The following is a 68,575-nucleotide window of genomic DNA, read 5'->3' on the forward strand; positions in this document are numbered from 1 at the left end:
AGGTAATATAGCCAACAGGGAACAGAGGAGATGCGCGTCTCTAAATCAGAGAAAATATTGTGTTCTGGTGGGTGGCAGGTGGATGATTGATGTGTATATGTAAACTGGAATGAACTGAGCCCATCCGCGCATCACTGTACACTTAAGTTGTGGCTCGTTTCGGTTTGTGCAACCAGTGTTCCTACAGTGGCAACTTTCTATACATACACATTGAATATTATGCAGCAGTCAGTCCACATGAGCAGTCTTTGTCTTTCTGTCTGCAAGTCTGTGTCACACTTTTCTCATTAGTATAGAGAACAACTGGATAACGAGGCCTCTCACTGCAAAAAATGGGCTCAGTCTAGCAGAGGCAAAACAAATTAATGGGTGTGAAAGTTGGTATGTAGGTTTTGGAAATTTACAGCAATTAGTCGGTACAGCAGCAGCAATTTCAACATCAGAACCATCAGAAAGGTGTTGCAGTAGGTATTTTCTGAAGCTATTTGGCTTGTAATGAAAACTACACTTATTCTGAAGTAAGTGTTGATATTTTTACAGGTTTAAAGAAAAGAAGGTAAGGCCTGTACACTAAGTGATGCTACAATATCTCAATGCTTAGTTTTCTAGATTTGAATTTGACATGGAATTTTTGTATCATCACCTAAAATGGGATAGAAAAATAGAAAGTTTTGTTAATGATTTTATTCCTAACTGATTTATTTTAATTGAATTGTCACAGTAGAATGCAATGCAATGCGTGAAACTACAAATACAGACCTTTTTGTCACAACACAGTTCTACACGTGTCACATCAAGTGAATAAAACCGTATGTTGCAACACTTGTATCTTGCTGTGAGGTGGTGCTGTATCCTTTCATGAAAGCAAACACATGTGAATCACTTGTGATGGTAGATTTCACAGTGTTCCCACGGTTACGACTGTGGCTGAATCTCAAGCAGATTCTTGGTGCTGAATTGTTCATTTCTCTCTGTTTGGTCTCTCTCTTCCACCATGAAGAGTTATACTTTTGATGCAATTTGATCCTTTTTGTCGGTTGTGTTTGTAGCGCTCCTCAGAAAATGGTGTCAAGCACAAGATGTTTCTTGAGAGACACAAGCCTATTAAGAACCTGGCTGAGTTGGAGAGCACTGGGCTGATGGGGTGATGGCTCTTGACAGCAAAGGGAACAGTAATTAAACCTTATTCAATGATAAGATAAGGTTTTCAGTCTGTGAAAAGCTATTTCTGCTCATTGTGAGCTTTTAGCACAGGATGTCCCACAGCATTGGCACAAAAACATTGTTTTTCAAGACCAGAGGGACACTGAGCACTGCCATTTCAAGGAAACATGAATAAAAAGCCTAAAGATGTATGGCTTGTCCAGCTTTCCACCTTTTCTCACTCTGCCGTATCTTCTTCACAGGTGAAATATGTTTTTCTTTGATATTATACTTAGTCTTGTACCATTTCGTTTTCCCCGCTTCAGTGTGGAAGACAATGCCACAAGGCAAAAGGGGAGGGATGGGGGGGTGCCTCTAAGCTTTGAGATGCACCGCACCGCCAGCACTCCTGGTACATTTGGTGATAAATGTGGCGTGGCAAAAGGCCCCAGAGACTGGAAGGGATAGGATGGGTTCATTCGTTGAGGCTCTGGCATGGCAATCATTCACTCTGCCTTGGAAAGAGGAGAAGAGAGGAGAAGAGAAGAGAAGATGTGGGGAAGAGGCAGTTGAGACTAAGTCAGGAGAGGAAGAGAGCAAAGAGAATGAGCGCTAAGCTCTGTTTGGGGCTCTTTACTCTTTTGTGCCAGAAGCTGGATGTCACGCTCCCTGTTTTGTCACACAGGCCTCCTCTGTCTCCATTCATCACTAAAAGACAGAGAGGGTCTGAAGAACACTATTTAGTTCAAGCCTCACACTGCTGCTATTGCAAAATTATTACTATATTCAGTAAATGGTTGGTGGAGTTTGAACACTATAATACTTGTAAATGTCACCCTGGTATTGATATTTTTACTTTGTGTGCATTGTTGACAACATTTTGACCACAGGTCTTTTTTCCCCCATATTTCTTGATAAGCTGTTGGGTAGAAGGTCAGTCAGATCCTGGATTGTAAAAGGGCAGCCTTGAGGCACTTCTCCTCACCTCTGACTATGCTAAAATCTTGTGTTGATTTAGAAGTGTGGGATACTTTCAGCCTTTTCGTGGGTCAGTGTGCAGCCTGTGCTGTTAGAGAGACATGCTGTTTATTCCTGTGCTGTGCAGTTAGTTAGACCAGCAGCATTGTTTGCCACCATCTGCTTAATTATTAGCATGATTGGTGGAGTGTGACGGCTGCTGACCATTCTGGGATTTTGGTATCATAGTGACTGGTTTCACATCCTCAGACTAGGTTGGTCCCGTTTAACTGCAGTACATGCAAATTTCAATGCCATGCTCTGCATGTTGAAACATGAGATCATAGAACTCTGGTTGAAAATGCGTAACCTCTGATTTATCTCTTCATGGTGCATGCTAACATGGTGATCTAAAATGGTGAGCATGCAACCCGACATAATTGTCACGCCCATTGGCATCTCATACTGATGCAAAAGGTTCCCTCTGGTATCAGTATGTGATGCTGCCAGAAAGTCTTTTTAACATGTGGTTTAAGTTGTGCAACGGCTGACTACCTGGGTAGGTTTAAGGAGAAGATAATGTTTTAGGTTAAAAAAAGTTATACATGTAATGTGAAATAGGTGAAGAGATGAAATATGCACATTTAACATTTTATAAGTTACAAAATGATGGATAACATTTATTTTGATTTCATGCAGGACACCATCTCCAGTCTCCTGGGTGAGAGTCCTGTGTTTGTTTGAACCATCCATTCCAACCTCCTCCACGTCTGAACATCCTTACTCTTCATACTACATCATCGGACACAGGTAAATTGACATTGAAGTTACTGAAAGCTTGGTGTGTCTCATACAGGTGCTCAGAGGTACCCAGGGCAAAGCCTCTGTATTTGATGACCTGGGAACAAGAACATGTTTTGAGAATTGGTTTGCTAACATCAGCATGTTAGCAAACTGACATTAGTATTTAGCTCAAAGCCTAACAGTGCTGCTGGCATGGCTTTAGACCTTTTGGGATCTATCTTACAGAAATCTAAAGCATCAAAGCACAAGGCACAAGTGTTGTAATTTATTCAAGGCATGTCCAAATCCACTTTTGCCATCTTGCACCTTGGGTGCACAGGGGTATCCTGCCCTGCGGGATTCAAAAGTGAGGAGACAGATCTCTTTGATGATCATCACAAACTGTGGAAAGATTCCAGTTACCTATCAGACAAGATATTAGATATTTCTATACAATTGTATTTTTGAACAGTGTTTTTGTAGCATCAGCTGGAAGAGGTTGCCCTCTGGCTCCTGCTGTAATCACAGGGGTTTTCAGGTCAGAGCAGTGCTGAAGTCCTTAGGCTTCGGTGAGGCTGCACTGTAATAAGGCACAACTAGATAATCAAAACATCTATTGATTTCAATTAAATCTGTATTGTGTGAGGGAGTGAATTGAGGTTAAAGTCATCTTCAAACCCATTTTCTCAGTCACATTGTACACCAGTGTACTGGAATGACAGCAATAATGGTCTGTTTGTACTCCAGTGTTGAATACAAATTCTGTATCACTTGGACGCCATTTCAGATGGGACAAATATGCATCACAACCCTGTGTTGCAAGTGTGTGTGTGTGTGTGTGTGCTGGGCTTGGCAGGGTATGCCGTGCAGGCAATTAAAACTGCTCATTAATGCTTTGTTAGACAACACTCAAGCTAATCCCATCATATGGCAGGCAGTGATAAGGGCATTTGCTCTCTTCACTGCCTGTCTGTCTGTCAGTCTGCTGGGAACAGATATGCTATCAGTAGACTGTTGTAAAGGTGAACAGAGGGAGAGCCAGGAAGGCTCACTAATATTCTGATTCAGCTTTGGTCAGCTGGAGAAAAAGGAATCCCTAGGTGAAGGAAAGGTCTTGCTGTATACACTAGACAACCTTTAAAGAAGTAGGTCTAATAGCTGTTGACATCTGAGGAATTAAAGGATAAAATACGTACCATTGTTCATCAGTGCCCTCCAGAATGACAACATGTGTCTGTACCTTTCAAAACCTTCACAAATAATTGCTGAGAAATTATGAGTTTGGTGTCATGATTTGGTTAAGGTTTGGTAAAGGCATAAAATCACTTGGTAATGTTTAGAGGAGGATCATGGATTGAGTTAAGGTAACGACATTATTAAGGTTGCAAAGAAGCATCATAATTTGAGCCACAGTAATTAGCATAAAAGATCAACAATAAAACATCTTGGCCACTGCAGGGCTCCACTTTCCACTTATTTAATGCATTTATCCAAAGTTAATCAGACAGTCTGATGAAGATCAGTGTTGCTTGAAACGTCCCTACTTTGGTGCATTATATAAATGGAAATTGGAGTGCTGCAATATGCAAGATGTGTGTTTTTTTTTATTCTCACTATTTGCTGAACTTCAGAGAATTCAACCCAAAATCAAAAATACATATTTTCCTCTTACCTATAGTACTATTTATCCATTTAGATTTTATTGGTGTGAGTTGCCGAGTATTGGAGATAGACCTGTCGTCTGTAACAGAACTAGATGGCTTGTGGTGCTCAATGTGGAAAAAAATACATTTGAAAAACTCAATAGCAATTTGTCTTTCCTGACCTGATTACTCAAGATAATCCACAGACTGTAACAGTGTGTCAAGCAAGGTAACAGAAAACAAACAATACGGACCTAGTGTGTAGACGGGGCAGTTCAGATTATTTAATAACAAACTCAAAATGCAAAGTCAAAATACAAAAAGCTTATAGAAGTTAGGCACTTGCCCATAAACAAACTAATCCAAAAGAATCTGCAAAATTCAAGGTTGCATCTACTCATGGATGAGGGGATCCTGCTTGTGACAGGATGAGATGTAAATGAGCTGTAAAGTCAGCACCACTGAACTAACTAGCTCTGTGATACAACTGGCGGGTGTAATTTGGTAGAAGGGACAACAAGGATTGTCTTGAGTAGATTTCTGGAAACTGACATAGCTGATCTTATTACTGTTAGTTTCTTCCCCTGAAACTTCCATTAATATGCCCATCCAGTATTATATGCTTTCTTCTATTGCAAAGTCAATTGCATAACCTCATTGCATAGCCTTGCAGCTATAAGAAGAGTGTTTTTCTCTCTTTTTTGCTCCATCGTGCTGCGCATGTCAGCACCCAATGATTGTGATGCGGTTGGAGAGTGTGCATGCTACTGGGAGCCTCAGCCAAGCTGGCAGGGAGGGAAAACAGATTACCATTTCCACAGTGTGTGTGTTGTTGGGGCCCCGGAGCTGACTTCAGCGCTGCTACTACCTCTGCTAGACTGGAGCTGTCAGAGCTGCTCCCCTCATGTCTGCGTCATCGCCACAACTAACACTTCTACTACCGCTGCATGCTCAGATGAGCAGACACAGACTTATATATATATGTATATGTCTACTCACAAAGACACGTTGAATCACATGCATGCATGCACACAGACTCACACGTGCTCAAAAACACCCAGTCATCACCACTATAGTACAAGGACATGTCTGACCAGGTATAAAATCACCACCTCTCTCTTCCTAAATTTCTCAAGCTCTCACAAGAAGAAACATTCAGACGCACCATTCAATAACTTGCACCAGTGGTTTTCAATGCTTATGAATGATTAATTCTCAGAACAAAGAGATGCTCACATACAAACACCTGAGACACATCAGACATGATCTGAGCAATTTATTTATTTATCATTAATTTTTCCCATTTTTTGGGGTACCCCTGTGGCTCACTTGGTAGAGCATGTGCCCCATGTACTGAGGCTATCAGTCCTCTGCAGCAGCCCTGGTCCAGTTCTTGCCTGCGGCTATTTCCTGTGTTGTGTCCACTCTCTCTGATCCCTTTCCTGTCTATCTCAGCCGACTCTATGTAATACAGGCAAAAATATTTAGGTATTTTTTTGCTTTAAAGGGATAGTCTGTATTTTTTGAAAGGTAGTGGCACATGTGTGAGAGCCATAGACCTGCCTGGTCTCATTGTCTCGCTCTGTCCTAGGCTCCACATCTCCTGGTTTTGGTTTGGTTCTCCTGTTTTGCTGCCTTCAACACTCACGCACAATCAGCTGACAGAGTTGTATGACATTCTTAATCCATAGTCGTCGTATTATCTACAGTAGGTGGTAGTTGGCACTGAAACTAAATAAAACAATATTTACAGTTACTTACATGTATAAATATACAAAAATAATTCTGTAGTGCATCAGGTTGTCAGGTTGAATGTAAACAGCAGCAACGAGATTATGTGGTTTATGTTATATTATGGTCGACATCTTAACATAAAAAGTTTGAAATCTGGGAAACACTGTCAATGGTTACTGTGTTTGAGCACAAAGCATCATCAAAGTGAGGTGAAAATATTTAAAATGTAGCACACACTGATATGCATTGTTTTTGGTAGGGCTTTTTTATGTGATTATAATATGTTTTTCAGCTGACACTGTCTGCAGTCCTACAATACTTATCTTCCATGCTGGGACTGCCTTCTACTATACACAATACACTGACTATGGATAAGTACTTCATATAATCCCAGTTCAATTGATCTGAATTATCCCTTTAAGGAGGACACCCAGAAATATGGTGATAAAGTTCCCCTGTAAACAGTATTATTTACTGTACTCCAGCTAAACCTGATCCCTTGTGCTACTTTCATCTCATTTACAAGATGCATCTCCCCCTCATTTTCTGAGGTGCCCAGAAGGAGAACAGCCATACAATAGCTTGTGCCTGACCAATACATGCAGCGGAGCCAGGCGCCAGCACCAGTGTTCACTAGATAAGTGAACTGGAGTGTTATTCAGGGAAGTGACTGCAACAGCTTTGCCAGAAGCACACATATAGAAGATTTCACATAATATCTGGTGTTGGGCTCTGTGTCTAATGCGTTTTTTTGGGGGATGTTATTATCGTCACTCCCCAATCTCTGCAGTGCTGAGCTTGTAGCTTGCAAGGAATGATGATGTCAGAGCCAAGATGCCAATTATAAACTCTATACATATTTTGTATTCACATAATAATCTGTTCCACGTGATAAGGCAGATTGCAATGTTGTAAAGCCTTGAGCTAGTTCAGGAAACAAACTGGAGTCTGCTGCTACTCTTACATGGCACACAATACTTGCTGCATTGTATATCCAATGCAGCCTCCATTAGAGCACAGTGGTGGACTCAATGGGGGAGTGATGGGCCCACCTCGTCCCCCATGATTGAAAAACATGACGCAAAGAAAATTGTAATTGACCCCTATCTTCCTTTAAATGGTAAAATAGTTCCCATGGTGTTTTAACATTGTTTTTTATTACAGAAGTGTAGTGTTGTTGTCTCAATTTAGACAATCTATAGCATGACACACTTGGGGTGTGTCCAACTCCACTTTTGCTATTCAAACAGTGCATAATCTGGGCACTAAGTAAGACACAAGGTGCAAAGTCTCTTAATTAATCTTAGGTGTGTTTTCATCATCATCTCCCATTCTCTTTAAGTGCCTAGTGCGCCTGCCTCTGATGCATTTCTATTTAAATGACAACAGGTTGGGGAAGTGAACAAGGCTGAAATGACACACTGGTAGTGCAATCAGTGGGCCGGGTCTTAAAAATTAACATGATGATTAATAGTGGATGGGCTGCAGGTGCTTCAAATAGGCTGAAGCTTCTCACTGTGCGCATTTACTGACAGCAGCATAACTGCTGAGACAGTAGTGTGCACATGGAAACATTACAACATTAACTACTGAAAGCAGCTTCACCAATCATTTCAGTAAATTGTTAAAGAAAACACACAAACATCAATACAACACACAATAAAGAAATCACCTGGAAAGCTAGCACTGCTCAGCAAAACTTAAAAGATCACTTAATGATTAGAGAGGCTGCTTTGCTGGTACCCCTTTTATTTTTTTTGCCCTTGCCCCTTAAACAGCCTGTGTCTACCACTGTTAGAACATCTATGTGAGGTGTCATTGATCTGCTCTGGTCTTTTTGTTTGCCATGCCTCACCTGAAACATGGCTACTGATGATAGCACTACTTCAGCATTTCATCAGCCCTGCTTACACCCCAACATCCATCTGTGCGATCTGTTGTCAGTATGCTTCAAATGAATTAGGTCACCACATTTGACCACATCTACAGGCAAAAGTTTTCATACCCGTTCCTAACGGCCACCGTCAAGGTGGGAAAAAAAGCCTGCTGTCCTTTAGAGGGAAGGGGCACAGCAAGGGTGGCCTCAATTACTCCAAAGAATTGCAAAGCTTGTTTTTTATTTTGACACTTTCCTGGCTTCTTCTGACTTCTTCAAGATGTCTGTGTCTTTTACATGTCTTCGTAGTCCTGCTGAAATAAATCCTGACTTATGGACAGTCTCTTCTCAAACGTATTCGTTGGTCTGCACTCAGTTGGCAAGACAAAAGTAGTTGCCTGAAGAATAGCTTGACAGATTCAAATTCTGCCGTCTCATAACCGCCCAGTGGCTGTGTAAAGTAGCCTCCCACAACCCTTTCTAAGTGCCAGTAAACAGCAACTATAATAATCATAGATTAGCAACTGTAACTAGGGTGCCACAGGCCTGTCAAACTTGCATTGCATTTTTCTACATGTTGAAGTGGTGTGCAAGGGGCTCTCAGATGAACAAGTGTGTTTCATGAGTCTGTATTCACAAACATAAAACACAAGCATATGTGCAGAAATTGAGGAAACTTTCTTTATCTGCTCTTTATCTGCAAATGTTAGCATGTTGGGGTAACTATCTATAGCTGCAGTAACTTTACCTACAGGCAAACGTGTTAGAAAATACTACATTTGAGAAACAACAGCAAGACATCTCTCTTTTGCTCACCCTCTTAGGTCTTAGCCATCGTGGTCTAGCTGGTCTGGCTGAGTGACCGTCTCACCGCTGCACTTTATCTGGTCCCTGTGCTTCCTTTTCCAATGTTAATGAGTATTTCTGTTGTCTATCATATACATATACATGTTGAATTTCATAATCCGACCAATGTTTGCTGGGATGTAGCTTTAGCTTCAGTCTGTTAGCATAAATGTTATACCACACACACAGCCATTAAGTAACTTTACATATTTAAGACCCTTTAACAAGGTTTTTGTTTTAAAATGGCGCAGATGGAAACATTAAAAAGTCAGCTGGAGATGGACGTCTCAACTGACTCAAGGAATTCAAGCATTAGCATTAGCCTACATCAGACAGCAACACTTTCAAAATCTGGAAGTGAGAGTCATCCTGTTAGCAGACAAAATCCACGATTGTAAGCTAGAAGTGGGTAGCTGCTTTTGTTTTCTCCTCTGAGGAATCAAAGACCTTGTGTTGCAATAATTCCCAACTTCAATGTCAACCATTATTACTGTAAACAGCGTTATGTGCAGTGGGAAAATGGAAAGCTTGACAGGCAACAGTAACTAGAGAGGGTGGGGCTTAGCAAAAGGTCAATTCTGTGGTTGGAGAGGGTTTTGTAAATGCTGTCAACATTAGTTTGAAACATGCTGAAGCCTTTAGTTACCCAGTGGAAATGTCTTTATGGTCATTCCCCAATCTGTTAGGTTGTGTAAGTTGCATGAGAGTGATAAGGTTGGAACCTAGATATCAAATACCAACTCTGTATATATAATGCATTCACATCATAAATTCACATAATCAGACATTACAAGATGTCCTACTAGATGTAGTACCAAGGCATATAAAGAGTAAGACAAAGTACTGTAAGCCTGTGAAGAAACAAATATATCATAATACAGTGTCTAAACATCTATTTAATGTGCCAGAGAGACTGGAGGAGATGTGACCTTGATGTTTATTGGTAAGATAAAACATGAATATAAAAATGTTTTCATTAGTGTTTCTAGTTTCTCTAATATTACAGTAACAAGCACTTCATTTGTTTGAAGCATACTGAGGCCTTGGGGGATTTTTGTGTTGTCACCCCCTAATCAAAATTGATCCTGGTGTATACTTATGGGGAGTGAATTTAAATTCCATATAGAGTATATTCTGCATTCACATCACGCGTTCAAATATGTCCCGTGAAAGTTGTCTGACAACAACTGCAAGCTAGAAAAAAGACCAAAGACATGGAAGACTACTAGATGGACAAAGATTGCACATGTAGTGACACAAAATAAGGTAAATGAAACTATGATTCTGCACAAAGGGAATATTGTAGATCCACAAAAACTGGGCAGAAGGGACATCAACATAGAATCAAAATATTTTCATTGGTGTGAAGTATTTCAGGCATTTAATTTGTCTCATGGTGGTAATGCTAGTCTCTCCCCAATCTCTGTTATTGTATTGAGCCTGGATCTTTATTTTTTTAAAGCTCTGTGCACCATTTATTACTGACGAAATCACACATCTATTTAAACTCTCCATTTCTACTGGAGTTTTACCTCAAGTCAGCACATGTTGTCCCTCTGTATAAGGGTGGTGATAAAAATGATCTCAATAACAATCAGCCAAACTATCTCCAAACTGTCCTGTCTTTCTAAATTAGAAAGAATCATTAGTTAATAATCAGCTCAAATCATTCCCCTCATGTAATTCTGTGTTAAGTCTGCATCAGTCTAGTTTCAGACCAAAACACAGTACTGTCACTGCTACTACTCTGGTTGTTAATGATATTAAATCTGCTGTTGATAAAGGGAAATGCTGTGCTGCACTCTTTGTCGATTTATCAAAGGCATTTGATGCTGTGGATCATGCTCTGCTCTTACAGAGGTTATGTGATATTGGTTTTGATTGTAATTCATGTAAATGGGTTCAGGACAACCTGTCTCACAGACAGCAGTGTGTGATTTTAGGAAATGATCGTTCTGTGTTTTTACCACTGTCAAAGGGTGTGCCATAAGGTTCCTTCCTCTATAACTAATCATAATTCCCATTTGTATGCAGATGATACAGTTGTGTATTGTTTTTCTAACACTGCACACTCAGCCACTCAGATCCTTCATCAAGCCTTTGATAAATTGCAGTATGTGCTCTGCAACTTAAAATTAGTCCTGAATGCAAACAAGACCAAACACGTTATTCTCCAGAACCAGAGATATTGACACTAATGGTTTGTATATTGGAACTCTAGATGAAGACAGTGTTGAGAGGGTATCTGAATACAAATATCTTGGCATCTGGCTGGACAAAAAATTACATTTAAATTTCGCATTGACACACTTGTCATGGCGCTACAACAGAAAATTGGATATTTATATAGAAACAGAGTTAACTTTCCCATCCTCAGCAGGAAACAGATGAGGCCGTCTTATCTAAAGACACACCTCGGACTCAACTCTCAAATCACTAGACTCAGTTTATCACTCCTAAGATTTATTACCAGTGACAGTTAAACTGCACATCACTGCATCCTGTATGAGAAGGTTGAGTGGACATCGTTAACAGTTAGATGTGACAGACATTTATAAAGCCCTGATTGAAAACTTACCATCATATATCACTTCCTTATTACACTGGTATGACATGCTCAGCTGATTTGCTAACACCTCAAATCCCTGTGGAAAAACTGGTTTTAGTTTTTGTGCTGCACACACCTCGAACACTTTACAAAAAGGCATTATAACTGAATGCACCTGTACCCACAGGTCAATTTAAAACTGATTATTAACTATTCTGATCGTGAATGTAACTGTTTTTAACTGTATTCTGTTGTTATCTTGTTTGTTTGTGTCGTCTGAATACATATAGTAAACAATGAATACAATTAACATATATTTTGTTTTGTTTTCTTGTTGTATTTTTTCTGTTCGAACTGAGCTCTCAACATCATTGTAAATCATGGCACTCCCTCAATGATTCCTCGAGATTAAAAAAAAGATTGAATGAAATGAATGAATTAAAAAAAAAAGAAAATAAATTGATTCACACTGTTTTTCACAGGAAGGAGGGACAGATATGATGGTATAAATTAGGCTGTTAGAAACAGAGAAAGCTGGTCTTTGCATGACAAACTTTTTGGCTGTGTGTGTGTGTGTGTGTGTGTGCGTGTGTGTGCGTGTGTGTATTTCAGACTAAAGGAGCTTAAATATGCTGTCCATTCTATTCATTATGGCTTCATAAGCATAAACATTTCAGCGACTGCATGATGGAAAGCGTTCCAGCTGTTTAATGTTTTATAAACCATTTTAAATGTTAGTATTTACAACTCAAATGCAGTTACAGTTATTAACTGTGATAAATCTGTCAATCTTTGCAGCACATTCATTTAGTTAATAAGTTAAAACCCTATAGACCCCAAAGCACCCCAGAGCTGGGGTCTCTTGTTTATTAATATTATCTGATAAACAATGTTATTATTGATGTTTGGTCTCATTTTTGCAAAAGTGGCAAAAGCAAGTTGAGTATCCCTGCTCTAGATTTACTGGAGGGGATGTGACCTTGGTGTGTAGGGGTGAGACAAAAACAATTAAAAATGTTTCATTGGTGTTTCAATTGTTATCAAATGTGGGAAGCAAATAAAGCATGTTTTGAGATTACTGTGCATCCCTCTGACAACTGCACAGGCATGTAATCCAGACATGTTTAAAAACATTAACATGGTGTTCTTTAATCCACGCTTTCACTATCTCATATGCAACGCCAGTTTTATTGTTCCCTTTTCATAAATTCTTTGAAATGAAGATGTCTACACATCCTGTCCTTCTTACTGTGCATGTTGTGATGATTTGGTTAGTATTTGTATTATAACAAATGTAGGCTACTGGATACCAGCAGAGAGATGGATGGTGCATTGTGACTGGGAGGGACTGGCTGTCAGCCAGGGCAGCCATTGGGTCTGTACTGGCACAGCTCTCAGTGCAGGTGTCGCAAGGATATTAGTGTGGCAAGAACGATTTTGTCAGAAGCAGCAAAGTTTGCAGAGAACATCTCTTGTGGTGAATGAGCTGATTGCATATTCATTTTCACTTATGCAATAAATCAACTGAGCAGGTCAGTGTCATGCAAAACGATCACATTCAGCAATGCAGAAAGCATATTTGAAAGGCATTTCCATACTTTTTAAGTCAGTGCTTGTAGCTATTTTAAGAGTCACATCCACTTCCAACAATTCCCTGTTGGCTTGTATAAATCCTTTTGTAGTCACTTAAAACTGAATAGACACAACACTGCTTAATCCTCCAATAGGAAGAGGGAATACTTTCTATAACTGAGGCTGGATATTGTTTGAAAAATTACACCTCGTACCTCACTTGACTTCACCACCACAGACTGTTTAGCTGCTAGCTGTAGCTGCAGTGAACCAATCACACATTGCATTAACCTGAGGAAAACCTGTGGTGATAAAACCATAGGAGTAGTCATTTTTTTCTGAGTTCAAACTTTCTATCATAGTGTGTTATAATTCTTATAGTTGTAATACATTACATTACACACTTAACCATTATAACATAATATATTATTTGAATACAATGCATTATGTAGTGATTAGAATACATTACTGGTTTTGGGGTGAATTAGCGAAATGAAAATGTCCATCATTCAGTTGTTCATCAAAAAGTTTCTGTTACAGCCCTTGAATATTGTTTATTTTTTACATTTTACAACATTTTACAATGTTTTGTGTGTTGTTTTTACATACATTTATGTTTTTCACTTGTATTAAAGCAGACAATGACCACTCTTAGTGATTTATAACCAGCTTGTAATGTATCATATCTGTGGAATTTAATTACTTCACTTAAAGCACCCAATGACAACTTGGGGCAATTCATAATCATATTATAATGTCTTATAACAGTGATTACAATGCATTACAGAATTATTATAATGTATTATGAGTAATACATTGCTATAAGCACAGTATAATTATAAGTAAGCTTAGAATGTATTATAGACATGAGTGTCAAAGTGTTACCAACAGATTACATGACACAGACATTATAATCTATAGGTCTTTATTTATTTTTGCAGATAACATATATTGCAATCATGCTTTTTCATATAACACCATCTAAAGACATTTATTATATTTTTTACATATAATATTTTACATTAGGCCCATGAAACAGCTAGAAATATACAAAACAATATTCTCTGACTAGACATTTCTATTACATTATTCTTATTATCATCTTTATTATTACTCTATTCTGTTATTGTAATTATAATTTTTACAGTTGAGAGAGATATGTGCTTTAGTTTCTGAGATAATAATATTATTGCAGAAAACAGCAAATAATATCACATTTTTTTGTTCAACATTTAGACAAAAGAAAAGAATAAACTCAGGTTGTACGGACATTCACAGATACATGTATTACACAGTCCAGTTTACAACATCATTCAAGAGAGAAAACTGCAGTATGGTAACTTTATACAAAATTCACGGAACCCTTTGTCATTGCACATTTTAATTCACATATCTTTGAGAAAAAAAAAACATAAATAAAAGAAAATAAACGGGACTGATTCAACCTGATTCCTGTCGCATGTAGCTGCCACAGAAGCAAATTTTCTTGATCCTCCTTCATAGTAATACGATGATATCTGTGGTCTGTCAGCTTCAGCTTCACTATATATATGTTTTTATATTGCCGAGCAAGCTTGATATGTAACAATAGGTTTTTCTTTATCCTATGAAAAGGAGTAGTTTCAGTGGTGTTGGCCTATATAGCATCTGGCTATGTCCTGTTGTGTTAACAGTGCTTCTGCCGGCTTTGTTCTCCGACTGAGCCAAAGTTTCTCTCTCCCAGTCTGATACTGAAAATCTGCACTCGCCACAGGATAGAAACACATTATGGCTTCTACTGAAATGACTGAGTGAAGGCCGTCACAGTTCATTTACACTGAAAGAAATGATGCTAGAAAAGAGGCAACAATTTGGATCAGCTTTCGAATGCGTCCGATTACGTTCATGCTAATTTATGTTTCGTTGCTCCATAAGGTATGTTGGATTAAAGGGAGAAAATGGCAGAAATTTGATAATAGTTGCATTTTTTTAGAGTACAGCATTAATTGTTTCAGTGTATAATGGTAGTATCTGAGAGAATTTGGTCACGTCCACCTTTGTTCCTGAGAAGTGGGTTACTAAATAGATAAACAAGTAAACGGTTCCAGTCAGAATAGTGGTGGCTATCAAAGAAATTCATCATACAGCTTATTGGTTCTCACAGTTTAACATATGGATCAGAATTAGCATTGGCTTATTGCAACACAACTCTGTCTTTCCACTTAACTGGTTGTCAGGAGAAGGAAAAATCTACATTTTCCAAAATAATCACAGGCAGAAATATAGTACGCACAGTGCAAACGTGGGATTTCTGTATTGGCTACACCGTTATTGATGGAGGTGGTAGTTTACAGATCCAAATTGTGCTTGTAGGTGGATGCTGTCTTCACTACTGTAACCCTGATGCTCTTTAGAGAGACAATAAGGGATGCTTGATTTAATCCATATAGAGTCAGTGGGCCAAATGTCTGCACCAATCTTCCAAACTTGAGTATAATTTTGGTCCTTCTCACTCTCACATATAGAAAATGACCTAAAAATGACTCTACAAAAAAGATTCAGACAACATACAAAGTTATTGTTCTTTAGAAAACAAAGAAACAATTATAACAGTCTCTCGCTATGTATCCTATGTAAGTTTTTGTTGTTTTTGCTGTTTCAGTCGAGCCAAAAAGAAGTTGGACGCTTCAAAATTCCATACTGTGCTTTGTGCTTTTCAAAGGTAGTCCCAGACATGGGTGGTAAACATTTCAGGCGAACTGCAGGATCCTGCAAGGGAGTGATAGTCTGTCTAAATTATATTTTACACATACAAGCAGATTTGGCCTTACCTGTTGCACATTCCCATATTGTCTTTGCCTTAAATTGGTCAATTTTCACTTTACAAACTTTCAAATTGCATTTTTTCACCTACTACACTGCATTCATTTTAATGTATTTATTTCATGTACAAGCAAAATGCATTTAACCAATATTTGTCTTTGTACAGTAACTGTAGTTTAGTAGATTTATTAATATCTTCAAAGTAGCACAATACTATTGAATCAACGTGGGCCTCCAAATTTAAATTATATATTCAATATACAGTAATTTCCTAAGTCACATTTCCTTTTCTAAAAAGACTAACTTTTTTGCATAATGAAATTCATAATATCACAACAATTTTGCTGGGTAGTTTGTTTTTCCTCATAAGTTTTTATAACTCTGTATTATACAAATAAACAAACAGAAAATCCCCTAAAAATAACTGTGTAATCAGGTTGGTCTCACGTGTCCCCAGGAGGTAGGTGAATAAAAGCAGACATGGAAGTCTGGTGGTCGTTCCCAACCTTGATTACGTTTCTTCTGTGTTTATCGCCAGTCTGGCCGTCGAGACAGAGAGACAGACACCAGAAGTTTCTAGATGTAGGCTTCCTCATTGGCAGGGTTCTGATTCTGGTTTTCTGTCTGCTGGTCTGGGCCGTTTTCCTGAGCCCTCACCAGCGCCAAAGGCTTGATCATCATCCGCAGACGCTGAAACGGAGAGGCACAGAGAAGAGTAGAAATACCAATCATGTCACACAGTGGGAAAATGTTTGCATGCTTGGGTGCAGGACTGGAGGGGACAAGTCCCCCCAAAATCTGAAAAACATGAAGTTGTTCCCCACTATAAAGGATTGCATCATAAATTGTGCAACTGAAAATATATATTTAAGGGTTAAATGTCTAACATTTATGAGGATCTAATTGCTGAAATTGGATATAATATTCATATAAATGTTTTTATTCATGTACCTTCACCTGAAAATAAGAATTGTTGTGTTTGTGAGTCTTTTTTGGGTTATCCTCCATGGAGATCATATTATATCACCATGTACCTACATTAGCCCAGAACACAGAGATATACCTCTCAACACTGGCAACATATTTTGACATCAGTTTACATGGTGAACAGGTCTTACAATATGATAGTATGTATTCTCTCAAATAAATGCAGGCAAATATAATTTACTTCTGCTTTCCTATTAACAAGTGCATTTCCCTGGGTGCTACAATTTTTTGTGCGACATCAGACAACTGCTTCTTCATAAAGACAGGGGAGATGGATTTGCTTAAAGTTCACAAGTTTTAAGTGGACTGTACCTTTTCTAGTTGGTCAGAAATGTCTGGAGCGTATCATAACATCGTTTTTATTTAACACTTGACTCAATTTAAAAAAAATGTAATATTTGGTAGATTTTTGGGCTACTTCTGGCTTGATGAGTTAGTTAGTTTGTGTTATTGTGTGACTTTGGTGTTTTAAAGGGTTGGTTTGGTCCCAGCACATAATTCCAGAGCTAAAATTCTTTTGTCCCCCTCTAAGTTGTAATGAGATCTGCGCCCCTGCACAGATGTTGTCAAGATTGCAATAATACGTTGTCATATACCACTAGAAGGGATCCAACAGCTGCAAAGATGATCAACTCATGAGCTGTAACACAACATACCAGCTATACAGCTGTGAGCTTGATGGATGCACAGCCTCAGGCTCTCCATCTAAACATTATATAAGATACTCTTATTCTCTTACTCTTATATTACAGCCTAGCTTACATATATGGCCAGTAAAGGAACACCAACAAGAACCACCATGTTTTTCTGAGCCCACAAAACTAAATCAAACCATCCCAAACTTGGTAAATCTTCCAGTTGCTGTGAACTATGAGTTGTGTTGGACCCGGGCTCTTCGGCGCAGTAGGCATTCATATGGAGTGTTTGTGAAACTAAGCGTCCGCCTTGGTGCAGAGCACTAATCAGCTGGCTGATTGCTACAATTAGACAATCAGCCATCAGCTGGTACTGCAGGATCTGACACCTGCACATCGCCTCCGACAGCCTCTGTTGCACTGCCTGCAATTATGGCCCATTTATTCTGTCAGTGGTGGCTATAAAGCTATATCTGTCACTAGAGAGATACTGTATAGATGTAAGTTTATTATTCACCGCATTGTGAATGACGGCAAATCAAAAAGCTCTTAATGTAAATAGCATGCCGGAAAAGGTATTATCTGCCATTGATTAGAATCATCAGATCAATAAAAATGCAGTGTACCATTCTGCCACATACAAATGAACGTCATTTGGTGAGAACTCAGTGGCTGGTGTAGCAAAAAGGCATCTAAAATGGTTTAACAGAACTAATTAGAAACTCTATTTTACTAATCCTTTTATCGCTGTTATACTCTTCATGGCAATTTATCAGGTCTTTACCCAGCATGCTTGTGTTTGCTCATTACAAAAGCATTGAATCGTACAGTTATAATGCACAGAGTGAAATCACATTGGCCTAAGCTGAGCATTTTAACAGGCAGTGTGAGGAGTCGTCTCACTGCTGAATTACATTTCAGGTGCTACTTTCATTGCCAGCCATTATGTAAATGTTGTAAATGTAAGTGAAGATGACATAAAACCTCTATCAGTATATTCAGGAATATATTCTGGAGCCTGACTGTCGGTAAAAATCTGACTGTCGGTGACCTTAAATGTTCATTCAAGCTTCCCTCCATGGTTAGAACTGCTCTCCTCTGTTAAGTCCTCTGGGCTCGTATGTCGCATTTACATTATCCTCGCATAACATCTGCAGCACCCTTTAAAAACACCACTGTGTTCACTGTGTTGGATTTGTCTATCATACAGTATGTAATAATATATTTCAGCCAAAAATCTTGCATACCAAGTAATCCACTTGAAACTCTCAACACAGAGCCTGCTTCGCTGTCAGCTGCAGATTAAAATTCAAACCAGCTAATAGATCTGTGAAACGCTCAGCGGTGGGTACAGTGATGCATATGTTTGGGGAAATCGTATTTCTATTATCCTAACCAAAACTCTTCGTATTTATACATGAATAAGTGTAACAATGTTTCTTGTAAGTGCATATATATATAGATTATATTTAGATTGAATTTGCATCTACAGATTTGGAAACTCTACTTGCTTTCTGAAGTAGAGCAAAAATTTATTCTGTGCAGTGATGTGTAAGTATTGGTTGCTTCTGAGCTAACACAGCAACAAAACAGTTTAAATACTGTTATTTAAAGCTACTACAAGGAGTTTTTAACTGGTTATGAAACAGTCTCAGTTTAATACTGATGCCTCCATATACAGGAGTATAAGTACACAAGACCATCTGCAAGAAGATTTAGTTTTTCTTGATGTCTGCCACTTGGTCAGATTCTCTTTGAAATCAGATGAAACAAGCCTGTGTTTAGATTTTTTTCAGCCAAACTGAGTGCAGAGTAGCACGTGTGCAAGTTTAAGAGAAGCAGGAGGAGATTTTAGTTTATATACATTTTATTTTTGATGTTATATTTTATGGTTATGGTGATGGTGATGGAAGCATTACCACCTAGGGCCTCCAAAATCAATATAATATGAAAAGTTCCTTCTTGTCGCTTTAATTAAACTGCATCAACTACCTTTCAGTGAAAACAATTTTGAATTCAAAATACGTTATTTGTGTGATGCATGGGGGCTTTTTATGGCCTATACGTCAATAAGTCAACCTCAGGACTGTAGCGAGTTGTTTTGATTTAGCAAATGCAAACATAGCCTTTAAAATTTGGATCTAATTGTTAGGTATTAGGCCATAGATATACTTGATTTTTAACCACATGTTTGCGTACACGTAGCATTCATGTCGGAGGATGTGCACAACCATCAATCCAAATGGATGCAGGACTGAGTCCACTTTGATCTTACCTCTTTGTATGTGCCTTTGAGTGTGAGGAACATGTAGCCCATGTAGCCAGGAATGAGAATCATGGAGGAGAGGGCCATGCACCAGCCGACCCCCTGACCCCAGGCTGGGAACACGTAGTCACCCATGGTGAGGGGAACCATCTGTACTGCACTAAACAAGAAGACTCCCTGAACAAGAGGGACAAGAAAGTAGATCTCAGCACTTCGTCATCGTGTTCACAGACCAACACAGTGTCATTTCCTGAAATGGTTCTCATCCCGTGGTCAAGTTAGCAATCATAAATAAACCTGTCCTCCCAGCATGGACTTTATCCCTCTTTATACTACATTTGTCCTTTTCAATTTGAAAGTTTTGCTAACTGTCATGAAAAACATGACAATTGTTGCACATGTATACAACACTGTGGATTACATTTAATAACTGTTTCACAAATATAACCAAATCTTTATTTAATCTGTATTTAATCAGGCAGTGGTTTTACAGTTGAAGGAAGACAAACATCTTTTTTTAATTTGGGGGTCAAAAGTTAAATGAATCTTGAAAGGTTGTCTGCTGTCAAGGCAAATTCCTTGGTGTTTGTATGACTCAACCAGAGCTGCATGAGTGCCATCTAAAGTTTTAATGTCAGGATAGTTAGAGTCACTGGTGGGAGTGGAGAATATCATGTACTTGGTCTGTGATTAAGTAGTGATGATAGGAAGGTAAGCAGCACCTCAGGCATATAAAATTGTATCAGCTGCAAAGAAAAATATGGACACTGGAGTATTCATTAGGAAGAATTATATTATTATGTACACTGTAAACTGTAACGGTCCAAGCATAGACTCCTGTGGTATCCCTTTCCTGATAGTAAAATGGCCTAAATGAATACCATCAGCAATGAGGCTGATCTGCTGCGACACTGGGCTGCACAGACAGCGTGAATGCAGTTAAAACTGGTGAACTGCACAGCTTTTAACCCAAACTCATGTTTTTCTTAAAAAGATGTGCTAGTTTGGCACCATTTATCTTGACATTAAACTAACATATTGCATATTCTTGGCTTTAATATATGAAAAATGCTACAGAAAAAAAAAATCAAAATAGACTTTTTTCATAGAGAATCTTTGGCTACAACTGGCACTTGGCACACTTTGTTATGAATGAGGTCGTAATGTGATTAAAGTATGGACCACTCACAACTAATTAAGCTAATAATTGCATGATGTTAAAGTAAGTATGTAAACATAATCAGACTGCATTTGTTTTCATGCACTCACACCATCAAGCTAAAGTGATGATCATAAGAAATACAGCAACCGATCTCAATACATAGCTTCACCTGAGACCTCATACGCATAAATACTGTCCACAGTGGGCTGATATTTTCCCTGTTGGTGGCTGGAGCATTGTTGATTTATTCATGCATGTTACCTACAGATAACACTTACAGCAACAATGAGCGGAGTGAAAACGACCCAGCAGGCCTTCCACCACAGACAGGGCCTGTGACCAACCATTTCCTCGATGTTGTCATAGAATTTGTTCACACCTGTAAACAAAGATAAAGCACGGTGAAAACAATTTCAGTTTTTTTGTTCATGAGTCATCCATAATTCATGATCTCAAATGTGATTCTTAGATATTACAACTTGAAATTTGATCTGTTCAAACAAAAGGCAGGAATGTTTAGTCCTGTTTTTAGAAAAAACATTCTTAAGATTACTGAGACTGGCTCACCATAAAACCATGAAATTGAGATGCACTCAAAGAAGACCAGGAAGAGCAGGCACATTCCACTAGCCGAGTAGTAGTCGAACAGCTTGAACACGTACAGTCCACCCTGCAACAACAACAAAAGAAGCAGAAAACAAAAGAAAAAAAGTATAAATCCAATGAAGGCGAAGGGGACAACACTGGATAAGCAGTTATAGTATTGGACATGCAGGACAGTACTAAATCGGTCAAGTGGAATAACGTCAAGGGCGAGAGCACCAGCGACCGTGGCTGGTGAGAGGTAGTGACATCTCATTGGTGGGGACAGAACTAGTGCTAAGACTTCCCTGTGGAAACTGGATGTGCAGCACAGACATGACCAGCGCAGATCAGGCTTCTCTATGTAACACTTCATGTCTGTCCACAATCAGGTCAGCTATCAGGTCATTATGGAGACCAGCTCAGAGGGACCTGCTACAGTTTGTCAACTCCTACACTGTGAAGCTATTTTATGCCGCCTGGAGCAGCGATTAGGGTAACTGCCTTATTCCAACGGGGCTGTGCATGTGGCGTGATGGAAATCCAGTTTGGCAGCAGTGGAGGGACAATGCAGGGTCTTCGAGTGTCATTTGCAAACATGACCTTGGCCTGCAGTGATTCTGTCATATTCAGCTCAAAAGTAGGCAGACACAGAAACATCTTTGCCAACTTTCGGCCCTGTCTCTTGTTGTTTGTTATACTCAACTTTTTATTCAAACTGTGACAAAATTACCAGTGTAGTTTGGTGGTGTTTGCATGCTATACTGGAGAAGAGTTGTGTGACATGTTTTAATTTTGATGGATTTGCAAAGAAAATACTTCATACCAACCACATTAAAATGTGTCTCAATTAGCAGGCTATTAAACATATGGAGATAACCATAGACCAATACAATTAATGAAATATTATACTTTATATTTTAAACATGTACGTTCTGCCGCTATGGGTCTCCCTCACATTAAAGCAACAACAAAGATGTAGTCTGATCACACCTTAAGTGGCTTGGGATCATGGGAGTTGTTTTTTCATTATTAAACAATTACCATGCTGCTGAAAATCTGACATGACTCAGGCAGATATTATGTTCATGAAGGAGATAATGTATTACCATTTTATTCATGTTACATCTAGTTCTGTTTGCCAACGTCCTAAACGTCCTCACTCTCTGACGCAGTGGAAAATTTAATAAATTATGTCTTTTTTGGGTTTGACCACTAAAACAACAACTCAACAATATATATAACATAGGTCTAACATTTTTAGACATTTTAAAGCAGAAATGTTACATAATATAGCTTTTATAGCAAATAGGTGCAAGGCATTGTGCTCTATGGACCGACAAACCAAGAGGCAACGCCATCATCCTTCAGTTGAGAAGCTAGTGGTTAAATACGTGTTATTAAATCATGGCTGTGAAGCTGTTTCATGATGTCTGAAGTCTGTAGACTGAAACATGATGCTAAATGACCTGAACCACTCTGGCTACAGTCTCAGAGGGATTCTGACACCATGACCTTTTTTACTTACTTATGCTCTTTGGGTTTCATAAGAGGGCCACTATAACAGCGAGCTGAGTTAACAACCCAGCTGAGTTAAGAGTGTTGCGGGTTACTGGGTCAGCTGCTGAGGTCACTAATGTCCTGTGGGACACCTTCAAGTCTGCGTAAAATGTTTTATTATCCTGTATCAATGCCATCAGTGCAATGCAGTGCAAGCCCATAGGGACAATGGTGTGGTTACTTGATAAACCAGAGAAATGCTGACTCAATACTGACTGGAACAAATCAACATCGTCACTGTTGCGTTTTTGAACTAATTACCCAGTAATGTCTCTAAATTTTGGTGGATTATTAAAAAAAAGAATTACATACCTGCGTAATGTTGGACAGTCCAATGATGTAAGAAATAAGGCAAACAATTGCAATGAAGATCTCTCTGCGTTTTCGGAGAAGATGAGGGAATTCATCAACCAGTGCAGTGATGAAGCCTTCCACAGTGCAGAACTGGAGGGATTGCAGAGTCATGTCAAAACTAATGTTATGTAATACACTGCTGTCACAACAAAAACATTAGGTCTATTTTTAAGGCTTAGAAGTAACTTTCATGAATGGAAGAGTACCTGCAAGAGATATTTCATTACGTCATAGGCAGTGAAACATTGTGAAAACATTGTGAAACGTTCCACCCTAAAACAACAGAATCCTGGCCTTAAACATGAACTTTGTTATTAATTTATTCCATTTTTACTTTGCTTGGTTGACAGCGGCTGGAACATCAGCACTTTGCTATATGAGTATGGTCCACAAAACCACAACTGAGACCATTTTTCTTTATTATCTTTGTTATTTTTACCTGGCTGTCGATTCCCAGCATCAGCAGCATGGAGAAAAACAGGATGGACCAGAGAGGAGAGACGGGCAGCTGGGTGACAGCCGAAGGATAAGCCAAAAATGCCAGACCAGGTCCTGACAAAACACAAATATTATAGACACTGTGACATGTACTTACTAAGAAAGCATTAGTTGTACAACTATGGTTAAAAAAATTATTTAAAGCTACTACAAGGAGTTTTTAACTAGTTATAGAACAGTCTCAATTTGCCTGTGTTTACATTTTCCTACACAAAGTTACAGTGAGGAGTATATTAACCAGTTAAAAAGAAGCAGGAGGACATTTTTATATTGATTATTATTAGTAGATCATTTTTGACTTGGGCCCCCAAAATCAGCAAAATATAGGAGCTCCTTGTAGTAACTTAAAAAATATGTTGTCTACCATTTTAGTATTTAAAATATGCAATAATGAAAGTAAAAAAATCCCCTAAAGCCCAAAAAGTATTTTCCCCATAAGCCACAATACAAGATCCATCTGTTGACAGGACATTTCAGCCTGCAAACAAGGTCAATTATGACTTGCTCTCTTAGGAAGTTTTGTAGGTTCTATATTTGGAAAACTTTCCTCAAACTTTCCTTACAATCTGTGATGTCATTACAATGTCTGTTGCACATATTCAATGGGCCACATACTGCAGAAGCAAACCCCAGAAACTAGAAAACTCTTTTGGTGTATGTGGCAGGCAAGCAATTCTCAATGGACTGAATGGGCAACATCTTAATGTCCGCTGTCTAGTTCTATAATATGTGTATAGATGTAATCCTATCTATGGCTTTTACAGGAACAGGAGAAAGTTTAATAAAGCCCCAAGTTTACTATAATGTTATTGGTGCACAGAGCACAAAAGGGGTGGGACATAGGAAGGGTCAATACTGGATAAAACAAGAACATCTCAAATCCAAAGTGTCCTTGTAATAAAAAAGTGTTAGTGCTGAATGTTAAACTTGAGTATTTAGGGTCAGAGAGTTTTGCAAAATCACTGAGCAATATTTCTTTCTAATAAAGCCAGAAATCAGAGCTGACGTATAGTGACAAACTAAAACCTTCCCCTTCTGCCTGACAGAATAATATCTAACAATTTCAAAGGCTAATTTTTGCACAGCTGCTTGCCTGTGTCTATTGTCACTATCGAGTTTCAACATTGATTGCAATTACCTGAGGCTGCCACATCAGCGATGGGTTTCTTTGTTACATTGGCCATGAATCCCACGATGGAGAAGATGACAAAGCCAGCGAACATGCTGGTGAAGGAGTTGATGCAGCAGACAATGACAGAATCTCTGTACGGGAGAGACAAAGCACAAGGCAGCCATTGTCACGCCTGTATCAATTCCTTATCAACCCGTCACACATTGTCGAGAGGCATGGGGGGAAGGGACGGTGCAGAGCCATTTTGCATCCTGCAGCAGCACAGCAGCAGCATACATTTATATTGACCTGATCTTTTAAAATGGCAGTGAGCTCCAGCAGTTTCAAAATAGTTACAGGAACCATATAGGTACGCAGTCGGGCTACAGACCAGTGTTTATCTGACAGTGTGACAAACCAAACGTCTGTGCCTGTGAGCGTAAAACATCCAAAATAATGAAACGACTGATGCAGCTGGAGGCTCGATTAGTCCCAAAATAGAAGGTACGGCAGACACTATGTTGCCAGGAAACCAAAAATAATCCCAGGCGGAGACATCTGCACAGTCTCCTTTAAAAAAAAAAAAGATGTGTGAGTGACCGGTGCTAGACAGGAAAATTTCATCTGAACAGGTTTTTGATTCATGTCTGAAATGCAACATATTATAATCACCTACCTATATACATTGTTATTGAAAGGATTGTAACTTCCAAGAGCAATCAGAGAGCCTAATCCCAGCCCGTAGGAGAAGAAGATCTGAGTGGCAGCATCCAGCCACACCTGACACACACAGGTTAGAAAAATATGTTAAAATAACCACAACATATAACTTACACAAAATTGATGATAAATAAAAATATTTGTTTATTTAAAAAAATGGCCAGATTTTATTTTATGTTACTGATGATAGAACCTATTTTGTCATTTGGCTGATCAAACATAAAATGCATCTTGTCTCATAAACCTCTGAAGTAATGGTAAAAAAATGGCAACAATACTAGGAGAGTTCTGGGAAATTGTAACTCTTAAGTGCTGTCTTGTTACACTTGGATGTATCTGATACACTCTGATTGCATTGCATCCAATCTTGATTGACTTAGCTTGTTGAAAGGCAGAAGTGTGTCAGTGATATTTAGGCTGATGCATCAGAAGGCAAGGTCTTACTGAGTTATCTGAGACCTGCAGTACTGTATGTATGGCTCAGCTTTGTCTAAGGTTGTTGATATGCTGCTTGAGGGAAAATATTTGAAAAATATGCTTATACCAAAGTTTTTTCCATGTACTAACAGCAGACATTATTTCTACTATTTTGCTCTGAGTGCAATTGATGGTGTTTGGCAAAGACATTTTCTGTGAGTACTGATACTGTGCACTCACTGAGACTCTATCTGGATAAGATTGAGCTCTGTACACTCCTTAATAATTAATTACACTAATTGTTGCCTAGATGCAGGTACAGTAAGACATATCTGCACTGGCATTACCATAACCTGTAATCAGTCTATACAAGTTTTCCCTAAAAAGACAAAACACATCTCATTGGTGCTCAGCTTATGCTCTTCATCCAGCTTTATTTTGACTGTTGACAAAGTGCTCTATGAACAGAAACTAGAAGTGCACAGAGGCATCATTATCTGCCTTTGTATCTGCATTTGATAGAAGATAGTGGGTGTGGTTTATAGTGGAAGTTCTATTAAATCTATTAAATCTATTAATTCTATTATTCCTAATGTATTTGGAATAAGGTGCATCCTGGACAGAAACAGTTTTTAGACATGTAGGACTGCAGAGTGAGAAAGCAGAGGGAGTGGAGAGCATACCTCAGACTCCGTAAGTTTGTTAAAGTTTGGCGTGATATAGAAGAGGATCCCATCAAATGCACCAGGCAGAGTGAGGCCACGGCAAAACAGGATGAACAGCATGAAGTATGGGTATGTGGCTGAGAAGTACACCACCTGTTGGACAAAGAGTCATTGTTAGAGAAAAAGAACGTTGTTGTTCAAGCTACTGAGCGCTATCTTTGGTTGGAATATTTATCCTGCAAGGCATCAGAAGTGCATTAGAAGTGAAAACTGCTAAGTTGTTCAACCCCTCATTAAAAGTGTTACAGTACACTGGCACCATCCACACAGCACAGTGCAGCACAGTGACCTAGTCAGCTGTTCCCCGGAGGCAACATGACCCCAGAATGGTTGGGTTCAGCACACTCCCAATGCACTATTTCCCTCCTTATCTGAACTAATTTTGCACTGTGCTATCAAAAGTCAACACAATTCAGATCATTCATGATAAAGATATACTGAATAAGAAATGAACCAGCAGAGATATCATTGACACTGGTATGGATAAAAATCAATAATGACTCTATCATACATAAATTAAACATTGATAATAAAAAGTGAAAAAGGAAAATCACAAACATTATGGTTTTCTAACCTCAGCGCTCAGAGCGCAACTCTACAGCTGCTGAGTATAAGCTTTTGTTTCCCTTTTGTGAAACATGTAGGTGCTTGTGATACTTTAGGTGCTTTGGATTAAAAGTGAAATTGCATGTGCAACATTGTACTGCCTTTTAAAGACAGGCTGAGAGAGAGAGAGGACTTGGCAGAGTGTTGCATCTCACTGTATTGTTTAAACATCCAGTGTGTAAGATTTATGGCATTTATTATTTGAGTATGGCAGAAATGGAAATGGAAATGGAATATAACATCAAGTATGTTTTCATTATTGTATAATCGCCTGAAAATGAGAATCCCTGTGTTTTTGTCATCTTAGAATCAGCTCTTTATATTTAAGGAGGGTGCAGGTCCCCTTCCATGGAGTCTGCCATGTTGCACCAACATGTTTCTACAGGAGCCCAGAACAGACAAACTAAACACTGGCCCTGAGCATTTTGAGTGAGTTTTACTGACACAGCAGGTTCTCCTGCACTTCTGATTCTCAAACTATGGTATTTGTATCACTGGTGGTATTCAAGCTTCCTCTAGTTTATGCATGAATTCCATGCATATGTGATCCATGATTAGTTACATGGATGACATATACATGCATCAGTTCAACTGTGATGGCAGTAAGTCTGGCTGACAACAGTAAACAATACATGAAGTTTAGTGCAAGTTCAATTAGGAAGACTATCTTTATGCCTGATTCATTCACAATTCTCTCTCTTACTCTCTTTCCTGCTTATTCTCAATTAGCTGATTATAGGTGTTCATTTTTCAGTTAACCAACCTCTATTTCCATCAGCTAATCATGTTGTTGCCAACAAACTTTAAAATCAGTTCTTCTGTCTGCTGCCGTCAGCTGTCACTTCAGTGCTGAAACACTGTGACCCTCCTCCACCCCATTCACCTTCAGTTCCTCATATCCAGAGTCCAGGCTGATGATGTGTTTGCCATCTGCAAGCTCACTGCTAGATCCCACTAAATCCTACACACTCGTCCTTTAACTTCAGAAGCTGCAAAATTGTTGGTGGGTTTTTTTTATGTTTCAAGACAATAAACCTTATGAAATTATTGTAATTTGAACTGTTTTTAGCATATCCTACAGAAAAACTAATTTCAACTCAATAGATAAAGGGTTAAGTGAAATTATGTAATCCCTTCATCTGACCAGTAATCTCACATGTCACTGTGCCAAATCTATGACCTCTAGCAATGAGATGCTGCAAATTCAATTATAGCTAGATTTTGTTTCTCCATTGTGTTTTGTTTCTGCCTTTGACCCGTCCTTCTACTTACTTTGCCAGTCCAGCTGACCCCCTTCCAGATACAGAAATAGACGAGCACCCATGCGATGGCGAGTGTGATAGCCAGCGGGACCCTGACCTCCCCGGGCTTCTCCAGACCATCAGTCAGCTGGTGCATGTTACGTCTGCAGGGAAGTTAGAGTAAAGTGGTCTCAGCACAACGCACAAATGCATCCTTGATCTCATACATGCAGCAGCATGCATGGGTGCACATATAATATCCACACACGTGTCTGGATATTCACAAAGACCGCTCTGCCTGGCTTTCTTTTCTCACCCCTAAAGCTTTTTAAGGCGCCACAGTCAAGGGAAGTCATGCCTGCATGCACGCATGTCTACACGCAATTTTTTTACACTCATCAATTTTTTGCTTCTCAGGCTTGTCTGAGGCCCTTTAATTTTCTTTGTCTAGAAGTATCTGCAGATAGGCGGATATTAAAGGATTTGGTGAACCGTTGGATCCTCAGATCCAAATGGCCACATCAGACTCCAACCCTGATCTTCATTATACAAAGAAGGGATCTTTCTGCATAGCTTAAATCTGTATCCTTCTGATCTCAACAGACTCTTGTGTGTGTCACGCTTACTCCCAGAACTCCACCACTGCGCTGGTGAGGTTTGTGGTGTCTGTGATGCTGTAGTTGCTGTAGCAGCGGTCTGTGTTCCAGGGATTGCCACAACTCTGCCACGGCAGCTCCTGAAAATTAAAGAAGAAAAAAAAAGACAAAAAATCACACAGACAGCTCTTTTTACTTGGACCACTCTCCCACCGCCGGGTCCCATTCTCTCTGTGGCTGTCGAGCAGCCAAGACCATGATACTCATTGAGATTTCATGCTTTTCTCAGAGGAGTGAATGCCTCATCGCCAAATGCATTTATCAATACCTTGTGTAAGGCGCTAATTATGTGGGAAAGGAAGTAATAAATGTCATACCCTGTTAAGGTCTGTGTAGCCTTATATAAGAGGTGCTGGCAAACACAACCTGCCACATAACTAAAAGCGTTACTATGTAAAAAATACAACCTGGGCAAAAAAAAAATCAGTGCTTTGTTCTGATTTAAAGGGGCACTCGTGTGAAGAGATAATTCACTGAGGAATCAAGGAAACTAGACTACTCTGGGAATTTTTTCTCCCTTAAATTCAAAGTGTTCAAGTCCTGTTTTATTAGGGAACAGCATGAATACAAACAAAATACTCACAGTAGTGAAGGAGCTGTACAGATAGTAAATAGCCCAGGCAATGATTACAATGTAATAGATATTTAGCCAGAAGGACAGAACAGCAGCAGCCAGACCCACACCTGAAACAACGGGAGAGTACAGGCATGATGTTAAATCGCGTTGGAATTAATTAATTAATGTTGAAATAATAATAATAGTAATAATAATAATAATAAAATTATTTGCCCTCTGTTACATAATTACTAACATCCCCAATTTCCCACTTTGCCTGTGTGTTATTCAACCAGGCCTTCCCAAAGCAGCCATTTAACATAAAAGACATAGTTCAGGGCCAAATGGATAACGTTTAAGTGTCTTTTACCTTTGAACATGGGGGCCAGTTTCCACACTCCAAGCCCTCCAATAGAAGTGTACTGACCAAGAGCCGTCTCCAGAAAGAACAAGGGCATGCCAGCAAATACGAGGGTCAAAAAGTAGGGAATCAAGAAGGCCCCTAATGAGAGGTGAGAGGTAAAGGTGTGTAAGTGAAGGTGAATCATAAACTACTAACATTCATCATAATCCAGATAAGATATTTGGTAAAAGGAGGAGTATTTGGTTTCACACTGCGCCCCAGATCACCGCACAGGCTTTCACTTGTGCGCAATTACGCACGGCACGGACTGGGGGGGGGGGGGGGGATGTTTTTCGAGATCTTTGTGCTCCTTTTGGAGTGTGAATAAATGGAAAATCGTTAAGAATTCCTGTTTACCTCCTCCGTTTTTCCCACATAAATAAGGAAATCTCCAGACATTTCCGAGTCCAATGGCGTATCCGACACAAGAGAGAAGAAAGTCAAATTTCCCAGCCCATGTTTCTCTCTCGGGAAGATCTTTTTTTGTCTTCTGCACTTTCACCACCAAGGTTTTAGGTTTGTCGTTTGGCGTGGTGGTGCTGGGCGCGTCGTTCACCGTCTCCGTTAAGACGTGTCCGTCCGAGGCTTTGGTCCCGTTGGTGGCCATGGTCACTGTGCGTGTCGGATAGTCCTGACCAGTGTGGAGGAGGGGGATTCAGCACCGGTCCAGCAGGCAAGCGGCAGCTTCTCCGTCCTGCACACCCAGCTCCCAGCAGAGACGAATACTCGGGGTAACGAGAGTGATCAAGAGAAGTAGAAGCAGCTCAGCAGCAGTCCAGCCAGCCTGAAAACATCAATATACAGAGTGTTAAAAAAAAAAAAACGCTGAAAAAAACTAGATGATAAAATATTTACTTGGTCCACACACAAATCTGCTTCAAATATTTTCTGAAGTCAAATGTCGGTAATATTGGGCTAATGAGGGATTCATGTGCGTCAGAGGCGCCATGCCCATTCAAGCTGCTGGGGCACGTGATATCTGGATTAAAAAAAAAAATCTACTGCTATTTATAATATGCACTTGTAATTATTTTATATTATTAGTCATATTATGTCATAGGTCATACTTCAAAAGGTCACACTCCCCCTGACACCACTGGTATCGACCAAAAGTTGCATACTGTGCACCGCACCTGCACCGCACACAGCACTCTGTTGCGCACGGGAGGAGGAGATGCAGGCAGGATGCAGGTTAACTGTGTGTGGCTGAAACGGGTAGTACCACTACTATCAAAACCCAACCAGAACAAAACACTGAACTCCTTTGATATCTCCAAGTCAAGATGCAGAGGAAAATCTTTTAAAAAGGACATAAAGCCCCACTCTTATCCTTCTCAGTCAGGACATTGTTAGTGCGAAAGGCAGGTTATTTCTGGTTTGACAGTTATTGGCTATTTTCCTTTTATGGAGATGTATGTGCATTTAACTGAAAGATTTGTTCCCTCGTTCATATGACCGTTTCAGACCAATCAAGGGATGATCAGGCTGTTCAAGATGCTGATCTCTGTGAAGCAGGTAAATATAAAATGATTCTCAGAACATGATTATGACGATTATAAAAATAATAGCTAATAGTAATAATAAAAATGACGTCAAAGCTAATTTTTATGCCCCTTATTTAAAAAAAATAGGTAAAAATGACGATATTTAGCTCTTTTTCAAGAAAAGTGTCAGCAGTGTAGAAGTGAGTGTCATTTTCAATAACCACAACAGCACATAAATTTGACAGGATTTACCCTAATGTAAGGTGGGAGATTACTGAGCTGAGTTCGTGAAAAATAATCCCTCCAAAGTCTCTGAATATGTATGTCAAATTGCAGAAAATTGTGTCATTATTTTCTTTTTCTGGGGAGGCATCCCGATACCCACGCTCTAATTGTGCCTCCCCAGGATTTTGGCTTGCACGACGCCCCTAACACAATTCTGCTTTTTTGAGATACAACATTATGAAGGGAAAAAAAAAAATCTGTGAATCTGAACTTAAGTTCAACAAAAGTGTGACTGTTTCACCCATTAAGCGAATGATAACTTATAATAATATAATAATAATAACTAATAACTTTTCTGGAATTACAAACATTTAAGATAAAATACGTGGCTTAAATGACTTCCTTGGGTGGGCATGGTCCTGGCCTGTGCTGACAAAGAAGTTTTAAATTACTGGTAAAATATTATCTGACACGATTATTATGCATGCATCAATTCTAATTGCATGACATTTCTTCAGGGGTGGAGGAGAGAAAAATGTGCCCTACGATCCGTGAACCCCACGGGATCAAATAAAGACTTCTCATGTTATAAGAATCACTTTTAATTGCCCGGAGTGAATGCATGTTAGCAGAAATTTAGAGCCTGCTTTTGTCCTTGATTCATTGCGCTCTAAATTCAATGGCCCACTTCCTACTGCTCTGGTACAAGAGAGGAGCAATTAAACACATTTAGGAGTCAGACACGACGATCATGTGCAATGAATCACCTGGAGAGGCTAATAAATCTCACCGTGGAGTTCTGTAAATATCTGTAGGACACAGTTCAAATATTTCGTATTTATTTTTCTTTCTGATTAGGATAGTTAGTATTAATAAAAAGCAATTCACCAATTAGCTAGAACATTTTAAACAACAGTAAGGTTCTGCATTTAAAAATGTACATTTTTTTTATTTCTTATTTTTATTTTTTCTATTTTTTTTTAAACGCAAAATCAACATCTGCTCGGCGATAGTTGTAACATGGAGCGCGCACTCTGCACTCCATCACCCCCGTGCGTAATTCTGAAGATTAATATGAGGCAACATGGCCACAAATCTTTTGATATGTTTGCATTTTAAAACAAATCTGTTAATAAAATGTCAGCTGCATGTAACATTTGACCTCAAAGATACGCACACCCTCAAGACAAAAAGGCATTTAGCGCACAAAGAGTTATTTTCCCCATAAATGTTAATGTCTCACACATTTACATTTGACATATTTAAATCATGTGGCTGCAGGACTGAAGGATCAAACACAATGACCCTCATGAGATAAAGTCTCTCGCGTCGCCATCAAGTGAAGTGCCGTCCGTTCACATTGCCAAATGCAGCGCATCTGCATTTGCCAAATTCCTTAGTGGTCCTCGATTGCGAAAAATATGTCAACAAAACACAAATCTATCCCTAATTTATAAAATGAACAACGTATATCAGAATACTTACAATGAAATCCTTTTATTTGCGAGATTCTTCCCTCAAAAATCCGAATTTTCAAAAAAAAAGTTACTTCCTCGCACTTTTAGATTAAAAACCAAGGTGAGAACTTTGCATCCGACTAGAACCAGCAAATATACGATCCTGAGGGGGGAGGATGGTGGACAGACGCGTCTTTGAGAGCGAGGTGCTGTCCTGGAAGGAGTGGTGCTGAAAGAGAGGAGGGGAGAGAAGACGACGGGGAAAGGAGCTGCTGCCGCCGTCTGAGTTGAAGCAGCGAGCAGGGACGTAACATGGAGCGCAGGATCCTCACTCTCATCTACATAGCGTCAATGTCACCTCAAAGTCGACCCTCCCCAACTCCAACATTTCCACCACTGAGATGGCAGCGGGTTTGAGAGAGGAGCATCCTCTTGTCTCAAGGTTTTATATCCTTACTCCTGCAGCTTTTTTTTTTTTTTTTTTTTTTTTTTTACATCAGCAAGTTCTCTCTCTCTCTCCCTCTCACTCTATCCCTTTCTGAGTCACTTAAGGGCCAGTTGATGCATAACAGACTTATATGGGTTAATATTGTGATAGCATAATCTGTCATCCTTTGATAGAAGTTTTGAAAGATGACAAGATTTCTGCAGGTTCCCTGAAAAAAAAATCATACAGGACTTTAGTCGAATCAACAAATCTTTTCATATTAACTTAACATAAATAAACAAGTTGTATTTATTGTATTTATTAAGTTGATTAAACTTTAATTTCTAGTATTTGTTTTATTTTTTATTTTACATTTCAGAACTTATAAACACCAGTTCTTCTAACTTGAAGTCTTGAATTGAAATTATGAGTTGAATACATGTAGGCCTACAGTACAGTGTTCAATCAACTCATTAATTTAAGTTTCTTAAAGAAACACAATCAGCATGAAAGGTTCCAGCACGCTGTGAAGAAACTATTTTTTTAACTTAAAAACATTACTGTCTTAGCTACCTTAAAACGTTACAACTACTACATGAAACTTTCATATTGTGTTGATTTTGGAGGCCCCTGTGCACAAAAGTGGTTGTGTTTGTAATAACCATAACGTCAAAAATAAATTACCATCAATCTCCTTTACCTTTCCTTAAACTGGCTAATGTATGACTCATTGTAACTTGGGAAAATGTTAATGCATGCTCATTTCTTCTGATTTTAAGGCAAACCAGTGGCAGGAATAAGGAATAGCCAGTCTTCTCACTGATGGTCTTGTTTGCTCACCTAAGTCATACAGAGGCATTAGTGTTAATGTGATATGGTGTCATGACCAGTTAAAAACTCCTCATAGCTTTAAGTTGACTGAATTTGAAAAAGTTGAGGTCATTTTGTATTGATTCAAAACAAATAAACTTCTGTTGTCAAATAAACTTGATATAAATTTAGTTGTACTTAAGAAAACAGCTTAAGATATCAAGTTGAACCAACAACTGTTCAGTCATACTGATGAACATTACAAACAAATTTGATTTCCTTCTACATTTAATGACCCATCATTTCAAGGCAAACATTTAAAGTTAGAAGAACTCATGTTTTTTAGGTCGTAAAGTGTTCTGAATATAAACACTTGGAATTTTAATTAAGTTTAATTAACTTGAACAAATAAAACTTGCATATTTATGTTACGTTAATGAGAAAAGATTTGTTCATTTTACAAAATACATGAACATGTTTTATCAAGTACAACTGAATTGATATCAAGTCTGTTTGACTAGAAAAATATTTGTTGTGAATCATTATAAATTACTCCAACTTCTCTTTTCAAATTCAGTCTACTTACATTTTTTGATTTTTATTTTCACAGTGTTGTCACACATGACACATATATACCCTTAATTGACACATTTACACTTTTTAAATTTTCTAAACTTGCATCTTTCCAAATTTTGGGTGATTAACATGAAACAAAAAAAAAGGCGACACAATAAATAAAAATAAGTAGTGTAATGTTGCATCAAATGCAGCCACTCCAGATACAAAGGAAGATGCCAATGGCTGCTCTCGCTCCTGGCAAAACATGATAAGAGGGTCCCAGCCAATAAAAGGAGTCAGGGTGTGTGAGATAAATTGAAAACTGTGCTTATAATCTTCTTAGCCCGCTGTCTTCCAAAATGAAATACCCTTGTGGAACATCCCAAATGAGCAGTCTTAATGCAGACTTTAACTCCCACATCGAGATAAATCATTAGGGTCTCACTGGGAGATTAGACTCTCATAGGGTTTAACAGTTAAAGTTTGAGTTGTGAAAATGAATAAGGATTAAACCAATGTTAGTATTAAAAAAAAATATCATCTGCCTCAGGGAATGACTCGCGACGGATAAAAAAAAATGTGTATTTTAAGGTTGTCGTAAAGCTGTCAGGTGACACCTTATCATGACTTGTGATAATTTGATGTCAAAGGAGCTTCTTTTTTATGTCAAGTGGAATCATATGCAATGTCATGGCTTTTGACACTGTTAAGGCTGCATGAAATACGTCAAAAACATCTAACAAATACCCACTTTACTACCATATTCTGCTGTTTATTTGCTTCACTTCACCATCCCGATTTCCCTCATGGCTCACTTCCTTTGCTACCCCCCTGTGCTCATCTGCCCAAATCTTCCCCTTCCATCTTTGCTTCTTTTTGTCTCCATCCGCCATACTGTAGGCTGCGCGGTGCTGATACAGCGCTACTGAAAAGCCACACCACTGAGAGGGAAGGAAAGAATGCCCAGATGGTGAACCAATGAGGGGTGAGCGAACCCTCTAATGATACGAAACAAAATTTAGCATTTATAATCCCAACTGGCTGATTGGCCTGCAGGCTGTGGCACCTCAGATGTGCAAAAAGCTTCCCGTTGGCCTGCAGCTCTCACGCGGAGGGAATTCAAAATGCCACAGTGATGAGAACTGGTGGTGCTGCGCTTGTGGCCCTGGCCCCACCTGATGGTGAGCCTGTGTGCAGTGGAGCTTGTAATTACAGAAGGAGGTGGTAGTAATAGAGAGCAGAGTACAGGCAAACACACAAGCAGACAGCTGGCCCCCTGTCACTTTCACTGCTCAGACATCGGGGACAAAAGTGATGCTCTGAAACTGTAGAGCAGATTATCTCTCATGTGAGAAAGACAAAATGATGATATGGGAGATGGTGACAGTGATAATGATGACAGATGCATTTTATAATGCAGGAATATTCACAGACCCTTGAAGAAATATGTTGCCTCTCACATTCAGTATTTCTATGAGGCTTTGCATACATGGTGAGTGTCTGTATGCACAACATAAATAATATAAATACGATAAACAGCATCCCACGTGTACCTCTTAGAAAACTCAACCACACATAACTGTGAGGAGAGTCTGAAGCCTACCAGCAGCTCTGTGAGGCTGTGCACAGCAATTCTTTGAGCTAAATACTAATGTCAACTAGGTCAGTGTCTCGATATTGACATCGTGATAGGAGACTAGATATCGTCTTAGATTTTGGATATCCTTATATCTTGAGTGTCTCAGCAGATGTCTTTTCCTGGTTTTAAAGGCTGCATTACAGTAAAGTGATGTCATTTTCTGAACTTACCAGACTGTTGTAGCTGTTCTATTATTTGCATTTACCCATTTATTGGTAACTTGCAAAAATATCAAGATATTATAAAAAGACCATATCGCCCAGCAAGTGTCAGTATGTTAACATGCTTACTAGGGCTGTGATTGGTTGACAAGTCAGGAGCATCTGATTGTGAACAGTCTCAACCCAAGGCATCCTGGGATTGTCAGTGGGCAGCTAACAACAACAACTGTTTTCAACATATAAAAATATATAAGTAATAAATAAAACAAATGTTCACAGAAGACATTCAGTGTTGGATTCATAGTCATGGATTAATTCTATTTTAAAAAAAGATGCTGCACTTCAAGGCTGGATTTCAAAGCCTCTGAAAGGGATGCGATCTCACAGGGTTAGGGTTAGCAAGTGATAGTGTTAGCATTGGCTTTTCAGCTCAGCTTACTTCAGGGCTAACTCTTTATTCTTACAGCAGTTGGGAAACAACAGAAGAAACTTTTCTTGGTCTTGAGAAGCTGGAGCATTTATCAAACAGCACCACCCCTCAGCCTGCCGCTCGCTCTCCCTCACTTGCACAGCACACATATTTATGCACTGCCCTGTCACTTAAAGGAGCTACACTACACTTGTGACAATATGCTTCAGTAAAATCCAGTAAAATGTACTCATTATGGCAGTCACGGTAAACCACCATCCCATGGGAATATGTAACTTTGTCACGACAGTAAAAGAAATCCATGCCATCAAAGCCTGTTCTTATTCCCACTTTGTCAAATACCAGTACTATGACACGTCCTTTGGTGCTACATACAAATGCACAAGACATTTGTATAAGATACACCAGGCTTTCAAATTACCTCACCATAAACCAATACATGTTGGATGACAGTATAGAGAGTGAGAAAGTCTGCGTATAAGTGAATTTTTTGTTTTGCAGGTATTTTGTCATACGTATTGGGGAAAATTACATTGTATAATCTTGAACTGATGAAGATGCTATATGAAAAGTTAAGGGGTCAATAAAGTGTTAACATTTCACCCTGAAAGGTCTGAACCACATTTCATAGCAATCCACTTACTAGTTGTTGAGGGATTTCACTCAAAACTGCAAATGTTAAATTCATGGTGGTGCTAGAGGAAAGGAATTAATTAGGATTCATCCTTCGGGTACTGTGAATGTCTGTACAGAATTTTATAGCAATCCACTGAAAAGTTGTCGAGATATTCAACCTTGACCAAAGACGCTGACTGACAGACCAACATCGCCCTTCCTATAACCACACTGCAGATGTAGCTAAAAATGAAAACAGCCCTGTGCCAAACACACGAGGACCCAATAAATCTTAGTGAAATACCATCAGTAATAGTATACTGTAACATAAAATGACCTCTGACCACAGAAAATGAATGAGAAACAGCATATGATTGAAAAATGAATCCATACTATCCTTGGCAGAAAACACTTAACTGCTTCAACATTGACCTTTTGCAAACAGGGGAGTCCAAACATGGTCAAAACCCGGCAAAAATGCTTCTGTTCCTTTATCAACATAATTGCATAACATTACAGTGTTACTGTATTATCAAACTGAAGGACCGTGTCAGCTCCGAACCTGTGTGAAGTGCATGAATCGTCTGCAGTCACTTTCCAAGTCAGTTTCAATGCAGAGTGTACATTAGCATCTCAAATGCCGAGTTTGAACTAACAATTTTTTTTTTCACATTGTTGTATGTTGGCTTAGCACTTCAGAGCTTATGGAAATCAATGTGTGTGTTTGGGCATACGAAAGAGAGATAAAGACTGAGAGGTAAACAGAAAGACACACTGACAAACAAACAGACAGACAGACAGATGGAGCCCTGTACTGTAGCTTTTCCATGTCTCTTAATCCTAAAAAGCCTCTGTTCCTTTCGGGTGGTGGGGAGAGGGCGGGATTGTTGTCAGGACCAGTTATGTGTAACACTGCAGGCCCATAGAATGCGTCTGGCTCTTCATTGGTAAGTCAGTCAGGTAGGACGCTGCTAGGCCTCTCCAGAAGAGCCTCGGTGCGACGTTTCCGCTCGCAGTGAAAAGACAGAGACAAAGTGATGTGTCTGTTGCCGGGTGATTCACAAAAAAGAACCCAGGGTGCATTTCTAAAAAAAGGGGAGGGTGGAAACGCAGCGGCAAAGTAAAACAAATACTGGCCTCCTTCCCTGCCTCCCTCACTCTTCTCACAGCCAGGCAGGAATGCAGAAGTCGACGAGGGCCAAAACCATCCTGCCAAGCCAGCTTATGCTAAAATGTGGCAACATCTTTAAAAGCTGCATCATAATAGAAGGGTGAAGATCAAAATACTCACTGAAACAGAAATTTTATTTATTCCCTTAAAATGTGTGTATCATGTTTGGAGAAATGCCAAAATGAAGGCCAACTCTAAATCAAAAGGCCTTTACAAGCTGATAGATCTGTTTCTTCTTGAAGGCTGTAAAATCATGCAGGTTTTTCTCTGAATCAATTAGCTGTCATGGTCCGAGTGTCAGAGAAGTATCAAGCCTGTAGAGATGTGTACAGACACGTGATGAGCGATGCATTGTCTGTAAATGTGCCGTGACAGTGTTTTGACCCCGTCATGATTAATTATAACATCAGTGACACAGGTTGCGAAAGGTTGCCAAAGTGCAGTAGATGAATATGCAACATGTCAGTCTGAGTGTACAAGGTAAAAGGTCAATTAAAAAAAGAATCTCTTGTTTTCCATGACTGATGACAGAGAATGAATGTCATTTTAAATACAGGGTGTCATTATGTGCATGTATGGGAGCAATTATTTGCTAAGGGATGCTCTCTTTAAAGGCATAGTTCACCCCAAAATCAAATATACATATGTTACCATCAGCTTTAGAGACATCTGCCTTCTCTCCAGTATAATGGGACTAAATGGCATTAGTCCTGTGGTGCTCAAAGGCTTAAAAAAATATTTGAAAAATTCTAAACCAACAATTCTTTCCAACAATTATGACCTGGTTACTCAAGATAATTCATAGACTTTGTTGTGAGCAGTTTCAGTAGATTCTACTGCAGAAAGAAAATAGTTCCTACATTAAACTGCTCACAACAAGGTCTGTGGATTATTTTGAGCAACTGGGTATTTTTTTTGCAATCCTTTATTGATTCATTCACTTTCTTCTTCTGTGATATTAATTGACTTGTACAGCTTCAAAAGGTTTTTCCCAGAAACTGCTTTATCAGCATTTTTCCTGCTGTATTTGCTGTAAGTCTAACAGCCAGATGTATTATGTAGAACAACAGGTATTGTATGTACAACACAACATGACAGTTCGGGGGACTGCACTGTTTGTTCTTTATGTGTTAACATGTACAGTTCTTGACAGACACTTTAGCACGCACACACACACATACATGTCAACACAGTGCACAGGACTGTTACGTCACTCGACATTTGTGCCCTTTGCCCCACATTACCAATCCACCATCATGATTTTACTGCTACTGTATAATGATCATGAAGACTATAAACTAGGCTTATCTCTGGTTTATATGCTATGCTACTGCAGGGCTGAAAATCATTACATTATCATTAATCATTATCATTCAATGACATCTGCTTACTAGAAATTAAGATAAATGAATAAACAAAAATATAAATACTCCAGTAGGATACAGTTCAATGTCAAACTATTGATCAGTTTCAGTTTGGGCTGAAAGCACCAGAGGAATTATTGACCTACTATTAAAAATCAAAAGAAAAAGCTGTTTCTTTTGTCCAGAGGGCTAGTGGGTTGTGTTATGGGAATATCAATACACTTTGGCCTCTGGTTATACTATAATTTATAGCGGAGGACATTTTTCCTGCTCGTACACCTGTAGTAATGTTCCACATCAATCTTTTGTTTCGTACAACATCAGAGCAGAGCAGAGTGGGGGGCTTTGGATGCTGGATGACTGAGTTTGATTGGGTTGTAGCCGCCAAAGCTACAGAAATATGAATCATAGGAGGGACAAGCTGGGAGAGGACTCAGTGGTTGGAGCTATAACTGGGATGTTCCACTCAACTGGTTTATGTTGAATCTCATGTATGTGTAATAAAGAGGATGTGCTTGAGAAATGAAAGCTCAAATTCCACTGGTTTTCCATTTGGGCGAAGAGGACAGTAGCTATTCTCATCTAGCACATATCGAAACAATGGCTGTAATCTCAGAGCATCCCTGTTTTATCAACAGCGCCATGGATAGGAAGCTGTGTCCTTTCTATGGATTTCAACTCTGTTCCTGAAATCCTTTTTATGGGTTGTTACCCCCAGTCAAAGTAATTGAGGCAGACAGATTGTGATCCCCGAGTCAGGACTGATATTTAGACTTAATGGCTTTCAGAGAATCTGCATCCGCCGCCACCTGCACCCTCAACACATGGCTGCCCGATATTGCCACCACAGAGGAGAGGCAAGGATGGAGAGAGGAAGAGTGGAGGTTGTGAATGTCCTTATATCCTTTGGAGTTTTTTGTACCTGGGCTATTTGATTGTTACAATAACTTTAATGTGAGATACTCATCAGAGATATTCACTGAATATATCTTTTTTCATTCATATTTTTAAATGCTTTCTCAAATGATTGCATGATTACAGTAGCAAACTAGTCTGACTGCTGTTGGACATCAGCTATCTGCCTTTTTTCAATGTCCCTAGAAACAACACCAACAGCCTAGACATTTTAATGCAGAGGCTCACCTCCTGATATGCAAATGTTCCACCAAAACAAGTTCCCCCTCGATATTATTTAGACTACATCCTGGGTTTAGCACCATCCAGAATTATTCTGATTAGTTTAAAGAACTACAAACAAGTCAGGGAGTTTTTCCCCTATATCAGACCCACATGAGCTGTAGAAAGGTACTCAGAGAGTTCTTACATTTCCAGCATTCATCACTTTGAATTAGATCAAGCCTGTTAAGTATGACTGAAGTTCAATAATATCTATGAATCATTTTATAAGGGTGTTCCTCAGGGGTCAGTTCTTGGGCCCGTAATATTTTCTAATCATATGCTTCCTTTGGGTGACATAATCTGCAGATATAATATTAATTTCCATTGTACAACCTTATGTTTTACTGACTTGTAGTGAGGACACTAGTGCACTTTCTCAGGTTATGGCTTGTCGTTCAGATATAAAATGCTGGATGTCACAAAATTGTCTCCAGGTCATTCAGAATTCACCTGCCAAACTTTTTCTAAGAGACTGGACCATATAACTCCCATCCATGCAACATTATGCAGCAACCTGTTAGATACAGAATTGAGTGTAAACTTTTACAAGTTACTTTTAAAGTACTACATGACCTTGCATCTACCTGCATCTTAAATTTACTCTTACCATATTAACTTTTGCTGTACATTTTCATCCTGCCCTGTAGTGTAACCCATAGACTCTACACAACTACATAATTGGAGGTATTTCCAAAAATCCAGATTATACTGATCTTTTAGCCCTTGATAGGAGATCTCGAAATAGGTCATGAAATGTAGCTAAAACCTTTATGCCACCGAATGACACCATTAAATTAGGTCATAGATAAAAAGGTTTTTCAGTTCACAGGAAAACACAAGAATCTACAAAATTTTGAAAAGCAAATAGAGAAGGGAACTAAAGCAGTTCAATTCACATGACTGTATGAATGCAAATCCCTGCTGTGATAAATGAAATATTCACATGTGTTGCTAGGCAACAGAGCTTTGGGGCTGTTTGGTCAGTTGGTCTTAGTTTAATTTGACCACATCTGTCTGGACCACTTTGAGGGTCACTTCAGGAGCAAGGTGGGCCTAAAGCTGTGGAGCTGGGATCTATACCTTTAACCAACATTTAATAAAGAACACAGCAGTGGGAAAGTTTTGCATTTAGTCAAGCTGCAGTCAGAGGTATCCTGAGGTTAAAGAAGGGTGGAGTGAAGAGCACTGACTGCCTCTTGGGAGGGTGGGCAGCATACAGAGGGGCTGAGGCTCTCTGAGGTGAAGTATCAATTAAGGCTGCTGCCAGGAGCATGAATGACTGAGTGAAAAGGCCAACATCAAAGTTAAAGATAGGCTGCAAGATTGAAGGAGACAGTTAAAGCTGATGTTTGGATCGAGGGTCTGAATTCTGGGGCAGAGGAGTGCGGCAGATAGGCGGAGGGACAGTGCAGGAGGCTCTGTCGTGTCTGATATGATGGAGAGGACTGAAACAGAGGACCAGAGGTTGAAGCTGCTGTAGGTCTCTGGTGTCCTCTTCCAGCTCCTGTGGGCTCCTGCTGCTGCTACAGCAGCTGCTGAAACAGCACTCAATAGGTTTCACAGAATCCCCATTACAGGTTCTCAAATGAGGTTTCCGGGGGTTAATTTGAATTTAGTTTGCTCCATCCAATGCTTTATGTTGCTTTGCAGCTTGAATGCTGAGGGCTTTGTTATGATTGATAAAACCAGTAGCACTCCATACAATCATATACAGTCATTTAAGGAAATGTCAGTTGAATTTTACTTACTACAACAGAATATTTTAAAAACTGGGTTCCATATTAATATGCATATATCAGATTTTTTAAATATCAGATAAATGATATTCAGTACACATGTATTGTGTGTAAAGTCTTGAATGTGCAGACAACAGTAAGCAGCATAAATTAAGGCAACAAAACCAACTGGATCACATGTTTGCAAATTTAGTAATTGATTGAAAACAAAAAAAAAAAAAACAATCACACTATGAACTGTATTCAGTCGTCTGACCTACAGAATAAGGAGGTATTGATCATGAGTAATAGCTTTGATTTTAGTAGGTGTGGAGTCACAGACTGTGCACTGACTGTAGCTGCCTACATCAATATTTGACATTTTATCTTAGCTCTTTATTCTTCTTTTTATACTTACTTAAAAGAATATATATCTTTATCTTATATATCTTTACCTCTTTTTCTTGCTAACAACTCATGAACCATCAGGGTGCAGAAGAAATATTTGTACAGTGAGTTCCTTGGATTAAGCTAATTTGATTGATATAGGCCACACACATTTCCACATTTAAAGATGTACCACGATTTTGGATTTTTTGGTAAAGAAATTTCTTGCTTCTTTTGGCACATATTTCATCCAGTCTTCACCAAACTCCTGTACCACATGTAAATGATCCCAAACAAGACTTATGAGTTTTATTTACTGTTGGTTACCAAATTTTTGAAGGCATAGCCCAATGTATTTAGTGGGCCATAACATTTCCTACAGTTCTGTAGAACTGCAGCAGCAGATGCAGCAATTACATACATTTTCTTTGGGAAATTCAAATATTCTGGTTGAAATTCATTTTGATTTTGTGATATCAAAGGTTGTAGATTGTAGTGTAGATTTACATTCATATATATTTTAATTTAATTTCCCTGTATTTCCCTGCAGAGAATAAAGTATTACTAGAAAATACACAGACACATTACTGTTGCAGAGAACTTACAGTAAAAAGGGCTTCAATTTGTATTTTGTAGCTATTTCCTCATCCCAGTCTTCCCCGCTTGCCATTTATATTTGACATCTCAAGGACAAGCTTCTAAAACGTTCCCTAGAGGAGGAAGGAGCAGCTCTTGAAGGAGACACTAGAATGTCTTTTTCATGCAGAGTTGGAACATGTCTTATATTTGACTCCCCTTTTAATCGAATCCTGAGTAGCTCAGATCTTTCACTGTACTGGATCTGTACAGTTCAAAGTGATGGATGTTGGCATCCCAAGCGGGTATCAATGTTACTGGGGTTTGGCATTTAACTCCCAATGGTGCCTGCTAAAAATGGAGTTACTCATGGTGCTAGAAGGCACTTAAATTAACACATCCACAAAATTACATGTGGGCCTTTTCTGCATTTAGTAACATACTGCTGCAAAACCATAAAATAGCTTTTGCATTTGACTATATGTTATAGTCCAAATGTAGAAGCACTGTTCACTAAAGAGACCATACATGCTTATAAATCAGTAGGTGCATGGTATTGCATATTCTGTCCTAGATATTTTGCACCTATCACTTGTGGTCTTTTCAGAATAGCATCCCTGAAAAACCCATTTATACAAAAATGTGAAGGAAAATAACAAATATAACCTGCTACATTTTTTTTTTAAGCTTTCATTAATACATTCCTCTGCAATGTTCCACACCTCTTATTTTCCATCTTGTTAGCCTAGCTGGACCAGGAGTTGTCCAGTTGGAAGTAGGTTAGTTCAGCATAATTGGCCGTGTAATGATCCAATCACACACCTCCTACACCCCACTAACTCCTGCAGGGAGAACTCAGAGCCTCCTCTCCAGCAGGATTGCTCCATTAGGCAATTTAAAAGGTGACATGCACGCTTAGGTCACATTGAGTTTAAACATTTTTCTGTGATATGTTATTATGCAAATGCTACTGCCTGCTGAATGCAATCAGGTATATACAGAGCCTGTCTCCCCTAGTGGATCACGTCACAACCTGATCCACCAGGTATTCAAGTGTGGGTGTGCTTTTGCTTACTGTTGTTTCACCTTGGTTTCACCTTGATACACCTGCTTGAGAATAAGCTTAGATCCATGGAGGTTGACTTACCACAGTGTCCTGAAATCTGGACCATTTAACAGCCGGACAATAGTGAGAAGTGTGTCAGGTACCATGACCCCTGAGTATTCTCCACTTGACTTACTATACTTACTATATTACAACCTCTGTTGTAAAAAAAACAAACAAAACAAAAACAAAACAAAAAAGAAGCAAAACACAACATCAGCCATCAGTCATTGACATTTGTCGAGACAGAGCCTTGTAGCCTTTGTAATATAGCAATTAACTAAAAAAAAATACAGCCTTGACAACTCAACAGTGTGTATCTATATGTCTGAGTGCATTATGTTGTTTTGCATTGATGTTTTTGTCTAATCTCACACCATTTCCCATAAGCCCTACACCAATCCATGTTAATGTCTTATCGACATAAGAGGCAAGTAGATTGGTGAACTGAATTAGATTTAAAGGTGTAGAAGTTATTAGATGTTGGATAAGGAAAGTAAATGACAAGAACAGGTTTTATTTTTTCAGAAAGAACAATTAAATAAATGCTATATATTGTATATTATGAGAGATTATATTGAGTTTCTGAGGCTAAATAGAGACTAGACTGACGTTAGCTCTCCTTAGGATGTACACTCACACTGATTCATTGCAGGACACATGTAGCCTACATCAGATGGGTTAATTTAGTGACAGCGACAGTAGGTTGTGTGCCTTACATGTAGAGCAACAAACCGTAACAGTATTGGTTAGAGTGGTCAGTGTATTCAGACGCATTCTTTGTATGTTTGTTGAGTCCTTTTACTTTTTCTCCAATTGTGTTGCTGCCATAATTATCAAATGTGAAATGTTACTCAAAGTATCACACAAAAAAGTATTTGGTCTCACTTTGGTTCAGTCCTGTAATTTCCTGTGACTTCTTATTCCTACATTTTGATGTGAGTCTTGTATTTTCTTTTTAAATCATCATGTTTGAAAGGATGAATATAAAACTAAATCACTGTGCTTTGCTCTGAGAATGTGGGAGCTTTTTCCACAGTTTGGGGTTATTGAAGTGTGAAGAATGAACGTGAAAAAAAAAAAATCCTCCTTAAGACAGAATCTGATAAAATCTGCTGATGTTTCATGTTGCTTAAAAGGAAAACAGTCCTATTGACAAGGTTTTGAATATACTTTCTGATTGTGTGTGTGTGTTTGTGTGTGTGTGTGTGTGTGCACAGTTACATAAGGTACATATGTTTGTGAGGAATTTTGCAGTGTGTGTGTGTGTGTGTGTGTGTGTGCGTGTGTGTGCGTGTGTGTGTGTGTGGTGATCGGAAATGAAGGAGAGCAGGTGTCAGCAATCTCTCCATGCTCCCCCACTTATCCCCTATTCACCCGGGCCGTTTCTATGGCAACGAATGAATGGATTGCGACATGGATGATTGGTGCCAATCCTCCAGTCATTGGCCTCATAATGGACACCCACTCAGGGAAATAATAGTAAATTAAGACTGAGCAAAGCCTTGTATGTATGAAATAAATCACTGAGGGATTTGAAACTTCTTGGTCTCCAGTTTTCACCAGTTATTAAACTTAAATTCACTTTCAAAAGAAAAAATGTTGAATGATCGAAAATAGAAATGGTTACCTTGAGTCATTAGCATTTTGCATATTCATTCTGACTGGCCTCAGTGTAGTTCAATTCTTGGAAAAAGTGCACACATACAAATGTTTAATAGTTTTAACACAGAGACGAAGGACATTTGCATATGAACTAACATTTGTGCTTCTCATAATAGTCACCTTGCAAAAACCTTGTGCTGGATTTCCTAAAGACTATCCACATGCATATTGTTTAACATCCTTAATTGAATGCTTAAAAATATAACAGTGTATTTACACATTAAAAGGCTGAGAAAGGCTACTCCTAAAACTAAAATTCTGAAGCACTGAGTGTAGAGACTTCAAGCTTCTACTTGTGAATGCATTTCAGCACCAAAGTGAAGTGGACAGCTCCACCTCAGGATGATCAGAGTTTACTGTTATCCCAGGAAAAACTATTAACATCTCAAACAGGTAAAAAATAATCCAGGATGGTGATCCACTATTATATTAAGAACTGCATGAACATGTTCAAGGGTGAAAAGAATATGTATCATTCAACATTATCATATGGTCTAAACATTAGGTTGGATTTATCCCATATACACATCCCACTTCACAGATTTGGGCTTCAAAAACATCAATGACTGTCAGCTAATTATTTTCCCCACAGTTCCGTCTGTCTGTGTTGTTTACAGACGGAGCTGTGGGGAAAATGATTAGCGAGCCAGTAAGAAAGTTGTGATGCATTTAGCAGCAATGCCATTCTAAGATGTATGCACAAAGAGAGGACAAAAAGCAATAGTGGGTGTGAAAAGTTGCGTTGATGTGAGTTAAACTGCATAAATGACAAATACTGAAAGGCACACTATACATGACTTTCCCCAAAAAACAATGCATAATCTCTCTCAATCATCACCCACAACCCACCAAAAGAGTGTGGCTGCGTCATCACCTGCGTCTGCTTGTACCTCTCATGTTCTCACTATTGTGCTGTGCTCTGGATGTTTTACCAACACAAAACAGAATGAAAATGTCTACCGAGAAGAGTATCTGGAGACTGAGCACACCTACCTGTTTTCTTTTCAACTGCCTTTTATGTTTAACTCCAGTGAGAATAGACTCACCTGTTATTCTTCTCCCTCCTCTCTTATGGATTCAATACCATGTTTCTAGATTGTTGTTTGTTGTACTTGTGCCGCCACTAGACTTTCTCCTGCGCTGATGAACAAGGTCTTGTGTGACACCCTGTGATGAGTGCTCCGCTGATCAATAAAAGTGTTTGTTGGCAGTATGGAGTTTCAGAGAGAGACTTGCCGACAGCTAGCAGTAGGCTGTAAATCAGGTCTGATAGAGGTGGCAGGATCATGGCTGTGGACAGAAAACCTTCGCTTTACAAGAATTCTTCAAAGAAAAATCTCACCATTAGTTGAAAGTGATGCAAAAAAGCAAAAAAGGAATAGCAGTATGTTAACTTACCACAATATCCACCATATCAAGTTGATAAATTCCACTTAATAATGTGCATACAAAAACCATTGCATAATAACCAAGAAGTCCTTTTGATTAGGGCAACAATATCAGGGAAGACATTTTGGTTACGTAAAGGACACTGGGTCAACTTTATTTTAGAAGTGCTTTTGGACCACTACATCTCAGATGGACAGTTTAGCAGTGGCCATAGAACTTGACAATGTTTGCTGGAGGGTGTCCAAGTTTGAATGCATTATTTATTTATTTATTTTTTTTGAGTGGGGGATGTTAAGTTGCTCTTCAAAAAAAAGAGTCCTTTGTCTTTTAAAATAGAGCCACAGTGTGCGTCTTAGGACACAGATTACCACATTTGTATTTCGGAAACTGGATCGTCTGCACAGCTTTGCGGGAGAAAATCACTGTCCTTAGCGTGACAGCTTGTCTCTGTCAGCATATGTGACAATTAGAGTGTGTGATGACCACGTGAAGATGTCTATTAAGACAGAAACATACAATCTCCTCCATCCATCAACAGATCAATCCACCCCAAACTCTTTGCACGTGGTCAAGAAAGAAAGACACAAACTAAAGAGGGAAACAAACTTCTATTGTGGTGCAACCATGACTTTGATATTGTTACTCTTCTGTCATAAGGCGGCTGGTTTACGCTCTGTAATGAAAGATACACAAGGCAATCTGCCTCCTTTCCTCTGACTTAATTAAATATTTGCTCTATATCCACAGTACCATGCTGATGGGAGTAAAGCATTTGCAGAAACATGTCCATGAAACCAGTCCCACTCTCAATGGGAATCGATTCTACCAATTAGAGGGCTATATGGGGGTGTTAAACACTGTATTGATCTTTTTCAACGTGCTAAGTGCTCATTGTATGAATGCAGAGGTCAATAGTCGTGCAGAATTATAGTTATGGAGCAAGACAGCCTTTTGTCAATCTCTAGTAACTTCTGAGTGGCTACAAGGTGACAAACTACTGGTCTAAAAGCCTGTTCTGTTTTTTCATACCAAGGAACACCATTTACTTTAAATGCTTCTTTTTTAATTATTATGTTTTTCTGTATGGAAAATGCTAAGTGTTGAGTATCTGCTTATATAATAATATGTCTAACAATAACACCCTGATCTACCCAGTTAAAAATAGGAATATTTCACTAAAGCATTTCATTGATCTGTGTGTTAATGCCTGCCTGCAACTCAAATTTCCTTCAGGATAGTAATAAAATGAATGAAGTTTGAAGTTGAAGAGAAGATATTGTATCTTCTCTTCAACTTCAAACTTCATTCATTTTATTACTATCATCCTGACACATCAGTCAGCTGTTAATACGAACAGTAAACATCTTTTACGTTAAAAGCTGACACCCCAGCAGTTTAAATGAAGAATTAGATGGGACCTGTTTTCCATGACTCTCTCTTATTGTCTTTCTATAGCAGTGGGTCCCACTCCCAGTGTACAAGCTAACATTTGTATGTATAGATATCAGTATGTGTCAGAGAATGTGTCACTGCAATGTTATAGAGAGAAAGAGTTATAATGTTAAAATGTGTTTGTAATGATTTGACCTGCTGGCAATTGATTCATGTGTGTTCAACCAAGTCCTATAGATCATTGATTACGTGCAGAGTAACCCATATATAGAGTGATTAATCATGCATGCTTTATTTTGCACTGAGGACTGAAACACTTTCTATACAGCCCTGTATATAAAGGTGAAATATGTTAGACCCTAGCATTCAAGTATGGAGTCCAGATAGTGAGTTGGAGCCATAGACAGTATAAAGATAAGACATAAGATGATATAAGAATAAGTTGAAGCAAATTGTTTCCCCCTGCCCCCTCCTCCCCAGACAGGTTACCTGCAGTATTTTGCAATGGGAACTAAATCTTGTGTTGTCCATGTAAAGAAACAGTGAGAGGAAAGAATATACAGTGAAAAACTGAATGTTCAAACTGAAGCTGGCGCTTAGATTTCAGGTGGGTTTTAATTTTATCAGTGATTTACTCCGACTCTGTGATCAAAGATGATCGTGTCTAATAGCCTCATGGCAGAGGGAGTTCACACACAGATAAAGGATAATAGGCGTGACAGTTGTTTCTTTGAACGCCATCTTTCTGCCCTATTTCAGTCTTTAGAGTGTGGATATATTAAAATCCATTTATGCCCTCAAAGCCCAAGCCGGTCACAAGACATATTCTCCCAGAACATCTTGGATTTCTTCATTTTACAGAGGAAATTGAAATGGAATAATGAATGAAAAATAAATCAACTGTTCTTAAGAAACAATAAAGAAATGGAGTGTTATCATCTGTTTCATCATCTGTCTAGTTAATTGAGTTATGTTGAGATGATTTTCATTATATATCACACTGATTCTTCCCACACGGTCCCACATACATTTTTATTTAAGAGCACCCATCTGGCATGCAAATTTTTTAAACAAATGCTAATGGTAACAATTATAAATCACATCACTGTTATCATCATCATTGTTACCAGATGAAGGAGCAATGATCTTCCCTGAATGATGACAGGTTGCATTAAGGCACGTCATAACCCTTTGGCGAACAGATGTTGTATTCCTCCACTTTCTTATCATCAGTTCCAGAAGACAATCGCAAAATCTTTGACAACACTGCTGAATTCTGTCTCCCTCTGCTGCAGTATCTTTTGGCTGTTCTGGCAAAAAGACAGACATTTCTCCATATCACTGCTTCTAAACAGACATTTAGTATGAGGAGCAGATGTGTTGTGACATGGCTCTCAGGATGGTTGTCTGTTTGGCTAACTTGTGATGTAGACTGACGATGACAAGTGAAAAGGTTCCAGCGGGTGTTTTGTGGCTGAGCCACCTGCTGAAGCAGAACCCACATGGGGGCTGAGCTAACCTTGCCTAAAGAACCCACAGGCTTATGAAGGGGTCCAGCTAGATTAAGTATAATATATTGTGACATATTACCTAAAACTGAGCCCCTTAAAATAATCTGAAACTAAGCAAGTTAACTTTTTTAAGCCCTCTGAAATAAATAGTGACATAACAATGCATAAACAGCTTGTATTGTGATTCTCTACTGGTATCTACTTAACATGAGTCTGACAGGACTAAGCTGGGACAAACAACATAGCTTGCCTTTGTTGTGGGTCTGAGGATGGTAGACACGATCTACAACTCTGCAGATACACAAGAGATATATCCATAGCTGACTTATATTTGCTTTTTAGTGCATTATATTCACTGTGTTGCTACAAGGTCCAGTTTGCATTGGTTCAGGGGGCTCACTGAACCCCCCAGTGGAACATTAATTCTGGTCTATTTATGTGATGTGCCTGTAGTGCCTGTAGTGATACACGAGTCAAGAGATCCACATGTTGTGGGTTGACTTTCTAGAAAATATTATGGGTTCGTGCACGCCGTTCAAGTGACAAAGCAGCAGTCCGAATAAGTTATTAATAACTTACAGAAACATTGCATGCAATAATCTCCTTCCTTCTTCCCCCTAATCCATCACTCCCTCTCTCTCTCAAAAACACACACGCTGCTGCAGCGGTGCGCACAGCAACCAGCGCATCCAGTGCACTCTCAACTCAACTGATTGGGTGCTCAGAGCACATCTAAACAGGTCAAATCTGGGAGTTCACCTTCAAACCATTTCTCATTTCCTGGGAAATAGAAAACAGGAAAAACTTATCTAAAACATTCAGAAGATATGGGAATATACTTAGAAAATATGTGGACCTAGTTTACTTTCTTAAAACATATTCAACAGCTGTGTGTGTGCCGGTGGAGCACACTGAAGACTTTAATGAATTAATTAACAAGCACAAAGCATCAGTGAATTCAAACATTTCTGGCCATCAATGCAGTTGGTGCACTAACCTGTGGTTCTATTATTTTAATTAGACTAACACAATACAATGTCTGACACCAGTTTTGTGTGGGAATACTTCAAAATATTAATCAATGAGTATGCAAAGTGTGCGCCGCACGTCTGATGAGGGATCAAATGAACCGGACTGTGGCTCCAAGAGGTGTTTGCTGCAGCTTTCACTCAAAACTTTGAGTGAAAGCCCAAAGCTTCAAGAGCACTGGATTCATATTTTATCCAAAACACTTCTGGATAAAGAGATGGCAAGAAATGATGGATTTGCTGTCAACAGGTGGCTGTGGTGAAATGCTGCTCTCACTGAAGAATGACAAACAAAATCTTCTGAAGAATCTGTCTGAAATCTCATGTCAAGCAAGTTTTGCTTTTGACTTTGAATGATTGCTGACTATTAAGCCAACTATATCTAACACTGGAGCATGCACCAAGATAGTGTTTTGCTGAAGTCTTGCAGCAGCAGCCTCTGAACGCAGACAGAATATGGGATCTGTCACAGCTTAAAAAATGTAAAATTTGTAAACTATGTAGTGCCCTCAAATATAATATGTAGTGTCCGTAGCATGTATACAAAAAAGTAATGCTTTGCGCCTGCTGCTGAGGAAAATTTGAGTTGTATATTCAACATGCAGAAAGAAAGAGAAAGAAACTAAACCAATAAACTAGAGTAAAATATATTGCAATATATTTCTGTTTTACAGTATTTCTGTTGTGTAATTGTATTACTTTTAAATCAGTTTAATAATAAGAGTAATTTCTAAACACCAGATTAGGTATAAACCATACATTTGGAGTTTAATTACTAGTAAACTACAAATAATCAAGTGTTTTTGCAAAGGCTCATTGGTTGTGGTCATGCCATTTAGTTCAGAATTAGTCTTTAATACATATTTCTTGTTTGATCACAGCTACAAGACATGGCTGGTCCAGCTGTAAGAGGTAAGAGTGATTGAGGAGAACAATTATCATGGGTCATGTTCCTGTTTACTGCTTCATTACCAGCCCCACATGCAGATGATGCTGCACGGTTTCTGCTCCAACCCCTCGTCAGTATAAAGGGGACTTAATGACTTTAGTGCTGAGCAGCATATTTTCAAAAGGATGCCTGATTTTGCAATTTTGCCATTTGTCCCATTATCTTTGTTGTATTTCTGAAAGTGTAAATGTTTAGATGCTATGTTGGATCTATCTATTTCCATTTACCCCCTCAGTACAGCTGCTTTTTGCATGCGAGGGTAGACAATAATTTATTTTCTGTTGTATTCTGTGCTCTTTTCCTTTAAGAGAAAAGGCATGGGACATGACAGAGAATGTTAAACAAAATGGCTTGCAAAGAGAACAAATATAAATATAGGGAAAGAGCGAATGGGATGAAGGGTTGGGGGGAGAGCCAGTTGAAAATTAACAGCCAGGCACTGCTGCTGGCTTAACTATTGCATGTCTTCATCACTGAAAGGTTACCATGAACAGTCCTGACAGTTTTGCCTACTAGGCTCTGACTGGCATGCTTTACTCATAGCACAGGGAGGAGGATGAGGGAGGGAGAGGAAATAAAGAACAAGTAGCAGAAATTAAAATGAGGGATGGACAGAATGGGCAAGAATGGAGAAAGAAGCATAATGAAAAGGGTAAAAACATGGAGGGAGAGTGAAAGAGATAAGGAATGGGGGGAAACTGCAGAAGAGAGAGGGAAAAAGTCAAAGGGGTGAGGGGAGGGTAAGATGGAGACCTTGAATGAACACAAATGATTGCGTGATGCTGATTCATTAGTCCTGGAGTAACAGCTCTCGTCATAGTGCCAGGGTAATAAGAGGACAGTGGGCCCAGCTGATAATTGCACTGGACTATTACTGTACATAAATACAGGGAAAAAAAAGTTTTGTTTCATATGGGGAGTTTGACAAGTATGTTGACTTTACCCTTTAGGACCAATAACTGAGGATAAATACAAACTATTAGCATTTCCTAATCAGCATGGCAACTCTTCTCTGATGCCCAGAACATTAATAATGCATGTGCCATACTTGCTATTGTTGGTGACAGGCTGACAAACCCTCCTGTGTCAGCAGCCCCTGAACTTTTATCCACTAAAATCATGCAATTTGCCTCAGTCTTTATTTTCTAACAAAAAAACAGACAAGCTGTCAGTTCCTCCATATCAAAAATAGGACTGCTTTGTCCTTGCAGCCACTTAAAATAAATTAGCATGATACAATTTGATTCTATAAGCTATGGGACCTTGGATAAAATTGTGCAACATCTGAAATCCTCCTGCTTTTGCCTTGATAATCTGCATTCAGTCTTTCACAATTGTTTAAACTGTATGACATCATATACATATATTCATTACTACTGTAGGCTCTTTGCCCTGGGCCTTGAAAACTGCAGTTCTTTAGCCACTAAACTGTTTTTGTAATGTTTTCAATTCAGGACCCAAGTACAGCAAAGCACTGAGACTGCTCACGCAATGTTAATGAATGACATTCACTTAAACACAGACAGTAGAGAAGTTCCACTTTTGGTATTATTGGATCTTAGTGCTGCATTCAACACAACATATTACCAGACAGACTGGAAACCTGGAACTTTCTGAAACAGAGATAAACTGTTTTGAACTGAATTGAGTTGAGTTCCCCAAGGCTGAATTTTCAGACCTCCTCTGTTCCACAATGTGGACAACACACAGATTTATATAACAATCACATATATGACTATATGGTCCCATAAAAGCATGGTGTAGTGCACTGAACAAAGAAACTAGATGTGTAAATTATCTTCACTTAACTAAGATGGAACAAAAATCATTGTCTCAGTGATTAAAAGTCAATGTTCAGCTACAATCTACATTGAAGACCACAGAACCCAGGCAGAAACCTTGGTATAGTCTTGGACTCTGACTCTAAATTGTGACATCCACATCAACCAGTAGTAGTAAACTTTTTAATGCATTCATCTTCAATAGGCTTGACTACTGTAGTGCTGTCTTCCCAGGTCTCTTAAAGTCAACCAGACAGCTGCAGCTGATTCAGAATGCTGCTAGAGTCCTTACTAATACGGTCACACCACATCACATCAGTCCAGTTCTCAGATCTTTATACAAGCTTCCTGTTAAGAATTGATTTTAAAATACTAATGTTGGTTTATAAAGCCCTTACTCTTTTAGGGCCAAAATACATTTCTAACCCGGTGCTCTGTTAACTGATCAGACCTTTCAGATCTGGGGCGGGTACAGTCCCCACAGTCAAAGCAGCGTTTTCATGCACCAGTTTTTATGCACAACATATCTGAAACAAACTTTAAATCTGCTCCACCTCAGTTCTTTCAAATCGGATTTGAAGATGTTTCAGTTTGCCACTGCATTTTATTCCATTTCAGACTATTTATTTATTTAGATCTTGCGCTGCACTGTAACAGCACAGTAATTTTTACTCTGCTGTTCCTAACTAAGTCCTATTTATGTGTCTTTTCATATTGCCTCATGTTTCTGTTATATCTTGTCCTAATGCCTCTCATATGCCAAGGAAATTGAACATTGAACATTGAACATCGCAACTGACGACATTTAGTCAAGCAAACAAAGAGTGAAAATAGAGGAGGTCATGTGTGGGGCAAGGCTTGTCTTTCAGCCAGCGTCACTTGTGATCTGTAAGATGCTCTATCTTCTATGCTGATGACATTATCTTTTGGGTTTTAGAAGGGGAGGGCTGTTAGTACTTAGCAAGGTAATTATAGTACTTTGTTTTCTTAGACTTTGGTACTTTTTACTTCCCTAAATACATTTTACTGCTTTGTCTTATTGGCCTTTTTCACCCTAGCTCCATCTTTTGTTACACAAAACACACAGATCATTATGTTTAGTGGTTTATGGCTCCTTCAGATTGGTTGAAGAGGGGTTGAAGTACACATTAATTTTGCACTACATGCAAAAAAAAGGATGTCCTCTGGCTTTTAAAAAACATATGAGCAAAAGAAAGTGGAAGTGGAAATATATTTCCGAACATAATTTTATCCAGACAATTAATCTTAAAAATTTCAAACACTGATTTTGTGCAGAATCCATACACAAGAAAATATTCTTCCTTCTATGACTAAAATACTCAGCTGGAGACTGCTCACCATATTGCTGCTTAGAGCTACAGTGTAATGTAATTTTCTCGTTTGTTGGCGAACAGCCTCCAGTGTAACATTCATGATGCTATGAAAGGCCATGATCAATTCATATGTTCCCCAGTTTGACAGTGGATCAATTTCTCGATGCTAATTCCTACTAAGGGATTGACAGTGAATTGCTGCAGCTGGAACTTAAGATTGGGAATCGTTATTTCTCTCTTTCACTGTGAATTAATTTTAGAGTAATTATAGAATGATCAAAAAATCAATTTTCATATCTTAGATCGTCATGTGATGTATACTATGATGAAAATGAATATTGAGGGTTTGACATCTACACTTTGAGATTGATTTTTCCGAAGAAGCAAAGGTTACTGTACCGCATGACTGCCTGTAGGACGCAGTGGGTTCAAATGCAGGCACCTTTATAATATGAAATTAAAACATTTAAAAACTGGATTGCCATTTGTGTTACATTTTGTAAGTGTTAAGAAAGTTGACAATGACTTCATCAACTTTGCCAGTATGTCTTGGATTTTAAACACAATCCCTGAAACTGAATTGTTGATTCTGTGTAAATTGAAACAATAGATGGAAAAGACATATTTGGTTTGTTAAATGTAGATATATAACAGAGAAGCAGCTGTGCTGTGAGTCTACAGCCATGCTACAGGCTCTTAGTTAAGCGTGTTTGCATGATAACATTTAGAGGTAATTAAAGTACAATTTTGACTTGATGATGGGACGAGATTATTATAATTCGTCCTGAAGGAGACATGGATGTCTGCACCAAATTTAATAGCAATCCATCCTCAGAACCACAGATGAACACAGATGAACACACATGGTGGCACTAAATGAGAAGTCGTCAATGGTTTCATGGCAATCACCAATGGGATTTTTAAGTCAGGACCAAAGTCGTGGGCTGCCCAGCCAACACTGTCATCCATAGCATCACAAAAAGATATACATGTCGAAAATACAGTACTGTGCAAATGTTTTAAGCCGGTGTGAATACTGTAAAGTAAGAATGCTTTCAATAATATAAAATGTAATTCTTTATTTTCATAACTTTACAAAATGCAAAGCGAGTCAACAGAAGAAAAATCTAAATCAAATCAATATTTGATGTGACCATCTTTTATCTTCAAAACAGCATCAATTCTTCTAGGTACACTTGCACACAGTTTTTGAAGGAAGTCGGCAGGTAGGTTCTTCCAAACATCTTGGAGAACTAACCACAGATCTTCTGTGGATGTAGGCTGCCTCAGATCCTTCTGTCTCTTCATGTAAGCCCAGCCAGACTCGATGACATTGAGATCAGGGCTCTGTGGGGGTCATACCATCACTTCCAGGACTCCTTGTTCTTCTTTACGCCGAAGATAGTTCATAATGATGTTTGCTGTATGTTTGGGGTCATTGTCCTACTGCAGAATAAATTTGGGGCTAATCAGATGCCTCCCTGATGGTATTGCATGATGGATAAGTATCGGCCTGTATTTCACAGCACTGAGGACACCATTAATCCTGACCAAATCCCCAGCTTCATTTGCAGAAATACAGCCCCAGACTTGCAAGGAACATCCACCATGCTTCACTGTTGCCTGCAGACCCTCATTATTGCACCACTCTCCAGCCCTTCGGCGAACAAACTGCCTTCTGCTACAGCCAGATATTTAAAATTTTGGCTCATCAGTCCAGAGAACCTGCTGCCATTTTTCTGCACCCCAGTTCCTCTATTTTCATGCATAGTTGAGTTGCTTGGCCTTGTTTCCATGTCGGAGGTATGGCTTTTTGGCCAGACTTCTCTGGGCAGTAGATGGGTGTACCTGGGTCCCACTGGTTTCTGCTACTTCTGAGCCGATGGCACTGCTGGACAACTTCCGATTTTGAAGGGAAGTCAGCATAATGTTTCTTTCATCTGCTGCACTAATTTTCCTTGGCCGACCTTTGCATCTACGGTCCTTAACGCTGCCCATTTTTCTCTGTGCTTCTTCAAAAGAACTTGAACAGCACATCTTGAAACCCCAGTCTGCTTTGAGATCTTTGCATGGGAGAGACCTTGCTGATGCAGTATAACTGCCTTGTGTCTTGTTGCTGTGCTCAGTCTCATCATGGTGCCTGACCTGTGACATGAAACTGTCTTCCATAGCCTCACCTTGGTAGCAGAGTTTGTCTGTTTCTCACCCATTTTTAAGCCCCCTTCACAGCTGTTTCTGTTTCAGTTAATGACTGTTAGCACCTGTTTGGTATAACTGGTTAATCAATGATGACTATAACTATGATCCTACAAAATCCCTGACTTTGTGCAAGTGTACCGCAAAGAACTGATCCTGTTTTGGAAGGGTGGTCACACCAAATATTGATTTGATTTAGATTTTTCTTCTGTTTGCTCACTTTGCATTTTGGAAATTGATAAAAAATAAACAATTACATTTTCTACTTCCATTTTTACTTTACAGCATTTCTTCACACCTGCCTAAAACGTTTGCACAGTGCTGTATATCTAATAGCATGTTGATGCCAGCCAGGCTTCTGCCATGTGATTTGCTCAGCATTGTTCTCCAGTCATTTTCTCTTGTGGTGGAACTAAGTGCAGAAAAATGTCCCTACTGTTCAACATTTGTCAAAAAAAAAACAAAGTATTGCAGTATATTTAGATCTCTGTAACACCTTATCAATTAAAACAATCCTTTGCTAAAGCCCACTTTACACAACCTCACCTCAACTTGTTTGAAGGCCGAGTCTTCCCAAAGGCACAAATGAATGAACTAGCACTGTTTAGAACCCATTTGTCCTTATAGAGAGGAAATATTAAGCTGCATGAACGTACAGTAGCAGAAGGATGTGGTCAGCAGGATCTTTTCATTCTTGTGCACCACTGCATTTCCGATGCAACAAATATGGAATAGCCTCGAGGACAGCGATTACTACAATAGCTGTCTCTAACTCTGACACAGTGTGTTAAGTCATTGTAGCATGTTACTGTGAATATGAATGGATTTTTTTCAGGGAACAGAGATACACATCCTCCTGCCATCTTCTTCCAGTTCCGGTTATCAGAATATTGTGGACAACAAATCTTGGCTTTATGTTACTGTCTCACACTTGAAACCTACATGTATGAAAAATGACAAAATCACCATGAGGGCTGGGGCAGGGATGGGGAATTGATTCACAAAGTCCTAAAGTCTTCTTTTTATAAAGCCAAAGGTGAATTTTTCTGTGAATACGTTGGATAGTATCACTTATAAACTAATGTTTCCAAATTACTGCAGTTAACTTTTAAAAATAAATAAGCTGCTAAATGATTGTAACATTTTGAAATAACTTTTCTCTGCTTCTGATGATAATCATTGTTCCTCAAGACTTTTTAGTTTAACTGCCAATTAATGTTTTTCAGTGTTTTTAACTGTGTGGAATCGAGTTTCTGCATATAGTCAATAATTCTGTACTACACTATATTCCACAGGCCCACTTAAACACAGGTGGTGGAAAAGTTTCAGTCTTGGTATTATTGCATCTTAGTGCAAAACAACATATTACTAGAAAGACTGGAAAGGTGTGTGTGTGTGTGTGTGTGTGTGTGTGTGTGTGTGTGTTGGGGGGCACAAATCTAAACTGGTTTGATTCCTATTTGAAGGCGCAGTAACAAAGGACAGAGGGTTATTACACAAGTAAGCCTACAAAAATGACTTTTGGAGTTCCCCAGGGATCCATTCTCAGACCTCTTCTGAGCAACAGGCGATCAATAGAATATTTGTGCAGGTATGAATCACCTAAAGGCTCGCCGGAAAACAAACAAACAAAAAAAAAAGAACTGGTGATGGACTCTGCAAATCTCCAGTAGCTGATATATTCTTCCTACTGCACATCCCTATATCATGCCATAATAATGTGGACGACACACAATAATATCAGGTACAAGATAACTATGGTCCCATACGAGCACTGAACACATTTCATATTGCAACTCAAACACCAGTGAATTTTTTTGCATACAGCACTGGACGATGACGTGAAAAATGTGCCTCTTTTCTATCTCTTTAGTCAAGAATCAGTTTCAATAGATTCTGTATCAAAGCATGACACCAAGAATCCATATCAAATTGAATCACAAGATTCCCAAAGATTCCTACCCTTAGTGTGAGAAATGTGAATCACATTTAGACAAAGTTACATTATAGATAAGAAGTGAGCAGTTTCCAATCTGGAGCCAGCAAATGGAACAAAATATAATGAACGCCTCTTAAAGTCATAATTCTGGGTCAGAAACCTTTCTACGACACAAATGACTGATGTCAGACTGACATGGTGATGGATACTAAATGCCACACACCATTACTCTCAATATAATATCCCTATGTTTGCTTTTTATTAGTGTATGTGTATTAGTGTAGACATTAAATCTCTCGAGAATGAAAGACTAATCTTTAAAAATTTGGTGTGACTCTTGAGGTAATGCATATTCCACTTCAATTAACCTTCGAAGATAAGAGCTCACAGAGAATCACATTATGGTTAGTGTACTGAAGAATTAAGATTTAACAAAGTTACAGTCAGCCTAAACTGAATGTATCTATTCTGCAGGGTTTTTTTTTATTTGAATCTCATAGGATACACATGACTGAACATGTAACATATAACATCACATAACAACACAAAAGAGTAGAAAAAGATAGTGTGCAAAGCAAATTTAAGCAGAAAGAATATCCTGTCCACTATCTGATGTGTGCAGAGGAAATTTGAAAGGATGTGATGCTTGCACTGCATCCACAGGGTCTAAAATAGCTTTTCACCATATTGCACTCACAGGAGAGGAGAGGCACTTCATACATACAAGAACAAAACGGATAAGATCGCCTCAGGCATCGAATTAGGACCGAATTAGCCTCCTCTTCTCTCCCCCCGTGTTATTTCCGTGCAGCCGCTCATGGCATAGTAAACCAAATAATCCACTCGTTATCACAAAGCACATCATTATACGTTAATAGCCTATCCATGTTGACACACCATTAGGCATAAGGAATTTGGGTAATGTGCTATACCACCGTTTGTAAATTCCTCTTCTTCTCTGGGGACGTATGCGGAAGGCAGTGAGAAAATGGGGAATGAAGAACTGAACTATACACGTAATGCCATTTTTTTAATGACAGCATGTTGTTGAGGCATTGTTGAAAATGACTTATAACCTTCATTATTCTGATTTGATGATAATAGGTGAGTTGTGATATGACAGGACTCTACTAATGGAGCAAAACTGCACCATGTGATTCACCATCTGACAAGAGGAAAAGTGGAAGAAACAGAGAGAGACAAAGAGAAAAACAGGGAGTTGGAGGAAATAGAGAAAGAAAGGGAAAAGGGGTAGCATCCGGTGGAGAGAGAGGAAAAGAAATAGACCAAGCAGGGTAGAGGCAGAGCAAAAAAGAGGAATGGATTAAGTGTAAAATGAACCTCGAGAGGAGGAGATGTTCCTTTAGCTTTGATGCTGCCATTCAGGTCTGCTTCCTCTGACCTGGCAGACAGACATTTCCACACACCACAGTTCACCTTTGGCCCGCTTCTTTTCCTGTTGCATAACTGAAGTTAAACTGATTTTCAGGTAGGTTGAAAATAATTCTCAATTAAAGTCTGAATCTAGTAAAAGAAAGTTTAGTCCCTTTGATGAGGAGAGTAAGGTGGTTTTAAATGATATTTCAGTTTGGCATGACTTTCCTTTGACACACACCCTATCTTTATGAAGCAGTCGGTCACCAAAATTAGGTTTTCTCTTCTAATGCGGAATTACTAATTCCCCCCTGTGCTACCGTCTCTGTCACTAGTAAAATCAGTAATATTTCACAGATTTGTCCCCAGAAAACTCTAAACTAGACTCTTAGAAATAAGGCTTCTTAAAGGGTTTGTCATGAAGGGCTGAGTTTTTACAGAACCATTTGCTTCTTAAGAACCAAAAAACAGCAACAGCTGACTTCAAAGCTATGCTGAGCCTAAAATTTACGAGCAACAACAACCTTCCTAGAAATGTAGTAGAGTCAGAAGTACAATATTTGTCTTTGAAATATAGTGGAGTGACTGTCATAAGTTTTTCTAAATGTACCTCTTAACTGTCCACCACTGGAAATACAAAAACGTTGCTGGCAGAGCCCCGAAGGAAGGTTCTAGATAAAACTCTTAGAATATAAAATGGCTGTTGATAGAACCCCCCTGGGGAGGTTCTTGATAGACCCTTGGACTATAAAAGGTTGTCAGTAGAACCCTGTAAGTGTGTTAGAGATGAAACACTTGGAATGTACAAAGTTGTTGCTAGAACACTTTGGGTGGATTCTACATAAAACCCTTGGAAATATGAAAAAGGTTCTCTGTAGAACCCCTTGGATAGGTTCTGATAAAACCCTTGGAATATAAAAGGGTTGTTGGTGGGACCCAGTGGAAAGGTTCTAATGTACACAAAGGTATTGGTAGAACCCCTTAAGTGGGTTTTAGATAAAACCCTCGGAAAATAAAAGGGTGTTGGTAGAGCCCCTTTTGCTGGGTTCTTGATGCAACCCTTGGAATATAAATAGGGTCTTGTAGAACCCATTGGGTGGTTTCTTGTTAGCACCCTTAGAAGGTGATAGGGTTCTGTATAGAACCCCCAGAGAGGGTTCTGGCTGGAGCCAATACATAGTAGAAGGGTTCTCTGTAGAACCAGAGGGTTCTGAGTCACAATTTGTAAAAGGTTCTAAGAGGAACAAAAAAGGGGTTCTGCTATGGGGACTAGCCAGAGAACCCTTTATGGTTCTAGTTAGCACCTTTATGTCTCAGAGTGCACACTACACAGTATGAGTGATCTTCAGAGTGTTTTACATATAAACACAATGATGTAGACGCTCTACTGTAGTTGTACTGTATGCATAATGATTTTATGGCTGCTGAGCACAACTGTGGGAGGCACTCCATCTTCAGGCTATCAATCCTCTCTCTTTCGCTCTCATGCAAACACACTCGCACCATCTTGCCTTCTTTTTTTTTTCAGATAATAGTTGGATTATGCACGGAGACTGTGGGTGGACAGAACGCTTCTATCTCCAGCTGGCTGGATTCTTTTTACTGTTTCATGCCTCAAAAGACAGGATTAATACCCCTTAAAAATCTTCTTAAAAGTTTCTCATACAAGGAGGAGTTTTTAATTTGTTTGACATAATTAGCGTGTAAGTTCATTTGCCAGACATGTGTTGGCATGCAAATCCAAAAATGGCAGGCACTGAAGCTTGTCCATTTAACAAGTGTTAAAAGTATTTTTGATCATGTCTAAGAACATTGTAGCACATATCTGTTATTGTTTCTCAAGAGCGCTTCAATGTATTGCATTATATCGAATATGAATATTTTTCATAAAATCCTAAAATTAGAGCAGATTCCTATCGGATTGCCAAATGCTTCAGGGACCTACTCTCCTTGATATTAATTTGATTTCACACTTCATTCAGAGAGAGGGACAGAGAGATATAAATAGAGGGAAACAGAGAGGGAGAAAAGAGATAAAAATAGGATGACAGAAAGCAAGAGAGAGGGACAGAAAGATAAACAGAGGGGAAGAAAGGGGAGAGGAAAATGGGAGAGAATGACTGTAGAAGAGAGACTCTGCAGGTGTGAAAGGTGCAGGCCACCATGAAAAAGATCACTTACAGTGTGTTAGATCTCATAAATCCTCAGTAAAGCAGCACGCATCAACTCAGGCAATGTTTCATAGACATCATTGTGACATTTTGAAATATCAAACAAAAGAACTTCGTAATGACTCCAGTGTTTCCTTTGTAGAAGTCTCCACTAAAAACATATTGATGATTGGCAAATCATAATAGGCCAGATAAATCTGACGGGAAATTATTTTGAAGGTATATTGTCTTAAACCAGAGTGTTGCAAATAAAGATAATTGTTGAGATATTTTTACTCAGAACCAAAGATTTTAACCAAGGCACCAAGAATGCCTGGACAATTTTTTGTGCCAATCCATCGGACATGTTTATACATATAATTGAAAATTTCAACCTGCTGGTGGTGCTAGATCAAAAGTTAGGGGATTGGCAAAATCATTAACATTTATCCTCAAAGTGACTGAGAAGGCTGAACTACTCAAACTACTCAAATGCAAATATATTGACCTCTTGTCACAGGAGCCTTACATGAAAAGTCAGATGATCTGCTGATTATGAATGTCTGTATAAAATTTCATGTCGATCCATCAAATATCTGTTGAGATACTCTGATCAGTTGATTGACTGACTATCTGAGTTTGGCAAAGTGTCGCAAAGAATACATGTAGGATGCATTGTTAATTAAAGATGTGGCGATATGCTGGAAATGAATATATTTTCAAGTCAACTAAGCTGTAATGAGATTTCTGAGCTACATTAGCTCTCACAGAGAAAAATATTTAGATATAGAGTTCAAATGAGACCATCACCTGGATCATAATATTCAGCAGAATCATAAGCCTGACTTTTAACATTATCACACTTCATTACATATGTTCATACAACAGAGTTCACTTTCACATTTGCATGTAATATAATCACAACATCAAATTTACAGTGAGCAGAATTTGAAATAGTGTGATCCCGGCATCTGATATGAAGTAATGTTGGTGGACTGATATGCTGATATGCCTAAATGTGTTTTTATCTGCATGTCTCTATGTACATTTTCAATTTTCAATGGCAATGGCATGGCATAAAAATTGACAATAAATAATGAAATGTAACTAAAATAGTTTTTGACCTTGGCTGACATGAGTTGGTGTATCAATAAGGTCGACATGGGACAGAGTACAATGGAAACAGAGTTTACAAATAAATCACAAAGTACATTAAGCATGTCAGAGAGATAAAATGTTAATGTCTGATTGTTTCACTGCGGTTACATTCTAAAGCACAAATAAACATGCCTACACCTCTGCACTACACCTCATTATATGTAATACTCAGTCTGGTCTGCCTGTGTGTGTATGTGTGTGTACATGAGTCTCTACCTCAAAAACTGCACACTGTCTCAAACATTTTTATAGATATTTTAAATAAAACAAGACCAACAAGACATGTTTTACATCAAGTGGAGTACAAGGACAAAGATAATTCCTAAAATAAATAAAAAAATAAAGATGTACTGTAAAGAAAAACATGGAAGCCCCATCCATATTGCATGTTGTCATTGGCTACTGAGACCACCCTCTGCTGCCTAAAGGCTGAAGCCCAGACCCATCCTGAACACAACAAAAAGACAGACAGGGCAGTGGACAGGGTCTCTGCAAATACAGATACATATAACGCACATGCATAGATTTAAAGGGCTCTTATTAGCCCAGCCTTGTGCGCATATCTAAACACAGACTACTAGTGGGTCAAAAGTGATGATTAAGAGGGATTATTTTTACATGGGTCTATAGATTTATCAGGAAACTCGCACTTCACTGGAGAGAAAAAAAAGGCAGCAAATGAGATCTGTGTGGAACCTTCCTTGGATTAGTACATGAACCAAACAGAAATGTCATATTTGCATCATATTTTCAACATTGTTTTGGTCCATTTGAGGTTTGACCAGTGCTCTTAATTGAGTTATCCCATTGCACCTTCTTCTTCTGCAATGGTTTAGTGACACGACTGAAGAATTAGCCGTTTTTTGCGTAGCAGTAGTCAAGTGACATGTGCATTAACCCGGCAAATGTTACATAATTAATAAGCGGTAGAAATGACATTCAGCCAGATATCATTTCAACATCATGACAAACTCGAATTGGTTTTATGATTGTCGGACCATTAGCCACATTGAAATGTATGCTTTGTGTTAAAAAAAATCATCTGAATGTGCATATATTTAAAAAGCTCTTATAAGCCCACTTCTCTGTGTATATCTAAATATACGGTATACCACATGACTGCTTCAGTAATTCTGTAATTCCCTCTGGACATATGTTTTCCTCCAGCAATACAGATACCATAAAGCATCTCCTCTATTACAAGATAATTAATCAACTTTACTGTTGGTTATCACTACCCAGTTACCACATACACATACACACACACTCCCCCAGTCCACAGCAAATACCCAAACCTCAAGACAGATGTCACCCTGAGGAACAACTTCATTTATTTTTTTGCTGCTGGCTTTACATGGTGACCTTTCTAAGCGGTAGGTGTGGAGCGGTGGGACTGAGTGGCACTGGGAGGTGTCTCTGCCTGCAGCCAAACTCATCGGCATTCATGTTTTCAAGTCCCTGGACTCCAAAAGGTGCCTGTTTGTGTGAGTGTTTATGTGCGTCACATGTATGCTTTCTGCCACACATTCATGGCTGGGTGTTTCTGTTTTTTTTTTTTTTTTTTAATTGTCTAGGTGTTAGTCCTTGTGTGTGCACTGGTGCCGAATGTTACGCCACTTGTGGTGCTGTTAGCTTTATAGCGCTCCAGGCTCCTGCACCCATTGTCCAGAGAATCTGAAAGGTGGATGTGTACAGAGTAGTTTATCACGTCCTCTCGGGAGGGAGAAAGAAAGTGGGAGGAGGGGGAGGGAGGGAAGCTGATGTGAATGGGGGAAGGCTCAGAAAATGTGACGCATTGGATGATATGGATATTTACAGTGAGCAACTAATTTTAACACTAAACGCTTGAGTGTCCTTTTATGTGAGGGCGAGAGAGAGAGAGAGGGCATAATCATAACACTCTGCGTTAATAACTCTCAGTTTAGAGTCCATTTTATTTTTCTAAAACATTTTATCTGCCCTCCATGTGATGTTTGCTCTCTGTGGCACAGATTTAATACGCTGCTTCACATTACAATCCTTCTGGAGCTGCAGATAAGAATATTCAAAAGGTGGCCCTTTCTTATATTTCCACCAGTTTAGCAGGAAAACGTTTCAACAGAAGCCGCACAGAAGCTTCAAAGGTCAAATTACACTGTTAACCTCAATTACCCCGTGCTTTACAACAGGGGCTAGAGGTCACAGCCGTGATGAGGAGTTTCATTTTAGAATAGCCAGAGGTGTTTTTGGACAGATAGCATCTCTCTCTCTCTCTTTCTCAGCCCTGTCTTTCTCTCTTTACCCACCATCACCAGCTGACTCAATGAAGCTGACTGATTGAACAACAAAACAATCAATCCTTCAGCCGATGTGTGTGTCATGTTTACAAAGGGCACCGATGCATCTCAGAAACAACAAATGACAAACCCCAACTTGTCTTCATGTTGTCAGTCATACTAAAATAGGCTTTTCTGTGATGCAATTGCTCTTGCTAGGTCATCTGATTAAAGATGAAATAGAAAGAAAAAAAAAGCCTGCCATGTACAAAATCAAATGAAGAAAACATCTGACAACACGCACACAAAACTGAGGAAGCCAGAAATGTTGCAATGTTGTCATAAAGTACCCGACCTGAAGTAAGTGTCCCAGTCTGTATATTTTACAAGACACCACCAGACTGACTGATAGACCGAAAGACTGGTAATGAATAATTTCTTAATTTGAAACACAGCGGCTACAAGACGCTAGAACTGCACCAGGAAATTGGTTCCGATTTTCCACCTAAGGCATTCTGGTCTAACAGGATAATAAAAATCGAATTGAAATCCAAGTTTAACAACTGTGCAAAGATATGTCTAATGTTGCTGGAAAGCATTATTGACACTTGGGGCTAAAGACTTGAAATCCAATGGACAGTTACAGCTCTTTAATGCTCCTGTGGGGGGGTTGGATGATGGAACATGAACCGCACCATAAAAAGAGCAGTAAACGTTGGCGAGAAGAGAATCTGTCACATTTACAAAGTTACTGATAAATGATAGTTG

General features: G+C 38.9%; 1 protein-coding gene across 1 annotated transcript; it reads right to left on the reverse strand.

Annotated features, from left to right (window-relative positions):
• Positions 1-14,010: 14,010 nt before the first annotated feature.
• Positions 14,011-34,135, reverse strand: slc6a1b (solute carrier family 6 member 1b). The gene is made up of 15 exons (XM_084736856.1): positions 33,578-34,135; positions 30,741-31,167; positions 30,351-30,482; positions 30,008-30,108; positions 29,395-29,504; positions 28,800-28,932; positions 26,880-27,014; positions 25,736-25,839; positions 25,087-25,211; positions 23,890-24,002; positions 23,409-23,540; positions 21,522-21,624; positions 21,233-21,333; positions 19,802-19,969; positions 14,011-16,594 (listed from the first exon to the last, which is right to left on the reverse strand). Exons 2-15 carry the CDS (start codon positions 30,988-30,990, stop codon positions 16,481-16,483), a joined length of 1,821 nt encoding a protein of 606 aa, XP_084592982.1. The 5' UTR covers positions 30,991-31,167; positions 33,578-34,135; the 3' UTR covers positions 14,011-16,480.
• Positions 34,136-68,575: the final 34,440 nt, after the last annotated feature.

The sequence above is a fragment of the Lutjanus erythropterus genome, chromosome 2 (assembly GCF_056507025.1).
Source record: "Lutjanus erythropterus isolate fLutEry1 chromosome 2, fLutEry1.hap2, whole genome shotgun sequence".
Taxonomy (NCBI): domain Eukaryota; kingdom Metazoa; phylum Chordata; class Actinopteri; order Lutjaniformes; family Lutjanidae; genus Lutjanus; species Lutjanus erythropterus.

Coding starts and splice junctions, on each gene's coding strand:
- slc6a1b (XM_084736856.1), bottom strand. CDS start 30,990: ATGGCCACCAACGGGACCAAAGCCTCGGACGGACACGTCTTAACGGAG. Junction 30,483..30,740: donor ATGTGGGAAAAACGGAGGAG/GTAAACAGGAAT, acceptor ACCTCTCATTAG/GGGCCTTCTTGATTCCCTAC. Junction 29,505..30,007: donor TGTACAGCTCCTTCACTACT/GTGAGTATTTTG, acceptor TTTAATTTTCAG/GAGCTGCCGTGGCAGAGTTG.